This window comes from Bufo bufo, chromosome 5 (genome assembly GCF_905171765.1).
Source record: "Bufo bufo chromosome 5, aBufBuf1.1, whole genome shotgun sequence".
NCBI classification, from domain to species: Eukaryota; Metazoa; Chordata; class Amphibia; order Anura; family Bufonidae; genus Bufo; species Bufo bufo.
Window position 1 is genome coordinate 548,905,233 of NC_053393.1, and position 72,089 is coordinate 548,977,321.

General features: G+C 46.8%; 2 protein-coding genes across 2 annotated transcripts; one reads left to right on the forward strand and one right to left on the reverse strand.

The window, feature by feature from the left end:
* The first annotated feature begins 33,910 nt into the window (after positions 1-33,910).
* LOC121002033 (HEPACAM family member 2-like) lies at positions 33,911-38,694 on the forward strand. Its single transcript, XM_040433332.1, has 4 exons — positions 33,911-33,984; positions 35,424-35,816; positions 37,831-37,958; positions 38,580-38,694. Exons 1-4 carry the CDS (start codon positions 33,933-33,935, stop codon positions 38,607-38,609), a joined length of 603 nt encoding a protein of 200 aa, XP_040289266.1. The 5' UTR covers positions 33,911-33,932; the 3' UTR covers positions 38,610-38,694.
* Positions 38,695-53,940: 15,246 nt separating this feature from the next.
* On the reverse strand, positions 53,941-63,802 carry LOC121000780 (zinc finger protein 14-like). The gene is made up of 3 exons (XM_040431412.1): positions 63,553-63,802; positions 58,986-59,112; positions 53,941-56,313 (listed from the first exon to the last, which is right to left on the reverse strand). Exons 1-3 carry the CDS (start codon positions 63,643-63,645, stop codon positions 54,509-54,511), a joined length of 2,025 nt encoding a protein of 674 aa, XP_040287346.1. The 5' UTR covers positions 63,646-63,802; the 3' UTR covers positions 53,941-54,508.
* Between the last annotated feature and the right edge of the window lie 8,287 nt (positions 63,803-72,089).

Here is a 72,089-nt window from a genome sequence, read left to right on the forward strand (position 1 = left end):
TAACTCCTCTCTGGTTGGTATCTTATCTTGTAATATCCCTGTAATATCTCATTGTCTTGTAAAAGGACGTACACAGATCTCATATGGCCCCATAGCAGAGCTTCAGATGGGCCCTTCCGCCCCCCATATTGAGATTACTTTAAAAAAAAGTCACACGGCATCATCTTGATAAAAGTAGAACTGGTTCTTTACTAATAAAGCATTTGTACTATAATTAATAAATTGTGTGACGTAATATACTATAAAATTGGCTTCCTGCAGCAACCAGAAGAGGGAACTGAGTGCATTTTATTATATATAAATATTATACCGTATGGCATCCCTCACAATACCTCCCCCTTGTGGCGACTGCAAGAAAATGCAGTGGATTTATGTCAGGATTGGAATGAAATGATAATGAAAAGGTGAACTGTCAGAATGTCACTGGCCACAAAAGAGTTAATTTATGGGGAAAAGGCAAGAAGCTTTAGTGTGTGTGTGCTGGACCATGTGGCCAGAGCTGAGGGGATTGTCTTTTAAGATAAGATAATGTTTTAATAGTCCCACGGTAGGGAAATTCACAGGTTTTACAGCAGCACAGAGAGTGCAAAAACTCCAAGATAAAGGCATTACAGGGACAGTAGATTGCAGATAAAAATGTAAAAAGTAAGGGCTATATATATCAGCTTATAGAATTTAGTCTCTGGATGGGATGATATCTCCAGGAACCCGTAGGTGATGAGTGCAGTCTATCTCCGCTTGGGTCGGTGTTGGTTGTACAGCCTAAAAGCACAAGTGACTTCCGATAGCGCTCCTTCTCATACTTGGGGTGAAGAAGTCGGTCACTGATGGTACTGCCCAATGCTATCACCATCTCATGCATGGGATTGGAGATATTCTCCGGCATGAAGATCAGCTTGGATAGTATCCTTCTCTCACCTACCACCTGCACTGGTTTTACGGGGCTCCCTAGAACGGAGCTGGCCCTTCAAATCAATTTGTCAAGTCTCTTCCTCTCCCTGGTTGAGATGCTGCTACACCAGCAGGCCACTCCAAAGAAGATGTCTGATGCCACCACAGAGTTTAAAAAGGCCCTGAGAAGTGCCCTCTGCACTCCAAAAGCGCTCAGCCTCCTAAGCAGGTGAAGCCTGCTGTGGCCCTTTCTGTATAGTGCATCCATGTTATCTGCCCAGTCCAGCTTATTATTGTGGAGTACACCCAGGTACTTATAAGTGTTGACTATCTCAATGCCCATCCATTAGATGTCCACTGGTTTAGGAGGATGTCGGTGCTTGCGGAAGTCCACCGCCATCTTAGTCTTTCTGGCATTGATCCTAAGGTGGTTCTGCTGGCACCAATCCACAAATTCCCAGGGCAATTCTCTGTACTCCATGTCATCCTCGTCTGTGATGAGGCCTACTATTGCCGAGTCTTCAGAGAACTTCTGTAAGTAGCAGCTAGATGAGTTGTACCTGAAGTTTGCAGTGTGAAGAGGAAAAGGAGCAAGAACTGTACCCCGAGGAGCCCCTGTACTAAAGATCACCGTGCCTGACACACAGTTCCAGGCTCTCACATACTGAGGTTGGTTTGTCAGATAGTCTAGGACCCAACTAGAGAGGTGGTGGTCCACTCCCACAAGATCCAGCTAGTATCTTAGTAGCCCTGGCTCTATTGTGTTGAAAGCACTGGAGAAATCGAAGAACGCTTTTCTCACAGTGTTCCCTGGTTTCTCCAGGTGAGAAAGAGCTCAGTGTAGAAGGTGGACGATGGTGTTGTCCACCCCAATGTCAGGCGGATAAGCAAACTGGAGGGGGTCCATGGATGAGTTCACTAGAGAGCGGAGATGTGTGACAACCAACCTCTCCAACACCTTCATCAAGTGGGATGTCACTGGTCTGTAGCTGTTGAGGTCCATCAGATGAGGTGCCTTCGGAACTGATACCACACAAGATGATTTCCACAGTTGTGGTACCTTTCCCAACTTCGGACTCATATTAAACATATAGTTAATAATACCACACAGCTGATCACCGCAGGTCTTAAGTATCCTGGCACTGATGCCATCTGACCCTACGGCCTTCCCTGCTGTGATCCTCCCGAGTTCCCTTCTCATCTGGGCACTTGTAAAGATCAGACTGTAGCCAGATGACTGATTGGGATACTGACTGATCTGGAGGCGAGAGCTAACAGCAGGAGGTGAGGTCACCATTAGTGTGGGAGAGGGGGTAGAATGGCCTGCTGGGGTGGGAGGAGAAGGTGTCTGATCAAACCTATTGAAGAATAGATTGAGCTCATTAACCCACTTTTTATCTCCTTCTACCTGGGAGACAGGCTATTTGTGGCCAGATATTGACCAAGGCTTTTCCAGACCTCACTAATGTTTTTCTGTCCCATTTGCTCCTTCATCTTCCTCTAGTATCTGACTTTCCCCTCCCTGATTTGATGCCTCGGCTCCTTTTGCACATCCCTTAGCTTATCCTTGACCTAAAGACCCTTTTCTTCTCCTAAAGAGTTTTTATATCCAGTTTTTTCATCCAGGGTTTGTTATTAGATGAGCACCTCAGCATTTTTATGGGTACTGTGTTGTCCACACAAAAGTTGATGTAGTCGGTTATGCAGCGTGTAAGACCGTCCATGTCCTCCCCACAGGAATCCTGCAGCTCTTCCCATGCATATGTGTTGAAACTATCCCTCAAAGCCTGGTCACACTATTCAGGCCATACCCTCACTGTGTGGCTGACAGCTGGTTCACCAATGTGTAGTGTGAGATGTGACACCTAGGCCTAGTCATTGCTGGCGGGTGTCTGTTACATGACGGAGGTAATGGTTAATACCGCTCGACCCCCATAGTCATACCCCAACCCCACCTCAATCAATATGCCTCCCTCAACCCTCTTTACCCCAATAAAGACACTGACACTGCTTTTTGGATTCATTTGGCCACAGCAGCCAATTTATCACAAACATACATATAATATTATAACAATAATAACCTCATAAATGCCAACCAAAACACATTAACCTGTATGTCGCTTCTTTTCCGAGGGGGGGGTCCTTGAAGCCCTAAAACCCAAAACAATCGTGCCGAGGTGAGCCGACTTACCCCCAGCCGTTGACCACTAGCTCGGAGGCACCCCTGATGGCTCACCCTGACAGTTCCGCCACATCCGCCCAACAATCCTGGGAGTCCAGCCCCACCTGTAGGGCCCTCCCATCCTCCTTACCCTCGAATCACACTGACTCCAAGGACCTCCCACCGCCACAAATGCACAGGCTTGATCTCCCTCAACCCCTTGCATCCCTCCACACCTGCACCGCAATCTCCATGCCCTCCTGTATTGCCAAGCTCCACATATCTAAACCCAGGGCGTTGAGGTGCACCCCGTCACTACGCCAGAACCCCCCAACACCCCCCTCCAGATCCCGATGCCGCACCGCTAACCCCCCATTCCTCACCATGAACCTCCCAATAGCCCTATTGACTTTCACTCGGGTCTTGTTCAAATTCTCCACCGAACGGGCTCCCTGCCAAACCGTTCTCGGCACGATGTCCGACCATACTGTTATCATCCCCGGATACAATGCCCATAACCGTAACAAATCAAATTTTACGTCTCTCACCAACTCCCTAAAGGGCCTAGCCCCCAAATTATTTCCCCCTACATGTAGAACCAAAACATCAGGGGCCCTGTCCTGCCTAACAAATCTGTTAAACTCCGGAAGAACCCCACTCCACATCACCCTCCGCCTGCCAATCCACCTTACCACCGCCACGAGCCAAACCGAGTTGTAAACCGTCCGGCCTAACCGCAGCCCTGGAAGCTCCCCACCACACATACGAATGACCCAACAGCCAAACCAGCGCTGGGTCCGAACCTGCAACGATAAAGGAAACAAAACAAAACAAAAAGCAACCATTCCACCACTGCTGAACACATTTCCCCAATTCCTCTCACCAAATCACACCCTCTGGCCTTACGTATGACCTAAATCGTATTGATTCCCACCTACCTATCCTTTTTATGACGTCGTCGCCTAACCCCCATCTAGCTGCCTCCATTGCCGCCCCAATTCTAAACGAGTGGCTGGAAAAACCTAACTCCCCCACACCCAACTCGGCCAAACACTGCTTAAAAACTGCCGTAAACTGAAATCGAGAAAGAAAGGAACCATCCTCATGAACAAATAACGGGTTGAACCCGTCTCCCACCCTGTCCCTGATGAAATCCCGCACGCAACGCAGCGGGCACATTAAACAATCCGGGATTTCAAACAAAACAACCCACCGCCCTTTTCCTTCCATGTCAGTCTTAGATTGCCTAATCACGAATTCCACCCTATCAGGCAAAACATCAACGTCATCCCTAAACAACCCCCCTTTTCTATCCACTGTCAGGCTAACCAATTAGCCGAGCCGCAATGCCCCAAAAAACGCCAGTGAAAAAGCCAGTCTAAACAACTTTACTTCCCCAACTGACCTGCACACCTTACCCAACTGCTCCCCCAGCTTAATCAACAATGTAAACGACACAGGCCGGCGGGAGTCCACCCCTGCCTTCTCCCACCGCCAACCCTTCATGGCCCGCACCACCAAAAACGATTTAGTCACGTCCCTTAAATTCCTAAGCCGAAAACAAAAAAACAGCCCTGCCAAGCAACTACTCATCCTAGAAACGGACCAACCCTCATCCCTGCAATGCCCAATAAACAACAACATAGGTATTTCTAAATCCTCATCGCCCACACCCAATCTCCCCTTCCACTGTTCCTAACACTCCCCAGCCCTCGAATACTTTTCCCACGTACCAGGTGCCAAAGATGACCGGATAAGGCCCGCTACTGCTACTCCAGAACGTTCCACAGCGAGGCTGGACATTCTACCCCCAACTCCGCCGCGCCCGGAGCTAGCTGATGAAAACGGTCCCACTGTGAACGAGAGAGAGCATCAGCGATACAGTTGTCAACCCCAGGCACATGCACAGCCACCACCCAGGCATTAAGTACCAGACACTCTAGCACTAACTTCTGCAACAACCGCATCACCAATGGCGATGAGGCCGATAAACCGTTGATCGCCTGAACTACTCCCAAGTTATCACAATGAAAGCGAACCTTCTTGTCCTGGAAAAACTTCCCCCACAACATTATCGTTACACTTTGCCCCAAACTTGCAACCCCCCTCGTTAAAAAGGAAGCACAGCCCCTTTGCGGATGCCACTGCAAATCCGGACTACCCCCCACTACTAGATTCCCCCCGAAAGGACTGCCCTGCCCTAACCGGCGCTGTCACCTTTAACCACAAGGCGATATCCTTGTGATCCCATTTTATCCCAGGACACACTGCCTTCCGCTGCCTGAACTGCTCGTCGTAACGCAGCCACGCAAAACCCCCATACAACCTATACGCCTCCCCTATCGCATCAAGATAACAAAAAAGCGCGGAGCAGCACTCCGGCTCCTTTTCCCCAATGACACTAGCCAAAATCGCGAACGCCTGCAACCAGTTGGCAAACGTCCGCGGAATTAACCGATGTCTCCGCCTCTCTTCCTCCTCCTTCTTGCCCTCATCTCGCTTTGCCCTATCCAAATTAAATTTTTCTAAGGGAAGCAGGGAAAAAATATCCACATACTCCACTTCCCATATTTTCTCCCTTAACTCATGTTTTAAATGGGCGCCCAACGGTCCCTCAAAACAGACGTACACTTCACCTTTAGCCCTGTCATCTAACCTTGCCACCTCTTCCTCCCTAGCCCCTCCCCCCCCGGTTGCGTTTGCACCAATACCGTACTCGCCCACGCCTCCGGAGCCCCCGTCCCCAACCCCGCCCAGGCCCCCAACACCCCACGCCGGTAACGGAGACAGCCCCCTCCTACCCAAGCCCGCAACCAAACCCGCCAAGCCTCCCAACAACTGACCTAAACCCCTATCTAGATCCAACTGGGACCCCCTACCTAGATCTGACTGGGACCCCCCATCCCTGCCCGCTAAATCAACCCCCAACTGCACTACAGAACCCCAAGGTGCCTCACATGGCTGCGTGAGTGCTGTGACCCCACCAGCCGCAGATCCTGAATCCAGACGTCCCGACCTCCTTGGATCCTCTTCAGCCAGATGTTCCCTGACCGAGCTGGAGTCAGGGACGTAGCTCCCAGAGCGCACCCGTCCATCTTCAGAGGAGGCGGAGCCTCCCTCCTCCTCTCTGAATGCTCCCGCCGAGGGCCTGTTGGAGGCGGTCTCCTCCCCCGCAGCAGCCCCGTCCAGTCCTCCATCCTTACTTTGCAGAGGGCCCCCAGCCACCGGTCCATAGGCTGGGGCCGCCGTTCCTGGTCCGGACTCCAAACGCCGGGTCAACCGCCGGGCAGACCTGGCACGGCCTGCGGGTGGGCCCAGCCGACTCCTCGGATTCCTTCCACGACTGGGGGTGCAGGGAGGCACTGAGTCAGCTGTCCCCCCGGCGTGAAGGGTCCCTGGTGGGGCTCCGTTTCCGGCGCTGAGCCCAAGGGGTCGCCATTTCCGGGCTGGGGCACGCCGGCGGCCTGGCCCGCCGCGGCCGGGATGCCACAGGCGGAGGCAGAACTGGAACCTCTGCCTCCCCTCGCAGCAGCTCCTGTACCCGTTCCTGCAGCCACCCTTCTCCCCGCTCTGCTACCGCCCTCCGCAACTCCTGGATGATTGCCTCCATGCCGGTAAGTCAGGACCTGGCGCTTGTCTGCTTGTCTCACAAAATGGCCCCTAACCGGCTGCTGCTCCCCACTTTTAACCCCTCAGACACCCCCACTAAATCAAACCCACCAATCCCTGTTCTGGGGGGGAGGGGGTCTCACTAACCCCCCCTCGCCCATCATGGTCGCCTCCCCTAAAGGCTCCTGCCCCCCAGTCCGGCTCTACTTTACACAGCCGGCACATCCCATGTATGAATCGGGCTCAGCTCATGAGCCTGCTCCGTACACCCCTCATGCAACAGGGATGAGAGTACCAAAGTATAAAACATGTCTTGTACAATATAGCAGGGTTCACTTTTTTGTTTGCTCCATTATTCTCCTTCCCTCAAGTGTTAGGTCCTTTGTTATTTGTATGTAATTCTTTTTGCTTTTTTTAGTAGGTGTTTTGTTGTGTCTCCCTTTTACTGCACTGCACCTGTACTACTTAAAGCTTATAACTCTAATATGTTTAGTTTTTGTATGTGCTAAAGGGATCCATAGCCTCTCAAAGAGTGTTTCAATGCTAGTCTGCTGGGCCCTTAACCCCTTTTTAAGGCGGCCATTAAGGGGCCTCAGTGTCACGAATACAGGGCAGGGGAGGGACACAGAACTAGGCCTAAAGGCTAGGGAGAGGGTAAAGATCACCTCCTAGAAAGCCCCTAAACCTGGCCCTGACTCCTGTCAGTATGTATAGACCCTGAAGGTGGGAAAATACATATGCCGGAACCTAACAAGAGGTGTGGTCATTACCAAACAACAACACTGAGAATCAAGAGACTGTCAGTTAACCTCACGTGCAGTCAGTCTCTCCGATCTTCTAACCTCTGTTACAGAAGGTACCGTGACAGTACCCCCCCCCCCCCTTCTATGGGTGACCGACCTTATGCGGATTAGCCCTGTGAAAGGCTTTGACGAGGCGACTGGCATTAATGTCGGCCGATGGAACCCACATTCTCTCCTCTGAACCGTAACCCTTCCAGTGAACGAGATACTGGAGGGATCTGCGGAGAATTCGGTAGTCCACTATCCACATACACGGAGCTATCCAGTGACCCCACCCCCCTCTTTCAGGAGGAACTTCTGGAGTTGTTAAATGTTGGAGTGAGTGGAGGGTTCATTAATCAGAGACAAGCAGACTATATTTATGTTCCTTTTCCTATCACTCCGATATTTTACTCACTCCTGAAAATACATAAGCCAGTGTTTCCTCCTTTGATGCGACCAATTTTTGCAGGCATAGGCCCATACCCTGACAGAATGTCAGAATGGGTAGACAGTCTGTTACAACCATTAGTGTAAACCTTGCCTGGTTTCTTGCTGGACACTAGGTCAGTGTTACAATCCTTTTACGACTTCAAATGGAACCCGGATTTTGTTTGGGTAACAGCCGATGTCACATCACTCTATACAGTCATCCCGCATGATCAGGCTATTGCCGCAACCAAATGGTTTTTAAATGTGTATTCAGATTATAGCCTGGAATTCATTGCTTATATTTGTGATGTGATTCAGTTCTTGCTCAAACACAATGTGTTTATGTTCGACCAGAAGCTATACAGGGAGTGCAGAATTATTAGGCAAGTTGTATTTTTGAGGATTAATTTTATTATTGAACAACAACCATCTTCTCAATGAACCCAAAAAACTCATTAATATCAAAGCTGAATATTTTTGGAAGTAGTTTTTAGTTTGTTTTTAGTTTTAGCTATTTTAGGGGGATATCTGTGTGTGCAGGTGACTATTACTGTGCATAATTATTAGGCAACTTAACAAAAAACAAATATATACCCATTTCAATTATTTATTTTTACCAGTGAAACCAATATAACATCTCAACATTCACAAATATACATTTCTGACATTCAAAAACAAAACAAAAACAAATCAGTGACCAATATAGCCACCTTTCTTTGCAAGGACACTCAAAAGCCTGCCATCCATGGATTCTGTCAGTGTTTTGATCTGTTCACCATCAACATTGCGTGCAGCAACAACCACAGCCTCCCAGACACTGTTCAGAGAGGTGTACTGTTTTCCCTCCTTGTAAATCTCACATTTGATGATGGACCACAGGTTCTCAATGGGGTTCAGATCAGGTGAACAAGGAGGCCATGTCATTAGATTTTCTTCTTTTATACCCTTTCTTGCCAGCCACGCTGTGGAGTACTTGGACGCGTGTGATGGAGCATTGTCCTGCATGAAAATCATGTTTTTCTTGAAGGATGCAGACTTCTTCCTGTACCACTGCTTGAAGAAGGTGTCTTCCAGAAACTGGCAGTAGGACTGGTAGTTGAGCTTGACTCCATCCTCAACCCGAAAAGGCCCCACAAGCTCATCTTTGATGATAGCAGCCCAAACCAGTACTCCACCTCCACCTTGCTGGCGTCTGAGTCGGACTGGAGCTCTCTGCCCTTTACCAATCCAGCCACGGGCCCATCCATCTGGCCCATCAAGACTCACTCTCATTTCATCAGTCCATAAAACCTTAGAAAAATCAGTCTTGAGATATTTCTTGGCCCAGTCTTGACGTTTCAGCTTGTGTGTCTTGTTCAGTGGTGGTCGTCTTTCAGCCTTTCTTACCTTGGCCATGTCTCTGAGTATTGCACACCTTGTGCTTTGGGGCACTCCAGTGATGTTGCAGCTCTGAAATATGGCCAAACTGGTGGCAAGTGGCATCTTGGCAGCTGCACGCTTGACTTTTCTCAGTTCATGGGCAGTTATTTTGCGCCTTGGTTTTTCCACACGCTTCTTGCGACCCTGTTGACTATTTTGAATGAAACGCTTGATTGTTCGATGATCACGCTTCAGAAGCTTTGCAATTTTAAGAGTGCTGCATCCCTCTGCAAGATATCTCACTATTTTTGACTTTTCTGAGCCTGTCAAGTCCTTCTTTTGACCCATTTTGCCAAAGGAAAGGAAGTTGCCTAATAATTATGCACACCTAATATAGGGTGTTGATGTCATTAGACCACACCCCTTCTCATTACAGAGATGCACATCACCTAATATGCTTAATTGGTAGTAGGCTTTCGAGCCTATACAGCTTGGAGTAAGACAACATGCATAAAGAGGATGATGTGGTCAAAATACTCATTTGCCTAATAATTCTGCATGCAGTGTACTTACAATGCACTGGAGTTTCGATGGGTGCAAAATTTTCGCCCTCACTGGCGAACATATACAGTACAGACCAAAAGTTTGGACACCTTCTCATTCAAAGAGTTTTCTTTATTTTCATGACTATGAAAATTGTAGATTCACACTGAAGGCATCAAAACTATGAATTAACACATGTGGAATTATATACATACCAAACAAGTGTGAAACAACTGAAAATATGTCATATTCTAGGTTCTTCAAAGTAGCCACCTTTTGCTTTGATTACTGCTTTGCACACTCTTGGCATTCTCTTGATGAGCTTCAAGAGGTAGTCTCCTGAAATGGTTTTCACTTCACAGGTGTGCCCTGTCAGGTTTAATAAGTGGGATTTCTTGCCTTATAAATGGGGTTGAGACCATCAGTGGCGTTGAGGAGAAGTCAGGTGGATACACAGCTGATAGTCCTACTGAATAGACTGTTAGAATTTGTATTATGGCAAGAAAAAAGCAGCTAAGTAAAGAAAAACGAGTGGCCATCATTACTTTAAGAAATGAAGGTCAGTCAGTCAGCCGAAAAATTGGGTAAACTTTGAAAGTAAGGGCTATTTGACCAAGAAGAAGAGTGATGGGGTGCTGCGCCAGATGACCTGGCCTCCACAGTCACCGGACCTGAACCCAATCGAGATGGTTTGGGGTGAGCTGGACCGCAGAGATAAAGGCAAAAGGGCCAACAAGTACTAAGCATCTCTGGGAACTCCTTCAAGACTGTTGGAAGACCCTTTCAGGGGACTACCTCTTGAAGCTCATCAAGAGAATGCCAAGAGTGTGCAAAGCAGTAATCAAAGCAAAAGGTGGCTACTTTGAAGAACCTAGAATATGACATATTTTCAGTTGTTTCACACTTGTTTGTTATGTATATATAATTCCACATGTGTTAATTCATAGTTTTGATGCCTTCATAGTCATGAAAATAAAGAAAACTCTTTGAATGAGAAGGTGTGTCCAAACTTTTGGTCTGTACTGTACATGTCTTGGTGGGAGTCTAGTTTTTTGTTTTCCTGTGGTAACCCGTGGTCTTCCTCCCTGCAGTGGTATGGCCGTTACATAGATGACCTGTTGTTCATCTGGTCGTCGGATGTGACGGCCATTGATATCTCAATGATAATCAAATGAATCTGAGCTTTACGGTTGACTTTCATGTGCACACTATTTCATTTTTGGATCTCACTCTCCATGGTGATGTGGAAAAATCTGAGATAACCACTTGAAAAGAGACAGCTGGCAATACCACTTTATTAGCCCTGTCCTGTCATCCGAAACACGTGGTTAAAAACACATCCCTAGAGATGAATTTATCAGACTAACGCCTCCTGCACACGACCGTATTTTCTCACGGTCCGCAATACGGGGTTCCGTTGGTCCGTGATCCGTGACCGTTTTTTCGTCCGTGGGTCTTCCTTGATTTTTGGAGGATCCACGGACATGAAAAAAAAGTCGTTTTGGTGTCCGCCTGGCCGTGTGGAGCCAAACGGATCCGTCCTGAATTACAATGCAAGTCAATGGGGACGGATCCGTTTGACGTTGACACAATATGGTGCAATTTCAAACGGATCCGTCCCCCATTGACTTTCAATGTAAAGTCAGGAGTTAATATACCATCGGATCGGAGTTTTCTCCAATCCGATGGTATATTTTAACTTGAAGCGTCCCCATCACCATGGGAACGCCTCTATGTTAGAATATACCATCGGATTTGAGTTACATCGTAAAACTCAGATCCGTCAGTATATTCTAACACAGAGGCGTTCCCATGGTGATGGGGACGCTTCAAGTTAGAATATACTGAGAACTGTGTACATGACTGCCCCCTGCTGCCTGGCAGCACCCGATCTTTTACAGGGGGCTGTGATCAGCACAATTAACCCTTCAGGTGCCGCACCTGAAGGAGTTAATTGTGCGTATCATAGCCCCCTGTAAGAGATCAGGGGCTGCCAGGCAGCAGGGGGCAGACCCCCCTCCCTCCCCAGTTTGAATATCATTGGTGGCCAGTGTGTGGCCCCCCTCTATTGTAATTTCATTGGTGGCCAGTGTGCGGCCTCCGTCGGCCCCCCTCCCCCCCCTCTATTGTAATTTCATTGGTGGCCAGTGTGCGGCCTCCGTCGGCCCCCCTCCCCCCCTCTATTGTAATTTCATTGGTGGCCAGTGTGTGGCCTCCGTCGGCCCCCCTCCCCCCCCTCTATTGTAATTTCATTGGTGGCCAGTGTGCGGCCTCCCCTCTCCCCCCCCCCCCCGCCCGATGATTGGTGGCAGCGGAGATTCCGATCGGAGTCCCAGTTTAATCGCTCTGGGGCTCCAATCGGTAACCATGGCAACCAGGACGCTACTGCAGGCCTGGTTGCCATGGTTACTTAGCAATATTACAATATTAGAAGCATCATACTTACCTGCTGGCTGCTGCGCTGCCTGTGTCCGGCCAGGAGCTCCTCCTACTGGTAAGTGACAGATCATTAAGCAATGCGCCGCACAGACCTGTCACTTACCAGTAGGAGGAGCTCCTGGCCGGACACAGACAGCGCAGCAGCCAGCAGGTAAGTATGATGCTTCTAATATTGTACAAACTGGATTCCAAAAAAGTTGGGACACTAAACAAATTGTGAATACAAACTGAATGCAATGATGTGGAGATGGCAAATGTCAATATTTTATTTGTAATAGAACGTAGATGACAGATCAAACGTTTAATCCGAGTAAATGTATCATTTTAAAGGAAAAATACATTGATTCAAAATTTCACGGTGTCAACAAATCCCCAAAAAGTTGGGACAAGTAGCAATAAGAGGCTGGAAAAAGTAAATCTGAGCATAACGAAGAGCTGGAAGACCAATTAACACTAATTAGGTCAATTGGCAACATGATTGGGTATAAAAAGAGCTTCTCAGAGTGGCAGTGTCTCTCAGAAGCCAAGATGGGTAGAGGATCACCAATTCCCACAATGTTGCGCAGAAAGATAGTGGAGCAATATCAGAAAGGTGTTACCCAGCGAAAAATTGCAAAGACTTTGCATCTATCATCATCAACTGTGCATAACATCATCCGAAGATTCCGAGAATCTGGAACAATCTCTGTGCGTAAGGGTCAAGGCCGTAAAACCATACTGGATGCCCGTGATCTCCGGGCCCTTAAACGACACTGCACCACAAACAGGAATGCTACTGTAAAGGAAATCACAGAATGGGCTCAGGAATACTTCCAGAAACCATTGTCAGTGAACACAATCCACCGTGCCATCCGCCGTTGCCAGCTGAAACTCTACAGTGCAAAGAAGAAGCCATTTCTAAGCAAGATCCACAAGCTCAGGCATTTTCACTGGGCCAGGGATCATTTAAAACGGAGTGTGGCAAAATGGAAGACTGTTCTGTGGTCAGACGAGTCACGATTCAAAGTTCTTTTTGGAAATCTGGGACGCCATGTCATCCGGACCAAAGAGGACAAGGACAACCCAAGTTGTTATCAACGCTCAGTTCAGAAGCCTGCATCTCTGATGGTATGGGGTTGCATGAGTGCGTGTGGCATGGGCAGCTTGCATGTCTGGAAAGGCACCATCAATGCAGAAAAATATATTCAGGTTCTAGAACAACATATGCTCCCATCCAGACGTCATCTCTTTCAGGGAAGACCCTGCATTTTTCAACAAGATAATGCCAGACCACATTCTGCATCAATCACAACATCATGGCTGCGTAGGAGAAGGATCCGGGTACTGAAATGGCCAGTCTGCAGTCCAGATCTTTCACCTATAGAGAACATTTGGCGCATCATAAAGAGGAAGGTGCAACAAAGAAGGCCCAAGACGATTGAACAGTTAGAGGCCTGTATTAGACAAGAATGGGAGAGCATTCCTATTTCTAAACTTGGGAAACTGGTCTCCTCGGTCCCCAGACGTCTGTTAAGTGTTGGAAGAAGAAGGGGAGATGCCACACAGTGGTGAAAATGGCCTTGTCCCAACTTTTTGGGGATTTGTTGACACCATGAAATTCAACATATTTTCCCCTTAAAATGGTACATTTTCTCAGTTTAAACTTTTGTTCCGTGATTTATGTTCTATTCTGAATAAAATATTAGAAGTTGGCACCTCCACATCATTGCATTCAGTTTTTATTCACGATTTGTATAGTGTCCCAACTTTTTTGGAATCCGGTTTGTAATATTGCTAAGTAACCATGGCAACCAGGCCTGCAGTAGTGTCCTGGTTGCCATGGTTACCGATCGGAGTCCCAGAGCGATTAAACTGGTACTCCGATCGGAATCTCCGCTGCCACCAATGATCGGGGGAGGGGAGGCCGCACACTGGCCACCAATGAAATTACAATAGAGGGGGGGAGGGGGGCCGACGGAGGCCGCACACTGGCCACCAATGAAATTACAATAGAGGGGGGAGGGGGGCCGACGGAGGCCGCACACTGGCCACCAATGAAATTACAACAGAGGGGGGCGGGGCGCACACTGGCCACCAATGATATTCAAACTGGGGAGGGAGGGGGGTCTGCCCCCTGCTGCCTGGTAGCCCCTGATCTCTTATAGGGGGCTATGATATGCACAATTAACCCCTCAGGTGCAGCACCTGAGGGGTTAATTGTGCGGATGACAGCCCCCTGTAAGAGATCGGGGGCTGCCAGGCAGCAGGGGGCATTCATGTACACAGTTCTCAGTATATTCTAACTAGAAGCGTCCCCATCACTATGGGAACGCCTCTGTGTTAGAATATACTGTCGGATATGAGTTTTCACAAAGTGAAAACTTAGCTCTGAAAAAGCTTTCATACAGACGGATCTTCGGATCCGTCTGTATGAAAGTAACCTACGGATCACGGACGCGGATGCCAATCTTGTGTGCATCCGTGTTCTTTCACGGACCCATTGACTTGAATGGGTCTGTGAACCGTTGTCCGTCCAAAAAATAGGACAGGTCCTATTTTTTTGGCGGACAGGAAACACGGATCACGGATGCGGCTGCAAAACGGTGCATTTTCCGATTTTTCCACGGACCCATTGAAAGTCAATGGTTCCGCGAAAAAAAACAGAAAACGGAACAACGGCCACGGATGCACACAACGGTCGTGTGCATGAGGCCTAAGGAGGAACTGCTCAGATGATTCCACCTTCCTTGGAGAGGCAGAAAGGTTGACTGCTCGGCTGCAGATCAGAGGTTACGGCCATTCCCTTACGTCCTAACCAGCAGCACAAGTGGGGTATTTGCCCCTGTGAAGCTGGTCAGGACAGGCGGAATTTTAATGAACAAAAATTTCTGCCTAAGTATCTTAATTAACAATTAGCCAATTAAGCCCCTACCCCATATAACCCGGCCCCAACTGGACGGGGTTGCTTTTTTATTGTCCTGTGGACTCCAGGACAGGCTAGACTCCTTACTGGAGTCTCCCAGTATTGACCATAAAGTTATAAAATGGTTATTATGTTCTTTAATTCTGCCTTTTCTTTTCCTAGGTATCCTGCCTGTCTCCGCCTACCTCGGGTGCCTCCAGTGAATCTCCATCTGCTGGTGATTACTCCTGGATGTCCTGCTGCTGCAGCGATCCGAAGGCTCTGCCTGTTACAGGGGGGAGATGGCGCCGGTTTTGGCTCCCTGCCTCCCTCCACGTGTGCCGCTGAAGCAGTCGCTTCGCTCCGCCGGCATCGCGCGTGTACCGGAAGTGCGTCACACTCGTCACTTCCGGTCCGCGGCTCCGGCTTCAGCGCTGTGTTCAGCGCTTTCAGCTTAAAACAATATGCTTAAAGTTCGTGCCCCGGTTGCTGGGGCACCAATAAGTGATAAGATGGGGAGAATAATGTATAATTATTAAAGACTTATACCTTCTAACCGGGATTCCACCCCCTGGGTGGGGGAGTGACGGTAAGCTCCTCCCCCTTGTGCTATTTAAGGCACCTGTGTGAGGCAGGTCAATGTTGCTCTCAGTTTTCTGAGCTCAACTGACTTCTGCTGTTGATTACTCCTGCGCCAGGAAGTTTTCCTTGAAGTCACCTTGCTTGCTTCTAAGATGGCATCGCCACCTCACGGTAAGGTACTGCTTCCCCTTTTTTGTACCAATTTGGGTCCAAATTCTTATTCTGTGCTCTGTGTCCTAGGCAAAACTACCCAGAAGCAGAAACATCTCGCCTGCTCCACCTGCAGCACCCCATTGCCGGATTCATACGAATTCCATCGATGTCCAGGCTGCCGTCCCAGAGCGGACCCAGAACCAACGATGGTGGATATGTTTTCATGGATGAAACAGTTCATGGATACGTCTATCGCCGAAATTAAGGGAGCAGTCTCCAACAAGAGGCCCAGACAGGCTTCTCCTGGTCCTGTTCCCATGTCTGAAGACATCGTCTCCATTGAGAACAATTCTTCCTCTGAGGAGGAGAGTTCGGCCTTCCTCTTTCCAGCCGAAAAGACTCAGAGACTATTGCGCTCCATCAGGTCGAGGGACCATGATGTTGAGCAAGGGGAAGCTCCACAGTCCACCTCTAGGGGGCCAAGGGCCTTTAAAGTGGACGAGTCTTTAATGAAGTTAATGGCAACCGAGTGGAAACACCCGGAGAAGGGGCCAGTGTTAACAAAAAGATTCAAACTAATGTTCCCTCTACAGGATGCGGACTCCTTAGTTTGGGTTCCACCTCCAAAGGTGGATATGGCCATATCAAAGCTCTCCAAGAGAACCCTAGTGCCTTCAGACGACGGCAGCAACCTAAAGGACCCCTTAGATAGACGAGCAGAGTGCACGCTTAGACGCAACTACTCGGCTGCCTCCGCTTCTGCCTCGGTTGCTATAGCGTGCTCTGAGGTATCGGAGTTCATCCGTGCTCGCACTCTCAGAATCCAATCAGACTTGGATTCTGGGGTTGCCCGGGACGACGTCTTGGACCAATTCAAGACCCTCCTACTGGGGATCGATTTCTTAACAGACTCCTCCCAACAACAGTTAAAATTAGCGGCCAAGTCGATGGCGCTCTCTTCAGCCAGTAGACGCCCACTCTGGTTAAAACCATGGGCGGCGGACAACACGTCCAAATTTAACCTTTGCTCCCTTCCCTACGAACCTGGTAGATTGTTCGGTTCCGAGTTAGATGCTCTCATGGAGAACCTAGCGGACAAGAAGGGTAAATCCCTCCCCCAGCAGTCCTTTCGGGGTCGAGAAAGGGGTAGAGGAGGAGAAAGGTTTCAGGGGGGAGGCAGAACCCAGAGGCGTTCTGAAAATAATAAAAGAGGTAGGGGTCGCGGTCGTGGAAACCGCAAGCCTGATCTATGACTCTCCACAGGCCGTCAACCCCCCTCCCCTCCCCCCTGTTGTCCCCAAGGAAGGAACAGTTTTCAGTCCCCCAGTCGGTGGACGTTTGAGTCTATTCAAAGATTTTTGGGTGCAAAAAATTCCAGACCCTTGGGTGCTACAGGTGATAGCGTCAGGGTACACAATAGATTTTATTTCCCTTCCTCGGGACAAATTCGTCCTAACAAGGACCCTACCACCCGACAAACAGTTAATCCTGGAAGACTCGGTCCTCCAGTATATACAGAAAGGAGCATTAGAGGAGGTTCCTCCTCGCGAACGGCGGCAGGGGGTTTATTCCCCCATCTTTTTGGTGCCAAAACCGTCAGGAGACTGGCGGATGATCATAGATTTACGTTATTTAAATCGCTTCATCAGGAAGAAGCGTTTACGGAAGGAAACCATTCGCTCTGTCTTAAACATCCTGAACCCAGGAGATATGATGGTAACCATAGACCTGAAGGATGCTTACCTTCATGTTCCCATCTGCCCAGCACACAGGAAATATCTCAGAGTTGCTGTGGCCTTGCAAGGGGTAGTGAAGCACTACCAGTTTGCTGTATTGCCCTTCGGCATATCCTCAGCTCCGCACACCTTCACAAAGGTAGTGGCTCCTGTGGTCGCCCATTTAAGGCTCCTTGGGCTAGAAGTCGTACCGTACCTGGACGATTGGCTTTTAAAGGCCGCAAACGCAGACGTCCTGCAGAGTCAGCTTCAACAAGCTCTCCAGATTCTCCAGGGTCTGGGGTGGTTGATAAATTGGGACAAGTCGCACTTAGTCCCGTCAACCACGAGAACGTTCTTGGGCTTTGTGATCAATTCACAACTGATGACCCTATACCTGTCCCCTCAAAGGAGGGACAAAGTAATAAAAGCCGCACAGTCTCTTATACCACCCAGACGAGTCTCCATAAGGGTTCTTATGAGGATGTTAGGCCACATGTCAGCATCTGCAGAGGCAGTTCCGTGGGCCTTATGGCACTTACGCCCTCTTCAGGAGGAGGTCTTAGCAGCTTGGACTCGCAAGCCCAAAGACCTAGACAGGATGCACTCCCTGTCGGTAGAAGTCCGTTCTTCGCTCAAGTGGTGGAAGAACCTAAAGGATGGGAGGTCTCTGATCCAACCTCGTTGGATCACCTTGACCACGGATGCTTCTCTGCTGGGCTGGGGGGCCCATCTGGAGGACTATCCAGTACAGGGTACTTGGAATCCCCAGGAGAAAATCCTCTCATCCAACTGGAGAGAGCTGAGAGCGGTCAAACTAGCCCTCCTTCATTTTGCTCCTCTCATCCGCGGTCAGGCGGTGAGAGTCCGAACAGACAACACTACTGTGGTCGCTTACCTAAACAGACAGGGAGGGACGAAGTCCCTAACCCTCCTGAGGGAGGCGGGTTCTATTCTTTCTTGGGCAGAGATCAATCTATCCCACCTGATGGCAGTCCATATCAGAGGGGATCTCAATGTACTGGCAGATCGCCTGAGTCGGGGTCTACCAGTTCCAGGGGAGTGGTCCCTGAACGAGAACATCTTCTCTATGATTGTCCAGCGGTGGGGCACGCCGGAAATCGACCTGATGGCTACCCGATTGAACGCCAAGGTGAGCAGGTTCTGTTCCCTTTACAGGGAGGACAACCCGGTAGCGATAGACGCTCTGTCCATAACATGGAGGTTCAGGCTGGCATACATCTTCCCTCCAATTTCCATGATACCGAGGGTATTGATGAAGATCAAACAAGACCAGACCTCGGTGGTTGCCATCATGCCATTCTGGCCAAAGAGGTCTTGGTTCACCCAGCTCATGAAGATGAGTCAGGGCAATTATTGGAGACTTCCCCTAATACAGGACCTTGTGTATCAGGACACAGGTCCCTGTCTAGATGATCTGAGGAGACTCAATCTGACGGCCTGGAGATTGACATGTCCCTTCTAGAAGCTAGAGGGTTATCTGTGGAGGTCCTGAGAACAATCTCTCACTCCAGAGCGGAATCTACAAGCAAGAAGTATTCTAGAATCTACAGAATATTCCTGCAATGGTGCAATAACAGAGAGGTAGTTGCCTCAGACCCCCCTCTCTCGAGCTATTCTACAATTCCTACAGGATGGTCTAGACAAGGGTCTAAGCCCATCTACTATCAGAGCTCACGTCTCTGCCTTATCGGCATGCCTTGGCAGACCGATGTCTCAGGACCCCCTAATCAAGAGGTTCCTGAAGGGAGCCGAAAGACTTAAACCCAGAGTCCTGAGACCAATCCCACAGTGGGACTTATCGGTGGTTCTAAAAGGGTTATGTGTCCCCCCTTTTGAGCCTTTGAATGAAGTGGACTTGAGGTTCCTATCCCTAAAGATCACATTCTTACTGGCTATCACATCAGCTAAGAGAGTTGGGGAACTTCAGGCTCTGGGGGCTTCTGAGCCCTATTTAAAAATCCTTCAGGACAAGGTCCTGTTAAGGTTTTTACCAACCTTTTTACCAAAGGTTCCTACCTTTTCTAATATTAATCAGACAATATGTCTGCCCACCTTTTCACCGGCTGCAACTTCTCCCGTGGAGGAAAGGCTCCGTACATTGGACATTTCAAGAGGTCTTAGAATATATTTGGACAGAACAAGCGATTTTAGAAGATCGGAAAACCTCCTTCTGACCTATACAGGGAAAAACAGGGGTCTGAAGGCCTCAAAACCCACGCTGAGTAGGTGGATTAAAGAGGCAATCCGTCTGGCTTTTCTGTCCCAAGATTTGACGCCTCCTTCTTTCGTCTCCGCCCATTCTACCAGGGCTGTATCCACCTCTTATGCGGAGAAGAAACTGATTCCCCTGGATCAGATTTGTGCAGCCGCTTCTTGGAGTTCTCTGAACACCTTCATTTCGCATTACCGTCTAGAGTCTAGACAGACGGAGGGAATGGCCTTTGGACAATCCGTTTTAAGTGCCGCCCTCTCCTGAGAGGGGAGTAGGGAGCCCTCCCAATTTGGGTGAGGTTCTTGCTACTTCCCCACTTGTGCTGCTGGTTAGGACGTAAGGGAAGCGTCAATTTTGACGTAAATTTGTTTTCCCTTAGTCCTAACAGCAGCACACAAATTTCCCTCCCCTTGTATGATTTTTTTGTCATTTACTTGTTATAAAGCAACCCCGTCCAGTTGGGGCCGGGTTATATGGGGTAGGGGCTTAATTGGCTAATTGTTAATTAAGATACTTAGGCAGAAATTTTTGTTCATTAAAATTCCGCCTGTCCTGACCAGCTTCACAGGGGCAAATACCCCACTTGTGCTGCTGTTAGGACTAAGGGAAAACAAATTTACGTCAAAATTGACGCGTCTTTAATAGACACAGCCAAAAAAGCATCTCTTGCATTACCCAGGCGAGACCTGGTTTTTCCTAAATATAAAAAATACAAAGCTTCAAAACAAGGAGGCCAGACTGCAATGCCATTCTTTATAACTAACTATAGTCTTGAATATCTGGATGTCTGCAAGATTGTCAGAAAGAATCTGACAGTTTTGCGCACAGATGCCGCCTGATACATATTACCAAATGATCCACTAACCCAGGAAGTTAATCCAATTGTTTCAATAGCCTACTGACTATAATTCCCGTTTCTGGTCCTATTATTAAAATATAACTTTTATTTGCCTTTTAATAAACTATATTCAATACAGAAAAAACACACACTTTTAAAAGATATATGGAGGGCCTGGACCTGTGGGCTCTGTATCTATGTCCTATAAGAGGATTAGTATAGTTATGTTATCCAGGAGGACTTGCTCTTTCCCACATATATATATCACACACAGGCTACTTGTGTTTAGCCCGTGTAATTACACTTAGGTGTCTATAGGTGTCGCCTCTTATAGGTCTATGACCCGTCACGCCGCAATGTTGCTAGTTGTTTCGTTTCAGGCATAACCTATATGATATGTCCTACACTGTCTATTTGCAGATTACTTGTCCTGCTTGTATTAAACTCTGGCCCTCAGGGGGATACGGCGTCTGCAGATCGCCTTTCCCTATCCATTCTCAGCCCTACCATTTAAGATGCCGCCTGGAAACCGATTGTGGACAAGGGAATAAAATGTGTTGCCCGCAAGGCGCCAACACTTTCTCAAAAACTCAGTCCGAGTTGGTTTTCAGATGGTACGGTATCACAACAATGTTGGCTTAGGTCCAAAGGGATGTTCAAATGCGGGCACCAAATTTGTACGTGTTGCAGTGTCGTACAAGCAGGACGGTTTGTGGCCTCTGTTGCAGCCCAGCAGTCATTTGAGATACAACAATACATCAACTGTAATACCACACACGTGGTGTATTGTGTGTCTTGTTCTACATGTCAATTGCAATATGTGGGATGTACGTCCAATGCCCTCAAAGTTCGGATATGCAGACATATCTCGGATATATCGGATATGCTTTTGTAAAAAATGTGTCAGCAGTCAGCCAGCATTTTGCCTCTTGCCATCAGGGCAATATTGCTGGCATGAAAGTTCAGGGCATTGAATGAGTTAATTTTCCTAAACGGGGCGGAGACCATAGGAAAGCTCTTCTCAATAGAGAAGCTTATTGGATTTTTAGATTTCAGTCCTGTATGCCTTTGGGCCTTAATCAAAGACAAGATTTAATATTGCATTACTAGATGTATCTTCTTCTCTTGTCCTTTAAGGGGTGGTTCTTGCGTGGGAGGAAGAGAGGGGAGAAAATTAAGAGATTATTATTTTTTCTCTCTTGTTCTCATGCAGTTCTGTTCCTGTGTCTCAGTGGTATATGCTGTGGGTGGGGTGAAAGCAGTCTAATTGCCAATTAACAATCCACAGCTGAATCACTGCTTTTACTCTGTATATAAGATTTGTCAGTCTTATTCTCTGTATCATGAGGAAGGATCTGTAATATATGTTCATCCGAAACATGTTGATGAAATGAGCCTGATGTTAAAACTTGGGCCCAACTTCCACGAAGGTACTTTCAACTTAATGTTTCTTGTGGACAGCCACACAGAATCACCCACTCTCAGGCCCGGACTACTCATACGTCTCTTGTCAGCCATTCGTTTATACTTCTTGCCCATCTTTTCAGATTATTTAGAATTTTCTGCCAAATAGATGACAAAGAAGAGGAGAATCTTTCCTCTTCAGGTATACCAGAAGTCTCAGTACCAGAAAATGTGCCAAACTGCGGATGGAACCCATATGCCCCCCAAAACGGCGACTTATCAGTGGAATCCTGCCTACGGTTATTTATGGCGAAATGAGCCAAAGACAAAAAAGAAGACCACTCCTCCTGATTCTCGGAGACAAAACATCTCAGATAAGTCTCCAGATTCTGGTTAGTGCGCTCAGTCTGTCCATTCGAGGGTGAAAGGCCGAAGAGAAGGACAATTGTACCCCCAAGCGAGTGTAAAACACCTTCCAGAATCTGGAAACAAACTAAGTCCCCCTATCAGACACCACATCAGAGGGAATACCATGTATTCCAACATGTTGTCAACAAACACTTGTGCGAGAGTTTTAGCATTAGGTAGCCCTGGTAATGCTATAAAGTGCGACATCTTACTGAAGAGATCAACAACCACCAGAATCACAGTTTTTCCTGAGGAATTCGGCAAATCTGTGATAAAGTCCATGGACAAATGAATCCAAGGTCTAGACGGGATGGACAATGGAAGTAGAGATCCTGAAGGCCGAGTATGTGTCACCTTAGCATGTGCACAAGTACTACAGGCTGACACATAGCCTGTGGCAGGTGCAGCACTATAAAGTGCCTTTTGCGCTGTGGCATTAGAAGAATTTTGGTATCTCTGACTTTTAGTCTAACCAGACTGTCTATTACTCTGTAATTCCTCTAGCGCCGTTCTATGGAAACAGTAGGTTTAAAGAGCACACCAAATGCTTGAAATAACTACTTTATTAACTTAAACTTTTCTTCATATATAACACTGCTGCCTCCGCAGCAGATAGTCCATGTAAATAACACATGTTGAAAAGATATCACAAAATGGCGGTATGCATAAGATGGTGGTTCAACTGTTCAATCTTGTCATTCAACATAAATATCTGTACTCTCACTTTAAGTTATTTAAGCACTTTATGATCTGGTATATCTGAGGTCTAACTAATAGTTCTACTTGCTAAATTTGGTTGCAATTTGCAGTATGCAATCAGCAGTAACTATTTGCAGATTGGTTGAGTATGATCTGGTATGGTTGTATGCAATTTGGATTGCAATATGGAATTTGAATTTGGATTGTGAACTTTGTAGTTTGCAATTGGTTAGAAATTTGGTGGAACTGTAGGTAAACACACATATAACTGGTTCAGTATACAGTTCTAATCACTATATTAACAGTAGGGACATTATATAACTGTTTTAAATACCTATTTTTGGCCTCTCTGCTTTCATAAAACACAGCTCTTAGTGGAGTGAATGTCAGTTTAGCTCTTCTCTCTGGTGAATAATGATTCCAGCAGCTTCTGCTAGGGGAATTTCCCACATAGTCTGTGTGTGAGGCTGACTGTAATTGGTCAAAACTCTTGCTGTGTGTGAGGCTGGCTGTGATTGGTCAGGACTCCTGCCCAGCAACAACAGTTTAAATCTATGCTTTCTGTTGTTTCTGCTGTGTTATTGAGCTTCCCTTACATTATACTGTATAATGAATCTTAAAGGCATATTATCTTTTCTGCTTCTGTGAACACAATATATATAACAGTTATATGACATCCAACCATGAAGTTACTGTAAATAACTCTGCTTTTGTCTTTAACACACAAACATAGGAACTGTATTAAGGTTATTGGCAGGGCTAGCTGTATAAACATATAAGCTATATTAGCAACCTAGGACAGGTCTTAGCTGGCCAGCTACATAGCCCTCCACACATTTACGCAACCCCGGCCACCAGAATCTACGAGAGATCAACAGTGGATCTGCTCCCAGGGTGTCCTGTGAGAACGGTACATTGATGTTCCTCGAACACCTTGTGCCGTAATTCAGAAGGAACAAGCAACTTTCCTGGAGGACAAGAATCCGGTGCATCTCCATGGGCCTACAACACCTCTGCCTCAAGGTCAGGATAAAGAGCGCGGATATTACTACCCCTTCAGCCAAGATAGGACCAGGATCTTCCGAATCACCCCCCCCCCCCAGGAAAGCTACGCGACAAGGCATCCGCCTTGACGTTCTTAATCCCAGGGCGATAGGTGACAATGAAATTAAATCTGGTAAAAAACAACGACCATCTGGCCTGCCTTGGGTTCAGACGTTTAGCCGACTCCAGGTAAGCCAGATGTTTGTGATCGGTAATTACCGTAATGGGATGAACCGCTCCTTCCAACCAATGATGCCATTCCTCAAAAGCCAACTTAATGGCCAGCAATTCTCTATTGCCTACTTCATAATTTCTTTCAGCAGCCAAGAGTTTCTTAGAGAAGAAAGCACATGGGCGCCATTTACTAGGTGAAGGACCCTGCAACAAGACTGCTCCTACCCCTACCTCGGATGCGTCAACCTCCACAATAAATGGCTGTGACACATCCGGCTGCACCAGTATAGGAGCAGAAGCAAAACATTTCTTTACTGCTGAAAAGGCATGTAATGCCTCATCAGACCAAACTGAGAAATCCGCACCTTTCTTAGTCATATCTGTTAATGGTTTAACAACAGTCAAGTAATTCAAGATACATTTATGGTAGTAGTTGGTGAACCCCAAAAATACATGAGCGCTTTCAGATTTTCGGGTTGATCCCAGTCCAACACAGCACAGTTTTTTTCCGGATCCATACGAAAACCCGAAGATGAGAGTAGGTAACCCAGGAATTGCACTTCCGGAACCGCAAATACACACTTCTCCATCTTAGCATATAGTTTATTCTCTCTTAGGATCTGTAACACCTGTCTCACGTGATCCTGATGCTTCTCCATGTCAGGGGAATAAATTAAAATATCATCCAGATACACCACCACAAACCTGCCCACAAGATGATGAAAGAGGTCATTGATGAAATGTTGAAAAACCGCAGGAGCATTGGTCAAGCCAAAACGCATGACCAAATTCTCAAAATGACCTTTAGGGGTATTAAAAGCCATCTTCCATTCGTCCCCCTCCTTGACCCTTACCAGATTATATGCCCCTCTCAAATCCAACTTAGAGAACACCTTGGCACCGACAATCTGATTGAACAAATCTGGGATCAAAGGAAGGGGATAAGGATCACGGACAGTAATGCGATTAAGCTCACGGAAATCCAGACATGGCCTAAGAGTTCCGTCCTTTTTCTTAACAAAGAAAAACCCTGCAGCAACTGGGGATTTGGATGGTCTAATATGTCCCTTAACCAAACTCTCGGTGATATACTCTCGCATGGCTGCTCTTTCGGGTTCAGAAAAATTATACAACCGAGATTTGGGAAATTTAGCTACGGGAATAAGGTTGATAGGGCAATCATACTCTCGATGTGGGGGTAACTCCTGGTCTCCACTTTCAGAGAATACATCAGCAAAATCAGAAATAAAGGAAGGTACAACTTTAGTGGTTACAACAGAAAGCGATGTGCAGAGTTGTCTGCAATAATCACTCCAATCAAGAATCTGTCTCGCTTGCCAATCGATGGTAGGATTATGTTTACTTAACCATGGTAAACCTAGCACCACCAGAGCAGGCAGACCCTCCAGCACAAAACACGAGATGGATTCTTGATGAAAATCAACCACCTGTTCTGCACAATTTGTGATAAACATTTTTGAGTGAGTGGAGCGGAATCAATTGCAAACACCGAAATATATTTGTCTAATGCATTTTCTGCTTAACCCCTGCCCCACTGTCAATAAACACCTCAATTCCCACAGTTTTGGAGTCTAGCGCCACCTCGGCTGACAGGAGAAATCGGGTACTACCAGTAAATGAAAAAAGTAAGCTTTATGGCTCCCCACCCACACCACCAATAGTAAGTTGGGGATTAAACATCTTTTTTGTTTTGTTTTCACCCTGACGCTGAACGTACGGACATATATTCACAGAATGTCCCTTCTTTCCACAACAAAAACAGACTCCCTTCATATCACCAAAGCTCTTGCCAACAGTTCCAGGAGTAGCTCCTCCTAACTGCATAGGCTCGTCACAAGGCGTAACCACAGGTGTCTCCCCACCTTAAGTGTCAAAGGAAGCCGCCACATTATTCGACAGTACGTCCTCAGGGTGAGAAACCCTAGATCTCTCTCTCAGGCATCTATCAAGACGTACAGCAAGGGACATAGCTGCTTCCAATGACTCAGGATTTTTATGAAAGGCCAACGCGTCCTTCAGCCTCTCAGATAGACCCTGACAGAATTGGCTATGGAGAGCAGGATCATTCCACTCCGTATCCGTAGACCATCTCCTAAATTCAGAGCAATAGGTCTCCGTGGAGCGCTCTCCTTGCCGTAAAGCACGTAATTTGGTCTCGGCCTGAAAGATCCAACCCGGGTCATTGTAAATAAGACCCAAGGCTCTAAAAAATTCATCTATCGACTAGAGGGACTGTGATCCGGTCAGCAGAGAAAAAGCCCAAGACTGGGCGTCACCTTTAATCAATGAAATAATCATACCCACACGTTGACTCTCATCCCCAGAAGAGTACGGACGCAGCTTAAAGTACAATTTACACGACTCCCTGAACCAAATGAAATTGTCGCTACCCACGGATAATCTGTCCGGGAGGGCAACCTTTGGTTCAGGGCAGGCCTGGTACCCACCAACGGAACCAGCCGCCTGTGGTCTCTGAATCTGCAAGACGGTCGCACGGAGGTCTGCTACCTCCAAAGACAGACCCTGCAGCTGTCCGACCAGTGCAGACATAGGATCCATAGCTGCACTGATCCGAACAAAATGGCGTTTTTTGGGCGGTTGATAATGTCACGAATACAGGGGAGGGACACAGAACTAGGCCTCAAGGCTAGGGAGAGGGTAAAGATCACCTCCTAGAAAGCCCCTAAACCTGGCCCTGACTCCTGTCAGTATGTATAGACCCTAAAGGTGGGAAAACACATACGCCGGAACCTAGACCCTAGGAGCCCTGAAATGCCCTAGGTAGTGGCAGGAAATGAGACCACTGGTTTATTCCCAGGTGAACAACCAGCGTCTCCCTGAGGCCTAGTAACAACAAGCACAAGGGAACAACCAAATACAAAGAGCAGTACAACTTATCTTATAGAAAATGGATGAGCAGGAACACAGGTAAGGTCCACCCACCAACTCTTACAAATCCAAGCGGAGAATATCAACCGCATGGTGTGAAGTGTGAGACCAAACTAAGTAGGAAATGCAGTAATGACCACGGGCTGCAGCTGACAAGAGGTGTGGTCATTACCAAACCACAACACTGAGAATCAAGAGACTGTCAGTTAACCACGTGCAGTCAGTACCTCCGATCTTCTGACCTCTGTCACAGAAGGTACCGTGACACTTAGGCTGGGCCGCCATTAAAAAAGGAGGTCCGATCTAAGCGGTGCACGGGTCCTCCATGCAGCGGAGAGCTGGGGGCTCGGCTCTAACATGAGAGCCGCGCTCCTGCTGTAACTGCCCGCACTGGCAGGAGTGCCGATCTGGGCTGTTTAACCCCTTAAATGCCACGGGCAATGGCGCCCACCACATGTAAGCGGTGACAGAGGAAGCAGACTCCCTCTGTCTCCCATTGGCACCTTGCAAATGAAATCATGGGACGTCAATTTGCATAAAGGCTGGCTGGGGCCTGGTATAGGCCCCAAGGCGGCCTTCAGTGCTTTCCAGCAGGCTATAGGTATATAAAATATTGCCTGTTATAGTCCCCTTCAAGTGGTAAAAAAGAGTTTAAAAAAAATATTAAAGAAAAAAAATTCCCCCAATTTTTTTTTTTTAAGTTGCAAAAACAAAATTCCCCCCCACCGATCAGCTGTTTGAGCTGCTGCCTTCTCTCTGCTTTTCCTAGGCCGAGTGACGTCATGTTTATGGGTCACATTGTCTTGGTGCAGCTCAGCCTCATAGAAGTGAATGGGGCTGAGCGCCGCACAACCGCTATACAGTGTACGGCACTGTGCTTGGTGAGCTGAGAGAAGGCCGCAGCACTCACAGGAGGACCAGTGCGTTGTCATACAGCTGATCGGCGGGGGTCCCGGGTGTTGGACCTCCACCAATCAGATACTAATGACCTATCCAGAGGATAGAAACAAGCTTTTATATTATCAAACAATACCGCCATACCCTGCTATATTGGGTTCTTTTAGTTTGCGTATGAGGTTCTTGTCCGGGCGAACACCCTGGGAAATGATCCAGTTTGTTACTCCCTAAAACCTGCCCCGAATGCTAAATACTACCGCTCTTAACTGCATGTAACCTGAGGTTTCATGCCAGACTCGAGGTGGACGACGTGCTGCTGCAGGACGCCGCGTGTTTCCTCTCTACTGCCGGTAACACATTATTTCTGCGGACAGCGATGTGTATAGTGACTCACTGCTATATGTTTTTCCGTGGTCGAGAGCACTTGCACACGCTCTCGACCACGACCTACTTTCCACGATCGGCATGGCTCTTATTTTTAGTTCTTATGTAACATAATAAGTAGAAAACCACAGGGCGCTCGTCCTTCCACCTCCTCACCAATCAGTGGGCGCTTATTTTAGGGCATATTGCAGCCGAATCCTCCCCGTAGAGGGAACCGCAACCTGTGTAATACATGTTCTGCTCTGTATTGTCAAGCGATGGACAAGCTGTATACACGGACTTCAGTGGGAATGCTGGGGGCGTTCACTCTACAGCTGGCAGGACTGAATGCAGCTTTGGAGAATAAATAAATGCAGAACTAAGTCAGTCCGTATTTGTCTGTTTTAGAAAAAAAATCCATATTTTTGGATTTTGAGGTAAAGAATGTCATGTCTCAAATTGCACACATACTTTTTCCAGCTCACCTGTCCGGTCTGTATTGCTCCCGACTTCTGAAGCCTTGGGTGAGTCCCAGTTAAGGCAGCGCAGAAGATATGAGGAAAAAACGGCTTCAGATTCAATGAAAGTCCTCTAAAACTTCTCCTTTATTTTGTATAATAAATGGTACAGCAGACACATCCACTTTGCATACAGTGATTGTTAACGCGTTTCAGACATATCGTCCTTAGTCGTAACAAAGTATCACGATGGAGAGCATGAATGTAAATGTGCATTAGTCCCTCCTCTCGAAAACCAAGGGGAGGGAAAAGCCTCCACCATTGGTCACTCCATCATGATTTTCACCTGTTACCTAAACACACATCATCAAATTGTAGATGCTTATCACACCACGCTGAGGTCTTTTCACCAGATTAACCCTTGTTTTATCTAATCATGAGACAACGATTGTCTCCACATTTGGGCTTCAAAACTCTGGTCAGAAAAAAAATAAAAACGCGCTGTGTGAACAACAAACTACCTTATAAAGCATATGGTAACTAACACTTATATGGCCTAAACCCTACACCATAGAAATCCTCTATACAGAGATCCATTTGAGCCGCTTGGGAAAGCATCTATTCACTTACATTTGCCACATATTATTGATAGATATACAGTACAGACCAAAAGTTTGGACACACCTTCTCATTCAAAGAGTTTTCTTTATTTTCATGACTATGAAGGCATCAAAACTATGAATTAACACATGTGGAATTATATACATAACAAACAAGTGTGAAACAACTGAAAATATGTCATATTCTAGGTTCTTCAAAGTAGCCACCTTTTGCTTTGATTACTGCTTTGCACACTCTTGGCATTCTCTTGATGAGCTTCAAGAGGTAGTCCCCTGAAATGGTCTTCCAACAGTCTTGAAGGAGTTCCCAGAGATGCTTAGCACTTGTTGGCCCTTTTGCCTTCACTCTGCGGTCCAGCTCACCCCAAACCATCTCGATTGGGTCCAGGTCCGGTGACTGTGGAGGCCAGGTCATCTGGCGCAGCACCTCATCACTCTCCTTCATGGTCAAATAGCCCTTACTTTCAAAGTTTTCCCAATTTTTCGGCTGACTGACTGACCTTCATTTCTTAAAGTAATGATGGCCACTCGTTTTTCTTTACTTAGCTGCTTTTTTCTTGCCATAATACAAATTCTAACAGTCTATTCAGTAGGACTATCAGCTGTGTATCCACCTGACTTCTCCTCAACGCAACTGATGGTCCCAACCCCATTTATAAGGCAAGAAATCCCACTTATTAAACCTGACAGGGCACACCTGTGAAGTGAAACCATTTCAGGGGACTACCTCTTGAAGCTCATCAAGAGAATGCCAAGAGTGTGCAAAGCAGTAATCAAAGCAAAAGGTGGCTACTTTGAAGAACCTAGAATATTACATATTTTCGGTTCTTTCACACTTTTTTGTTATGTATATAATTCCACATGTGTTAATTCATAGTTTTGATGCCTTCAGTGTGAATCTACAATTTTCAGAGTCATGAAAATAAAGAAAACTCTTTGAATGAGAAGGTGTGTCCAAACTTTTGGTCTGTACTGTACATGACATGAGCTCTTTTTTCAAGTTTAGACCCGCAGGAACTCTGCTGTTGAGCCTGAATATCCAATACGCCTCACGAAGGAGGAGTTTTCTGCGGTGGTCATCACCTCGCAAAGGTGCAAAGACCCTTTCCACTGCAAAGGCACAAAAGCCATTTGTCCTGCGGGCATGGACCTGTATAAAGTGTCTCGCTACATTGGAAATATTTATAGCAGTTGGATATGTAATATAGTTAAGATGTTCCAGTATCCTATTTTTAAATTTACGTATGGTACTTCCTACATGTATAAGATCGCATTCTGTGCAGCGGATAATATATACCACGCCAGTGGTATTACAATTAATATAGCTCTTAATTGAGAAGCTACAAGAGAATGGTCGAAATTCTCAAAGGTTTGTATTGGAGCAACATAGTTACAAGTTTTGCAGGGGCTGCCACCACATTTGGTGAAACCCCTATAACTAAGCCAGTTGTATTTCTTATTGGATGAGAATAATGAGGGTGACAGGGTGCTGGACAACGTTGGGGCCCTCCTTGACACTATTCGACATCCAGATTTTAATGCATTATACAGTATCTCATTGTCATATAGAATTGGCAAACAGCCATTTACTATATTCCGTATTTTACTGAATTGTTTACTGTATGTTAAGGTCAAGGTAGGGACAGAGTCCAGACCCCCGCCACCATGATCATTCCCATCTTTCACCCGGTTTTTACCATTTTTTCGGCCATCTTTGCAACCAAAGAGCATATAAAAAATCAGGTTTTTTGCATTGCTATATTTTTGCCTCTCTGGAGCATCCAGTCTGGATAATTTCTAGCCTTTAATCTTTTGTCTATCATAGTGCATTCTTCTTCAAAAGAGAGAGGAGAGCTGCAGTTCCTTAGGGCCCGGATATATTCACCCACAGGGATCGCTTTAATGACCTGTAGCGGATGATGGCTTCTTGCATTAAGTATGGAATTCCCCGCTATTTCTTTTCTGTAAGTTCGTGTGTGTTCTATCTCACCTGGATAACCAGTAAGTGTCAAATGCAGGAAATTGATACTAGATTTTTTCCACCGTACACGTGAAAGAATGTCATGTCTCCTCCGAAGTATCTGTGATGGCACACCTGCCGCCGGCCAGGGCCTGGCACAAAAGTCCCACAGGAAAGGTAGATTTTCTTACTCTCATCCTTGTTATTTAGGCTCCCTGTTCAGGACTGATGAGCTGTGAAGAGTCGCCATGTTTTCTGCTTCCTTATTTTGGGATTGTCTGGGGTCTGAATTAATTTTAGGACTGGTCTGGGGTTTAATTTTAGGACTGATCATGGGGTCTGAAATCATTTTGGGACTGTCTGGGGTCTGGATTAATTTTAAGGACTGCCCTGGGATCCAACTAATTTTAGGACTGGTCCGGGGTCTAAATACATTTTAAGACTCATCCTGGGTTTAATTCTAGAAGTGGTCTGGTCTAGAAGAGTCTGCACTTATTTTAGGACTGATCTTGGGTCTGAAATACTTTTTGGACAGGTCTGGGGTATCGGTTATTTTACAAATCGTCTGGGGTCTGAATTAATTGTTGGACTGGTCTGGGGTCGGATTAATTTTAGGATTAGTCTGGGTTCTGAATTAGAAATTACAAATGAATGTACAGCCAAAACCAACATATTCTTCTAGGATAGAACATTACTGTATTTTTTACTTTATAAGATACAGCCCAGGTTTTAGAGGAAAAAAGTAAGAAAAATATATTTTTCATTAAACCTCACGTCAGACCCCTATCAGACCTCCATATCAGACCCCCATCAGACCTCCATATCAGACCCCCATCAGACCTCCATATCAGACCTCCATATCAGACCCCCATCAGACCTCCATATCAGACCCCCATCAGACCTCCATATCAGACCCCCATCAGACCTCCATATCAGACCCCTATCAGACCTCCATATCAGACCCCCATCAGACCTCCATATCAGACCCCCATCAGACCTCCATATCAGACCCTATGAGACCTCAGATCAGACTTCCGTGCCAGACCCCTATCAGACCTCCAGATCCCCATCAAACCTCCATGTCGGACCCTCCATTAGACTTCACATCAGACTTCCATGTGAGACCCCCATCAGACTTCCATGTCAGACCCCAATCAGACCTCTCTCTCTCCAGGTCCGGTGGTTTCTGCAGAAGTCACGCTCCCTTGTCTTCCTTGGTCCGCGCTGCGCTGTCATGTGACTGCATGCAGCGCTGGGTCACGGTTCGCGGACTACATCCTGACGCTGTACGCGGCCAGGACCTGCAGTGCAGAGCAGCCCCAGGGAAGAACACCGGGGGGGGGGGGGGGGGTATGGGAAGTGCTCACAGCGCCTCACTCCCCCGCTCCCAGTGCATACTGGTGAGCGCTTCTTTCATGGAAGCGCTCAATAGTGTTCACTTTATAAGACGCAAGGCCATCCCCCCCCCCCCCCCCCCCCACACACACACACAAACACACTTTTGGGGGGGGGAAAGTGCATCTTATAATGGAAAAATACGGTATATAAAATGACGCCATCTTTTACACTTGCCACCACCTTCATGCAACTTGATTAGAGTAGAGATTATCAACAAATATTACAGGAAATTTCGACTTGCCCATTAGTCCAAAATATAGTGTTAAAAAATCGGCGATACATATAACCCGACATGAAAAATGCGCAAAGCTGCGCCGATCCGCTTTTTAAATGATCAGGGACTCCAGCTAAAGGTCCCTGTACACGGGACGATATTACAGCAGATTGTCGGGAGAGAAGCGTTCCTTCCCGACAATCTGCTGATCGCTGGTGGAGGAGGCACATTTACATGTAGTGTGATCTCCTCCACAGTATGGGGAGCAGTGATCGCTAGTGTCATTGCTCTTCCCCATAAGGACTCCTTGTTCGCAGGCAGGAGATCGTGTTTACATGGCACCATCTGCTGCCGGTAAATGATCATTTTTGAGTGCGCACAAGCGATCAGATTTGCTGATTCATCCGGTAATCGGCAGTACATTTACACCGCCCGATCATTGCTAACGAGCGTTAATCAGGACCAGGCAGTGTAAACATCATCACACCTGGACCTGTCAAAGCGCAGAGGGCGCGGCGGTTGCGGAGAGATCAGAGCCTCTAGGTGTAATGGCGACGCCCCCGTTGCTCCTAGAGGCTCATTTGCAAAACACCATTTTTCTCAGCAATGCGGACACATATGAACATGGGACCAACACAGACGCCTTCAGCTGCCGAGCGCACATGTAACTGACTACGTATTGTCTACATAAAGTCTGAGCGATGTCTGCAGAAAATGAAAGCACAATCCATTTCCTGACCCTGCAGTCGGTGAGCCTCAGAGATGAAGCCTGCTCCGCTGCCAGCGCCTCTGCCTCTCTGTGCCCTTCTGATCAGTAAGTGACCCTGTGCCACCGCACTGCCGGGATCCAGAGACCTGGGTCTGGGGTCTGTATTTAGGAGGATTTCTTCTAAGGGGGGGGGGGGGGGGGGTCCGATTTCTTTAATAAGTGAGTCCGGTGTCTGTATTAAGGGGCATCCGAACTCTGTAATGTTCTAGAGGTCTCTAAAAGTGTACGGCCTCCCGGGGTCTACATTCATACAGTCTGAGAGTCTCTCTGTTTAGGGGGTCTTGGGTCTATATTTCAGAGGTCTGAGGTTGTTTAGTCTGGGGTCTGTATTTTCCTACAGGGGTCTCTATAAGTGTATGGTCTCTGGGGGTCTATTTACATGCTCTGTATTTGTGCGGTCTGAGGGACTCTTTATTTTGAGGGTCTATCTTTCAGAGGTCTGGGGTCTGTATTTCTAGTGTTTTGGTCTAGGGTCTCTATTAGTGTATGGGCTCTGGGGGCCCTTCAGAGGGTCTTTTTCATGCAGTCTGAGGGATTCTTTGTTTAGAAGGTCTGGTGTCTATATTTCAGGGTTCTGGGGTCTGATTTAAGCTAGGTCTACATGACGACATTTGTCGTGCAACATTTTTTATAATGGCAGTATAATGCGACATGCTGCGACTGCGACTGAATTTTCTGCGACTGTTGCGTTGCAGTCGCAGCATGTTGCAGTGCAACACCATAGACTGCCATTATAAAAATTGTCGCGTGACATTAGTGCAACAAAATGTCGCGCGACAAATGTCGCCGTGTAGACTTAGCCTGAAGGTCTGAAGTCTGTATTCTTCTAGGGCTCTGGTTTGGGGACTCTATACATCGATGGTCTATGGGGGTCTATATATTTAGGGGATCTGAAGGACTGTTTATGGTGTCTGGGTCTATATTTCTGAGGTTTGTGGTCTGCGTTTTTTAGGGTGTTCTGGGGTCTGTATTCATTTTGGGGTGTGATGAAGGGTCATATGTACTACAATAGATTGGGGGCATGTCCTATATAAATGGGTGGGAATCAGGGCACATATTCTGCAGGGGGCGAGCTTCTCAGAAGTCGTCTCTTTCTGACCATTGGAACTTGAGCTGCTGAGGTTTTCCAGCCCAGACTGTGATAAAGTAAGTGCCCCCTACACGGAACTACTGGTTGCTTGACCTTCAGCAGCAGGAATGGCGATTGTTAGGAGCAAAGGCCATATCAGCATTGGGAAAAGTATCTGCCCCCTAGAGCCCCAGCGATCAGTCACTGAGCGGGAATCTGGCAGCAGGCGCTCACTTTCTCTGCAGCGCCACCACAGGTGAAATGATGCATTACGCCATACACATGTGAATGGACTTCTTGGGTCCTCCAGAGCGAGAGACACTCTTGGCAGCCACTCTGGCTATTAGATAAGGTCCTAAACAGGGACCTCGGTTCCCCCTTTAAGGACTTGCTAATTCCTGTCATCTTATTACAGGTTTCTCCGGAGCCCTAAATATCACGGTCCCCTCAGAGCCGGTGCAGGGGTCCGTTGGTGACTCTGTCCTTCTGCCGGTCACGTACAGCCTCGCTCAGCCTCCGACCACTCTGCAGGTCATCTGGAACCATGACAATTCTATCGTCCTGTTTTCAGAGATGACAATGTGCGGCACCGAGACACCTCAGGCCCTGAGGATTTGCGACGAGTATCACATTTCGGTGGGAAGGTATCGGCACAGGGTGGTCTTCTACCCAGAAAATGCCTCCCTCCTGCTGAGGGGCGTCCAGCGGAATGACTCGGGGCGATACACGGTGACCTTTCAGGAGCTGAACCAAAGCAGATCCATGATGCTGGTCGTGCACGACCCTGAGGCGACATCCAGCGACCCGGGTATGAAGCCCTGAAAACCAACCATTCTGACTCATGTAACAATGTTTCAAAATGTTCATCCTCACAGCTGGGTGTTTGTTACCATGCACCAGCGTAAGCCATCCTCTGGGTGCAAAGCACAAAAGCCGCAGGGACCTCCTTATTTTCAGGGACTCTGTCAGGATCTTACTGTCAGAGAGTGAATAGCCATCATGACCTAGTGCCGCTCACACAGCTGGGTGTTTGTTACAATGTGTTCATGCATGCAGACCTCCTTCACCACACATCTGTTTCCAGCCCTGGACTCTTGCGCGGTTGCGATGCGGCACTAAGACTGTGCTGTTTAGGCTACTTTCACAGTTTTTCCGGTACAGAGTTCCGTCCTAGGGGCTCAATACCGGAAAAAAACGCATCAGTTTTATCCCCATGCATTCTGAATGGAGAGCGATCCGTTCAGTATGCATCAGGATGTCCTCCGTTCCGTCCCTTTTACGGTATTTTCTCCGGCCAAAATTCCGGAACACTTGCCTTATCCGGCATTAATTTCCAATGAAATGTATTAATGCCGGATCCGGTACCAAGTGTTCATGAAATTGCCGCATTGACGGATCCAGTTTTCCAGTCTGCGCATGCGCAGACCTTTAAGAATATGGAAAAATAAATACCGGATCCGTTTTTGCAGATGACACTGGAGAGACGGATCCGATATTTCAATGCATTTCTCAGATGGATCCGGATCCAGATGATATCCGTTTGCATACGGATTTCCGGATCCGGCAAGCAGTACTTCTAACGCTAGTGTGAAAGTACCCTGAGTCGGTCTGCTACTATCACACCTGCGTTGTTGTTTTCCGGTATTGAGATTCGGCAGAGTATCTCAATACTGGAATTAACAACGCAAGTGTGAAAGTTGCCTAAACAGTGCGGTCTCATTAATTTAACGACAGCCAGCTGCCGCCCAGACAGCCGCGAGGTGCTTGACTGCAACGCAGTCGTGTTGCAACTGTTGCTAGTTGTTACCTAAATCGATACATTGTAACGAGCCCTTCAGCTGTGAGAGCTCACATTTTACCGATTTGCCCCTCCTCTAATTTGCCCCTCTATATTTTACAGATTTGCCCCTCCTTTAATTGAAATTCCAGGAATAACATGGGCTCGGGTCTGGGACAGGAGAGAGACACGTGCTGCCCATGTGATTAGCTGATAATTGTCTGCATTGTAACAAACCCTCAGCTATGAGACATATTGGGCCAGGACAGGTTTCCAGCCTTTAAACACAAATGTTTCCATTCCCTGACAGCAAACAGAGATGTTGAAAGGCTATGGACACCTTTGGGGCTATTTTTTTAATGATCGCATTTTACTCATTTTGGGCAAAAAAAAAATAATGTTTTTTTCCATTTGGTCGTTATTAAAAATATTCAGCCATTTGTGAGTTTCAAGGGTCTGTTTGCAGAGTATCACTTCTCTGTCATCTTATTGAAGCCTTATCTCTGATCTCCTGACCCCATAAACATTCATTATAGCTAAAGTGTTAATGAGATCAGGAGATCAGAGATGAGGGTTCGCATGAGCCGTCAGCTGACGGGACAGAGAAGTGATACTCTGCAAACATTTTTACCCAAAAGGCTGAATATTTTTTTAATAAAGACCAGATGAATAACAAAAGTTTTTTAGCCTAAAATGAATAAGATGCAATCATTAAAAAAGGTGCCCATAGCCTTTAAACATCTCTGCGTGCTGTCAGGGAATGGAAACATTTGTGTTTAAAGGCTGGAAACCTGTCCTGGCCCAATAAGTCTCATAGCTGAGGGTTTGTTACAATGTAGACAATTATAAATTAAACACTTGGGCCAGACCCGAGCCCATGTTATTCCTGGAATTTTAATTAAATGAAAATATGATTTTTAGCCCAAAATGAGTAAAATGCTGTCATAAAAAAAACCATACCCTGAAGTTCTCCATATCCTCGGAATGCCCTGTGGGTGAGCGGATACATATATCACCAGTTTCTCCTATGTTCTGTTTTTTTTAGACTTGATATATTCCCATAATGAAGAGGACGATGGACGGCGCGTTATCCGATCCCTGGCCGTACGAGGAATGTGTGCGGCCATTTTCATTCTGCTTATGATTGGTCTGCACTGTACGTGGTGGAGACAGGTGGGTGTCCTCTCCTCACCATCCACGTCAGTGTCCACACATACACCACACACATTACATTTAGGCCTCTTGCACACGAACGTTTCTGCATCCGTTCCGTGCATTGGGGACCGCTGTACGGGCAACGTCCGTGATCCGTCCGGGACGGATCGAGACCCATTCAACTTGAACAAGTTCTATTTTTTTTGGGGTGCAGAGGCATGGACAGAAACATCACGGAAGCACTCTGATCCGTGCTTCTGTGTGGTTCCGATCCGTGCTTCCGTTCCGCATCTCTGTGATTGCGGACCCATTCAAGTGATACGGTCACGGGCACACAACGTTCGTGTGCAAGAGGCCTTAGCTTGTAAATAGCATTGGGCATCGATTTCCTGCTGTTACTGTAAAGAATCCCTATATTGCCCTCTCCCATCCAAGAGTCTCTCTCTGTATCTCGCTATTCACACACTAAAACCCGATTGACCTTTGGGAGCAGCTTGCCATTGGGGCGCCGCTCATCAGTTTACAGCTGACTGGGATCTACAGACACTTCTCCAGTTTACAGCAGCATTTACAGTTTTTGGTATTTGTCCTTCTGTGGAATATTATACAATTTTTGGAATTTTTCTGTCTCTTTTACAGGTCAGAAAATATCAGACGGAAATTATTTGAAGATAAAAATGGGAAAAAAAGAAAATTATTTTATTTTTATTTTTAAAAGTGTAGCAAAATAATTGCAGAAATAAACTTTTCTTATAATGGTTGGGAACTTGGGAATTCTATCTTCTAACATCATACCGCACTGTGCACCAAAAACAGCAATGTCCGCTCCAAACCCTGAGAAAGACTATCTGCTTGACTGCTGATTACTGGGTGACCTAAAAGTTATGAGGCCTATAGAAAAAGGAAGCCCCACACTGACTTGCATCTAATGCCTGCAGTGACGCTCTCATTACATCAGCCTGTAACCAACACTAGAGGGAGCTCACTACATACAGATTATACAGCCACCACTAGAGGGAGCTCACTACATACAGATTATACAGCCACCACTAGAGGGAGCTCACTACATACAGATTATACAGCTACCACTAGGGGGAGATAACTACATAGAAATTATACAGCCACCACTAGAGGGAGCTCACTACATACAGATTATACAGCCACCACTAGAGGGAGCTCACTACATACAGATTATACAGCCACCACTAGAGGGAGCTCACTACATACAGATTATACAGCCACCACTAGAGGGAGCTCACTACATACAGATTATACAGTCACCACTAGAGGGAGCTCACTACATAGAAATTATACAGCCACCACTAGAGGGAGCTCACTACATACAGATTATACAGCCACCACTAGAGGGAGCTCACTACATACATATTATACAGCCACCACTAGAGGGAGCTAACTACATACAGATTATACAGCCACCACTAGAGGGAGATCACTACATACAGATTATACAGCCACCACTAGATGGAGCTCACTACATACAGATTATACAGCCACCACTAGAGGGAGCTCACTACATACAGATTATACAGCCACCACTAGAAGGAGCTCACTACATACAGATTATACAGCCACCACTAGAGGGAGCTCACTACATACAGAGTATACAGCCACTACTAGAGGGAGCTCACTACATACAGAGTATACAGCCACTACTAGAGGGAGCTCACTACATACAGAGTATACAGCCACCACTAGAGGGAGCTCACTACATACAGAGTATATAGCCACCACTAGAGGGAGCTCACTACATACAGATCAGACAGCCACCACTAGAGGGAGTTCACTACATACAGATTATATAGCCACCACTAGAGGGAGCTCACTACATACAGAGTATATAGCCCCCACTAGAGGGAGCTCACTACATACAGATTATAAAGCCACCCAGGGGCGTAGCTATAGGCTCATGGGCCCTGGTGCAAGAGTTCAGTTTGGGCCCCCCCTACCCTCAATACCGTTTCATAACACCACCAGACCCATGTACGCCTAATGGCAGAACTAAAATCTCACAGAGAAAATACATTTCGATCCAATAAATGCATAATAATAAGGATGCCATAAGTAGTAAATTCTTATTTTTTATTGAAAATGCCACGGGCTACCTGAGCATTGTTTCTGACCATGTCCATCCCTTCATGACCACCATGTACCCATCCTCTGATGGCTACTTCCAGCAGGATAATGCACCATGTCACAAAGCTCCAATCATTTCACATTGGTTTCTTGAACATGACAATGAGTTCACTGGACTAAAATGGCCCCACAGTCACCAGATCTCAACCCAATAGAGCATCTTTGGGATGTGGTGGAACGGGAGCTTCGTGCCCTGGATGTGCATCCCTCAAATCTCCATCAACTGCAAGATGCTATCCTATCAATATGGGCCAACATTTCTAAAGAATGCTATCAGCACCTTGTGGAATCAATGCCACGTAGAATTAAGGCAGTTCTGAAGGCAAAAGGGGGTCCAACACCGTATTAGTATGGGGGCACTAATAATTCTTTAGGTGTGTGTATATCTCCATCACCGGGTGTGGAGCACATTCCTGTTAGTTTAGCTTTATGACAGTGAAATATGATAGGACTGTGTACACACTGCTATCAGCACAGGTGCCGGTCACACAGAATACCTAGTGGCTGGGAGCAGACGGGTCAGACAGATAGGACAGCATTCTTTTGTGTGACCGGCACCGGTGCTGATAGCAGTCCTATCATATCTCACTGTCATAAAGCTAAACTAACAGGAATGTGCTCCACACCCGGTGAAATGTACCACAATGTGGTGTCTGAAGAATTTTTTCACTGCACATTTATCAAATTTATTTTGCCCTGATTTTAATTGCTAATATATTTACAAATTAAATTCAGGGCGAAATTTGATAGATGTGCAGTGAATTTTTTTTTCAGACAGCACATGGTGTGCTGGACTGACCCATCAACCGGCTATATACGGACGGACTGGTAATATCGTATATAGCCGATGTATGGGTCAGTCCAGCATTATTGCACACAAGGCTCACAGACACTGCCTACCCCAGGGCCAGTGCCCGTGCCTGGCGCACACACTGCTTGCCTGTGGCCTGCCCCCTGGCACACACACACTGTCATTAATTTAAGTGCCCAGCGCCAGTCAGCAACAGACAGTCACAGTGGGCATCACGTTGGGGGCCTGGGCCGCTGCCTGCAGCCTGCCCCTGGCAGGCTGGCACAGTGGCATGCACCCACACTTGCTTGCAGTGCACTGCCCCTGCCTGGTGCAGGCCCACACACTGCCTGCCTGCGGCCTGAGTCTGACCCTTGGGCCTGGCACACACTCCACACACACAGTAAGTAGTGTGCCCACTGCCCAGTAACCACTTCAGCCACAGAATTCAGAGTCCCAGTCCCACCACTCACTCCATGATCCCAACTTCCCAAGACCGTCCCAATCCCATTCCATTGCCAATCAATCCCATTCCCCATCATCAAGCTGGCCTGGGCCCTGCGCTGCCGCCGCCTGCCATGCTGCTTCAGTCAGAGACAGACAGTAGAGAGTGAGTGACACTGACACTGTAGTCAGTACTAGAGACTGCGCTGCCGCCGCCTGCCATGCTGCTTCAGTCAGAGACAGACAGTAGAGAGTGAGTGACACTGACACTGTAGTCAGTACTAGAGACTGCGCTGCCGCCGCCTGCCATGCTGCTTCAGTCAGAGACAGACAGTAGAGAGTGAGTGACACTGACACTGTAGTCAGTACTAGAGACTGCGCTGCCGCCGCCTGCCATGCTGCCACTCAGTCAGAGAGTGACACTGTACAGTTACAGTACTAGAGAGTGAGACACTGACAGTCTCAAAACTCACCTCGCCGCCAGCCACCGCACGTCCGCACTGCCACTGCCGCCTGCTTCTGAGTGTGACTTGTCTGACTGGGAGCCGGAGATGCGCGGTAACCACGCCTCCGTCCGGCTCCTCCTCACTTAGTCAGACCCGACATAGACAGACAGCGCTGCGCCGTGTGCACTGCCCCCAGGGCGGGCCCTTAGCCGGGATTTTGAATAGGTGGCGGTGGGGGGGCCGTGGGCCCCCCTGGCTCAGGGGCCCGGTCGCAATTGCGACCGCTGCGACCCCTGTAGCTACGCCACTGAAGCCACCACTAGAGAGAGCTTACTACATACTGATTATACAGCCACCACTAGGGGGATCTCACTACATACACAGTATACAGCCACCACTAGAGGGAGCTCACTACATACAGATGATATGGTGGCTGTATAACCTGTATGTATTCAGCTCCCTCTAGTGGTGACTATATAGTCTATATGTAGTGATCTCCGCCTAGTGGTAGTTGTATGATCTGTATGTAATGAGCTCCCTCTAGTTGTGGCTGTATAATCTGTATGTAGTGACCTCCCCCTAGTGGTGGCTGTATAATCTGTATGTAGTGAGCTCCCTCTAGTGGTGGCTGTATAATCTGTATGTAGTGAGCTCCCTCTAGTGGTGGCTGTATAATCTGTATGTAGTGAGCACCCTCTAGTGGTGGCTGTATAATCTGTATATAGTGAGCTCCATCTAGTGGTGGCTGTATAATCTGTATGTAGTGATCTCCCTCTAGTGGTGGCTGTATAATCTGTATGTAGTTAGCTCCCTCTAGTGGTGGCTGTATAATATGTATGTAGTGAGCTCCCTCTAGTGGTGGCTGTATAATCTGTATGTAGTGAGCTCCCTCTAGTGGTGACTGTATAATCTGTATGTAGAGAGTTTACTCTAGTGGTGGCTGTATAATATGTATGTAGTGAGCTCCCTCTAGTGGTGGCTGTATAATCTGTATGTAGTGAGCTCCCTCTAGTGGTGGCTGTATAATCTGTATGCAGTGAGCTCCCTCTAGTGGTGGCTGTATAATCTGTATGTAGTGAGCTCTCCCTAGTGGTGGCTGTATAATCTGTATGTAGTGAGCTCCTTCTAGTGGTGGCTGTATAATCTGTATGTAGTGACCTCCCCCTAGTGGTGGCTGTATAATCTGTATGTAGTGAGCTCTTTCTAGTGGTGGCTGTATAATCTGTATGTAGTGAGCTCCCTCTAGTGGTGGCTGTATAATCTGTATGTAGTGAGCTCCCTCTAGTGGTGGCTGTATAATCTGTATGTAGTGAGCTCTCCCTAGTGGTGGCTGTATAATCTGTATGTAGTGAGCTCCTTCTAGTGGTGGCTGTATAATCTGTATGTAGTGACCTCCCCCTAGTGGTGGCTGTATAATCTGTATGTAGTGAGCTCTTTCTAGTGGTGGCTGTATAATCTGTATGTAGTGAGCTCCCTCTAGTGGTGGCTGTATAATCTGTATGTAGTGAGCTCCCTCTAGTGGTGGCTGTATAATCTGTATGTAGTGAGCTCCCTCTAGTGGTGGCTGTATAATCTGTATGTAGTGACCTTCCTCTAGTGGTGGCTGTATAATCCCTATGTAGAGAGTTCACTCTAGTGGTGGCTGTATAATATGTATGTAGTGAGCTCCCTCTAGTGGTGGCTGTATAATCCCTATGTAGAGAGTTCACTCTAGTGGTGGCTGTATAATATGTATGTAGTGAGCTCCCTCTAGTTGTGGCTGTATAATCTGTATGTAGTGAGCTCCCTCTAGTGGTGGCTGTATAATCTGTATGCAGTGAGCTCCCTCTAGTGGAGGCTGTATAATCTCTATGTAGTGAGCTCCCTCTAGTGGTGGCTGTATAATCTGTATGTAGTGAGCTCCCTCTAGTGGTGGCTGTATAATCTGTATGTAGTGAGCTCCCTCTAGTGGTGGCTGTATAATCCTGTATGTAGTGAGCTCTCTCTAGCGGTGGCTGTATAATCTGTATGTCGTGAGCTCCCTCTAGAAGTGGCTGTATAATCTGTATGTCGTGAGCTCCCTCTAGAAGTGGCTGTATACTCTGTATGTAGTGAGCTCCCTCTAGTGATGGCTGTATAATCTGTATGTAGTGAGCTCCCTCTAGTGGTGGCTGTATAATCTGTATGTAGTGAGCTCCCTCTAGTGGTGGCTGTATAATCTGTATGTAGTGAGCTCCTTCTAGTAGTGGCTGTTTAATCTGTTGTCACGGTGAGTTGTGGGGGAAAACTCCACTCCAAACACCGATAGGAAATGGGAACAGAAACTAGGCCTGGACACACAGGTAAGGGAGCTGGTGGCCATAACTCACCCTGTAGAACCCTGGAAATAGTGTCAGGACTAGAGACGACCGGTTCCTCCACTAGAAGGATGAACCAGAATCTCCCTCAGGCCTTTAAACAAAGGAAAGAGGAAGACAAAACTTACTGTCATGTTCTAGCGCGGGTCCACCTGACCCCTAGAACATCTACCAAAAGGTTTTCAGTGATGTTCGAGTAGGAGTCCACCTGACCCCTAGAACATCCTATAACAAAAGTATAACACAAATACACACACACGCAGATGACAGTGAGTAGCAAACTGGAACGGCAGGTAAGAAACCAGTGGCAAGAACTACCATTGGACCAAGAGCACTGATAGACTGGGCTACTTATCTGTCGAGGCTGATGGCAGAGACACCAGCAGTCCACAAAACGACTGGAACCCATGCATTCGAACTGTAACCCAAATACCATACAGGACACAGTGCAAACAACAAATACAGAACCCAACACACCAGTAACTGCCTGGAAACCCATGCGGAGAGGATGCATGGCGGCCTCAGCTGCACACTGACTCGTTCCCAAGAGCCCTCTCACCGAAGGCACTGACAGGGGAAATATCTAGCATCCATGCAGGACTATACACACCAGAAACAGACCAGACATGGGACAACAACTAGACATACAACACCAGGGAGGGCTGGCAGCCTTAGTCCTGGGGGGCAAATCCAGTCAAGTGGCCCATTTTAGCCCCGCCCATTATCGAAATCCCCTCCTACATATAATAGGCCGCTCCCAACAAACACTGTACAGATGACATTCTATAGTTGAGACTGAGGCCTGTTTACACATCATACGGAGGAGGCCTGTCCCGGGGCTGCACTGCCGGGACAATAGACAGCCGGCTACAGCCAGGAAGCTCCTCCGCTCTCCTCCCTCCCCAGATCCTGCTCAAGGCCTGTGGTTCCCCCCACCATCTGCCACCCGCCCGTGGCCTGCTGCCCCCTTTGGCCGTCCTCACCCAGCTCTGAATCCTCCTTCTGCAAATGGCAGGGGGAGGAGCCGGAGCATCTCCTCTCCTACATAGCGCCCCATACCGCTTACATCCAGTGATGTCACCTTTGTTGTAGACGTTCTCTTTCCTCATCTTCTCCATTCAGACCAGACCGCCATGATGATTCTTCAGCCATCTCCCGTCTCTGCAGAGATTGAGAAACAGACATTAGTTTCCCACATTTCCATCATCTTTACATCTTCTGAACACCCTTTCCTACCACCCCCAATACTGTGCCCGCTGTGCCCCCAATACTATACTGCAGAAACAGTCCCCCTGGAAATACTACTACCACACAGATTGTGCCCCCTTCAACAATGATTGGCACACAGTGCTCTAAAAAATAACTGCGCCCAGACACTAATAGTATAAAGATAATGTCCCCCAAAAATGATTGTGCTAAGCTGATACTGTGGCAGGGTGCCCCCAAAGAAACAGTGCTCCCCAAAATCCCACCAATAGAAATAATTCTCTGCCAGAGCACAATTAGTAGTAATAATGCCCCTATAGTGCCAATACTAGTAATCATGTTCCTCATAGCCCCCAGTAGTAGTAAAGCTCCACATAATACCCCCTAGTAGTAATAATTCTCCCTATAATATGACAGTACATGAAATACAATATCACAGAAATATCGTGGCAAATATGGAGGAGCTGCTCAAACCCCAAACACTGTAGCGTGTTTTTCATTGGGGGAGCAGTCCCACCGCATGTGGACCGCAGCAAACGACTATCCCCAGCAAAAAATGCATACAATGGAGGATGTCGGCGCGGTCCACAAGCGGTGGGACTGCTCCCCCAATGAAAAACACGCTACAGTGTTTGGGGTTTGAGCAGCTCCTCCATATTTGCCACGATATTTCTGTGATTTTGTTTTGTTTTATATGTAGTGTATGTGCCTTTACCTGGCATTAAACATTCCTTTGCACCTGGAAACCTCCATCACATGGTCTGATATGGGTGTGGCTTACAGTCTGGCTTTGTTCACATTGCACTAGTTGTCCTGCTGGGCGGTTGTGTGGAAGCCTGGCTGTGAGCTGGATTACATCACCTTCAGACCATGTTCACACCATAGTTAGCGTAGTGGTAGGACCCCTTGCCATGCTGAGTGACCATGACGTGGTGCATCCACTGCCCATACCCCTGAAGACGCCAAGGATTTGGCGAAACAAGTCGGGGGGCAGCAAGCGATATTAGTGTTTTAGCCAGTATATGTCGGACCTGTAATTGGGTCAGGTAGATGTATGAGGAATAGGAGTTAGTCCATCAAGGCAATTGCGGCTAGCGCACTGTGAAAATAACAGTGTAAGCTATCTTAGTATAGACGATGCCATAATAAAGCAAGCAAAGAGACAATAGCTACCAGTGTATAGCGCCCTCTAATGGACGGACCTAATAATCAGACCCAATGTCATTATCATACATGGTAGGCAGACATGACTGATAATTTTAATCTTTAGAGTTCTAGATATATTTTATTTTTAAAGACAAGAAATAAATGTTACATTTTACAATTAATAATACGTGTCAGCCCAGGGACATTAATGGTTATAGTGGCCAATTGTAAATAAAATGATATATAGTCCCAACACGTGTTAGGGAGATACAGTGGGGGAAATAATTATTTGACCCCTCACTGATTTTGTAAGTTTGTCCAATGACAAAGAAATGAAAAGTCTCAGAACAGTATCATTTCAATGGTAGGTTTATTGTAACAGTGGCAGATAGCACATCAAAAGGAAAATCGAAAAAATAACTTTAAATAAAAGATAGCAACTGATTTGCATTTCATTGAGTGAAATAAGTATTTGAACCCTCTAACAAAAAAAGACTTAATACTTGGTGGAAAAACCCTTGTTTGCAAGCACAGAGGTCAAACGTTTCTTGTAATTGATGACTAAGTTTGCGCACATTTTAGGAGGAATGTTGGTCCACTCCTCTTTGCAGATCTTCTCTAAATCCCTAAGGTTTCGAGGCTGTCTCTGTGCAACTCTGAGCTTGAGCTCCCTCCATAGGTTTTCGATTGGATTAAGGTCCGGAGACTGACTAGGCCACTCCATGACCTTAATGTGCTTCTTCTTGAGCCACTCCTTTGTTGCCTTTGCTGTATGTTTTGGGTCATTGTCGTGCTGGAACACCCATCCACGACCCATTTTCAGTTTCCTGGCAGAGGGAAGGAGGTTGTCGCTCAGGATTTCACGATACATGGCTCTGTCCATTTTCCCGTTTATGCGAATAAGTTGTCCTGTGCCCTTAGCAGAAAAACACCCCCAAAGCAAAATGTTTCCACCCCCATGCTTGACGGTGGGGACGGTGTTTTCGGGGTCATAGGCAGCATTTTTCTTCCTCCAAACACAGCGAGTTGAGTTAATGCCAAAGAGCTCTATTTTGGTCTCATCAGACCACAGCACCTTCTCCCAGTCACTCTCTGAATCATTCAGGTGTTCATTGGCAAACTTCAGACGGGCCTGCACATGTGCCTTCCTGAGCAGGGGGACCTTGCGAGCCCTGCAGGATTTTAATCCATTGCGGTGTAATGTGTTTCCAATGGTTTTCTTGGTGACTGTGGTCCCTGCTAATTTGAGGTCATTAACTAACTCCTCCCGTGTAGTTCTAGGATGCTTTTTCACCTTTCTCAGAACCATTGACACCCCACGAGGTGAGATCTTGCGTGGAGCCCCAGAGCGAGGTCGATTGATGGTCATTTTGTGCTCCTTCCATTTTCGAACAATCGCACCAACAGTTGTCACCTTCTCTCCCAGCTTCTTGCTAATGGTTTTGTAGCCCATTCCAGCCTTGTGCAGGTCTACAATTTTGTCTCTGACATCCTTGGACAGCTCTTTGGTCTTTCCCATGTTGGAGAGTTTGGAGTCTGCTTGATTGATTGATTCTGTGGACAGGTGTCTTTTATACAGGTGACTAGTTAAGACAGGTGTCCTTAATGAGGGTGACTAATTGAGTAGAAGTGTCTAACCACTCTGTTGGAGCCAGAACTCTTAATGGTTGGTAGGGGTTCAAATACTTATTTCACTCAATGAAATGCAAATCAGTTGCTATCTTTTATTTAAAGTTATTTTTTCGATTTTCCTTTTGATGTGCTATCTGCCACTGTTACAATAAACCTACCATTGAAATGATACTGTTCTGAGACTTTTCATTTCTTTGTCATTGGACAAACTTACAAAATCAGTGAGGGGTCAAATAATTATTTCCGCCACTGTATATGTAATCAATTCGTGGTGCATGAAGGGCTCCGATATTTTCCTGACAGGAATACATTGGCAAAAGTCTCAGCTTTTAATATCTGCATTTATGACTAGCTAGTATAGTCAGTGGCATATCCGTTTGGTGCATTTTTTTCTGTGAAGTACATGAAATACCCCCGCTTAGTGCCCGCAGTTGAGCTAATGTCCCCATAATGTATGCCAGTATAAAATACCCCTATATAGTGCCCCAGTAAATGCCCTCATAGTGCTCCTCTCCCCCTTCCCCATAGCGTCCCCCATAATATGCCAGTAAAAAAATGCCCCTTCTTAGTGCCACCAGATGCCCCAATAGTGCTCCACTTCCCCATAGTGTCCCCAAATAATGCCCCATAGTGCCACTCTCCCCTATAATGCCTCCCATAATGTGCCCCCTTAGTGCCACCAGATGCCATAGTGCCCCCCATAATGTGCCAATAAAAAAGGCCACTTTTAGAGCCCCCATTTCCCCATAGTGCCCCCAAATAATGCCCCTATAGTGCCAACAGATGCCCCATAGTGCCGCTCTCCCCTATAGTGCCCCCCATAATGTGCCAATAAAAAAAAAAGCCCCTTTAGAGCCCCCAGATGCCCCATAGTGCGTCTCTCCCCCATGGTGCCCCCCATAATGTGCCAGTAAGAAATGCTCCCAAAGTGCCCCCCCAAAATGGGTAAAAAATAAATGCCCCCAGAATGCCACCACCCAAAAAATGGGGTTGTAAGAAATGCCAGCTCCCCCCACCCCCCCATAGTGCCAGCTCCCCCTACAGAGAAAAACAAACAAAAAAACCCCACTAATACTAACCTCCATTAGCAGCGATGCGATGCAATCCTCTTCCGGCCTGTGTCCGCCGCTGTGTGCTGCCCGGCTCAGGCAGCACGATGATAATGACGTCATCGCGCTGCCTGAGCCGGCCTCTGATAGGCTGCAGGCATTAGTGCCTGCGGCCTATCAGAAGAACAGGGGAGGGAGGACGGGAGGACGGCGATACAGATGAATATGCAGATGAGCGCTTATACCCTCCTGCTCGCCGCCGTAATTACATCCAGGGCCGCGCCGCCTGTGGTAATCGGCGATGTGGCCCTGAGGAATAAAAAAAATATATATATAAATTATTTGTTAAAGACGGCCCAGCGGCCGTTTTTTAACATGCTTTAGGGCGACCTGGAGGGCAATTGCCTCCCTGCCCCCCGTCCCAGCCCGCCCCTGTACAACACCAACCCATAACATAAACCATACCACACATAGAAACAGAGTAGGAAGGGAAGGTGACAACGATGTCTCACTAGGTGGCCATCAAGAACTGGGCAGATGGAACATCCAGGACAGGAGCACAGCTCCAGCACAAAACCAAGGCTGGAGGACCATAAACACTCCTGGCCCTCAGCAACCGGATAAATAGCACCTAGTGACCACACCCAGCCCAGGAACTTAAAGGGGTTCTGCACTTTCATTTACCTGATGATCTATCCTCTGGAGAGATCATCAGCTTCTGATCGGCGGGGGTCTGGCGCCCGGGACCCCCGCCGATCAGCTGTTTGAGAAGGCAGCGGCACTCCAGCAGCGCCGCGGCCTTCTCACTGTTTACCGCCGGCCCACTGATGTCACGATTAGTATCAACTAGCCTGGGTGGGGCTAAACTCCATTCAAGTGAACAGACCAGACAGGGAAGGAACTAGGATACAGGGAGCAGAGCACACACATGCTGCATAAACTACACGGCATACACGGCAAATGTGTCACAGCGAACCGAGACCGTGACATCTGTATGTAGTGAGCTTCCTCTAGTGGTGGCTGTATAATCTGTATGCAGTGAGCTCCCTCTAGTGGTAACTGTTTAATCTGTATGTAGTGAGCTCCCCATCGTGGTGGCTGTATAATCTGTATGTAGTGAGCTCCCTCTAGTGGTGGCTGTATAATCTGTATGCAGTGAGCTCCCTCTAGTGGTGGCTGTATAATCTGTATGTAGTGAGCTCCCTCTAGTGGTGGCTGTATAATCTGTATGTAGTGAGCTCCCTCTAGTGGTGGCTGTATAATCTGTATGTACTGAGCTCCCTGTAGTGGTGGCTGTATAATCTGTATGTAGTGAACTCCCTCTAGTGGTGGCTGTATAATCTGTATGTAGTGAACTCCCTCTAGTGGTGGCTGTATAATCTGTATGTAGTGAACTCCCTCTAGTGGTGGCTGTATAATCTGTATGTAGTGAGCTCCCTCTAGTGGTGACTGTATAATCTGTATGTACTGAGCTCCCTGTAGTGGTGGCTGTATAATCTGTATGTAGTGAGCTCCCTCTAGTGGTGGCTGTATAATCTGTATGTAGTGAGCTCCCTCTAGTGGTGGCTGTATAATCTGTATGTAGTGAGCTCCCTCTAGTGGTGGCTGTATAATCTGTATGTAGTGAGCTCCTCTAGTGGTGACTGTATAATCTGTATGTAGTGAGCTCCCTCTAGTGGTGGCTGTATAATCTGTATGTAGTCAGCTCCCTCTAGTGGTGGCTGTATAATCTGTATGTAGTGAGCTCCCTCTAGTGGTGGCTGTATAATCTGTATGTAGTGAACTCCCTCTAGTGGTGGCTGTATAATCTGTATGTAGTGAGCTCCCTCTACTGGTGGTTGTTGGCTGGCAGAGGTTTATTATTTGCTGTGTTATAGACAGCAGAGGATTTGGAGCGGTGTGGGGCATATTATCAGTGTATTTAGCACCAGGATTAGCCGCAGGAGGTGCTCCATGGAGATTATTCTGTATTCTACATAGGATGAAGATGATAATTTAATGTATGTTCCTTATTTCTGATCCCGGCCTGTTCTTACAGCTTAACAGCTGTCACATTGTATCAGTGTAGGCGATGCACGGGGAGCTACCATGTTCTCTGTTTCTCCACCCCCTGAGCTCAATCCTAGGCTGATAGCTCTTCCCTACACTGATACATTGGAACAAGCCCATCAGCTGTGTGAGGAGTAGGGCTTTATGGCTTTGTATACAGTGAGGTTGACATTGGAGGTGCAGGGTGACCGTCCAATATTCTTTGATTGGATATTTAACGCATCCAGTATTTGGTAGAATCTGCCATGCCTCCCTGGCACCAGCCCCGCAGGTTGATGGGATTGCACCGCCGTATCCTCCTTCCGGCTGTTTGTAGATTTCAGGCTGTTTTGTTAGAGCAAAGACTCTGTGATTGTACAATGTGAGCAAATGAATAAATTATCATCTGTGTAGGAACACGATGAGAAAACACCGCAACAGTGTGCAAAATCTGCCGCCCATAATGCCATTTTGTGAGGATCCAACTAACAGGCTCGCTGTGTGACTGCCTGGGAGCATGGTGTGCCTGGCAGTGTTTGGATGACACTGCTTTAGGAGTACTATGTGTCTGACACTTATGGGGAGCACTGTGCGACTGGCCTCACTATGGGGAGCACTGCGCGCCTCACTATGGGGAGCACTGCGCGCCTCACTATGGGGAGCACTGCGCGACTGGCACTGCTGTGGGGAGCCCTGCGCGTCTGGCACTGCTGTGGGGAGCCCTGCGCGTCTGGCACTGTCGTGGGGAGCCCTGCGCGTCTGGCACTGTCGTGGGGAGCCCTGCGCGTCTGGCACTGTCGTGGGGAGCCCTGCGCGTCTGGCACTGTCGTGGGAGCCCTGCGCGTCTGGCACTGTCGTGGGGAGCCCTGCGCGTCTGGCACTGTCGTGGGGAGCCCTGCGCGTCTGGCACTGTCGTGGGGAGCCCTGCGCGTCTGGCACTGTCGTGGGGAGCCCTGCGCGTCTGGCACTGTCGTGGGGAGCCCTGCGCGTCTGGCACTGTCGTGGGGAGCCCTGCGCGTCTGGCACTGTCGTGGGGAGCCCTGCGCGTCTGGCACTGTTGTGGGGAGCCCTGCGCGTCTGGCACTGTCGTGGGGAGCCCTGCGCGTCTGACTATGGGGAGCCCTGCGCGTCTGACTATGGGGAGCCCTGCGCGTCTGACTATGGGGAGCCCTGCGCGTCTGACTATGGGGAGCACTGCGCGTCTGACTATGGGGAGCCCTGCGCGTCTGACTATGGGGAGCCCTGCGCGTCTGTCTATGGGGAGCCCTGCGCGTCTGACTATGAGGAGCCCTGCGTGTCTGACTATGGGGAGCCCTGCGCGTCTGACTATGGGGAGCCCTGCGCGTCTGACTATGGGGAGCCCTGCGCGTCTGGCACTGTTGTGGGGAGCACTGCGCGTCTGGCACTGTTGTGGGGAGCACAAGGCGGAGAGGAGGTGCTCATGTAGTGTATGAGATCTGTGGATTCTCCTGCTGTTTTCTTTACTCCTATGGAAAGAGCCATACACAAGCAAGCGCCCTGGGGGGCCACACAGGACCCCCATTCTCACAATAAATAGGAGTCCCAGAAGAATAACCCCCACCGATCAGACGTACATTACATACTGATGTCTCTGCTGGGAATACCCCTTTAAAGGCTGTGTTACTATGTTACACCTTTGGGCCAATTTTTTATTATTCCATTGTACTTCTTTTGAGCTAAAAATAATTTTTCCAGTTGGTCTTTATTAACAATATTTCTGTACAGGGCTGAGATCCACTAGTAGCTGCCTGGGGATTTTTTGTCTTTTCCGTCAACTGGGGAGCTGAAGGACTCCTTATCTCTGCTCTCTGACATTATAAACACTTATTATAGGTCAGCTCTTATCTTACTGATAAGAATGTGGCTTCAATAAGTGTTTCTGACCTCTCAGTAGTTTAGAGATAAGGGTTATTAGATGACCGGTGTTCTGCCAGATTTCGATACCTTGCAAAAACACTATACCGGAAGTGACGCGGCCGCACAGGAATCAGCTGGAGGAGGGTGTGTGCGGCGCTGCGCAAGCGCACATCCACTGGATTAGCAAAAAATCATTGCAGCGTCGCGGGAGAAGGACTTCATGCGCATGCGCAAAACCGTACACCGTGCGTGCGGCGGCGCTGCAATGATTTTTTGATAATCCGGTGGATGTGCGCTTGCGCAGCGCCGCACACACCCTCCTCCTGTCACTTCCGGTATAGCGTTTTCGCAAGATATAGAAATCTGGCAGATCAACGGCACAAAGCGAAAGTGAAAGTACCAGTGAGCTCGAGAAACAGTTAACCCTTTGTGACTGAACAGCTCAATATTTTTTATAAAGGCCAATTGAAAATATTATGTTTAGCAAAATGCAATCATAAATGCAATGCAAGTTAAATGCAATCATAAAAAATTTACTCCAAAGTTATAGATAGCCTTTAAGTATTGTGGCCCTTAGGAGTGTTCAATCTGAAAATGTGGCTCTTGGGTCAGAAAGTTTTGTGTCCCTGTCGGTCCAGATCAGCCGAGTCTTACAGTCACCAATCTCATGCAACTGAAATGTTCCAATCCTGCAGCACTTTGAAGATCTCTACTTGCTTCCAGAGTGTGAAAACCCAGTCTAGATCATATTCCTTTCAGGTTGTTACAAGAGAGAACTCCACCTGATACACTGTAACAAACCCCACTTGATGGAGGTTCCCATTCACAGAAAGCAGAGATTTTAAAAAGTGGATTTTGCCCCATTCAAGAGAAGATTCAACCGGAGACCAGAAATCATACACAGACCTAAAGTAAATACTGCCTTTTATATTATAAAAATAATGGTACGGTCTGGGGCTGCGCACGCGGGCAATGTAACATGTCATATGGCAGGTGGCACAAGGTCGGCCATTACCCTCCCCAAGGCTCCTGACGTCCTGCGATCGGGATCCGGGTGGGGGATGGAGTCTGGCGCCTGCGCTCATAAGTCTCATAATACCGGGTGGGCAAACACCAGAAGTGCATATCTTGGGTATGTTGGCACGTGCCATGTCCACAATACTCCATGAAGTCAGCAGGTTTAAGGGCCCTTTAAGAAGATCTGACAACCAGGGAGGGATCGGCAGAGTATTGTGAGAACTCAAAGTCTGGTGGAAGAAGCTTAAGTTCGACTTCACCCTTGGCACATCATCTTGTCAACCAAAAGAAAACCAACAAAAGAACCATGGACCTGACTTGTGGAAGTGGGGCATCTGCGTCAGGGTGGTCATCAGCGTTACCTGGTATGGTCATGGTCATAAAGACTGGATAATATGGAGAGAAGAGCAGAAGACATAGACCTCCAGGTCCTCAAGACACCCTACAGACCAATGCCATGGGTCTTCTGATGCGTGGTGAGATTCTGCTTGTGCCTGAAGGTCTTGCCGCAGTCATTGCACTGGTAGGGCCGTTCCCCGGTGTGTGTCCGTAGGTGGGCGATGAGATGGTGCTTCTGGATGAAGCTCTTCCCGCACTCGGAGCAGGTGAAGGGCCTTTCTCCTGTGTGGGTCTGCTGGTGGCATTTGAGGTATTCTCTCTTGCGGAAGCTTTGCCCACAGTCGTTGCACTTGTAGGGTTTCTCGCCTGTGTGGGTCCGACCATGGATTTTAAGGTGCTCACAGGTGCTGAAAGTCTTGCCACATTCGCTGCAAATATAAGGACGTTCCCCGGTGTGTGTCCGCTGGTGCCTCACCAAATGCTGCTTCTGGATGAAGCCCTTGCCGCAGTCGGCACAGGTGAAGGGTCTCTCTCCAGTGTGGATCTGCTGATGTCTCTTCAGACAATCCCGTTTGCGGAAGGTCTTCTGGCATGACTCGCACTTGAAGGGTCTCTCACCAGTGTGAGTGTGCAGGTGGAACTTCAGGTGCTTCATGAATCGGAACGTTTTGCCACACTCGCCGCATTCGAAGGGTTTTTCACCGGGTCCTACCCTCTGGCTCTCGCTGTTCTCGTTGACTTCGTCTCGGCAGAGCCCCGTCTCTTCGTCCCGTGCTTTTTTGTGTGCCTTCAATTGCTTCTGAGACTTGAAGGTCCTGCTGCAGTCCTCGCACTTGTTGGGCCGCAATCCGGTGTGTATTCGGTTGTGCCTCTTCAGATGCTCGTAGGTGGTGAAACTCTTGCCACACTCGCTGCAGATATGTGGGCTCCCGCGACACGCGCCGGTGGAGGAGTTTTTATAGGGGAACTCCTCCACTATTACCACAGTGAATGGTCTCTCGCCTGTGTGAGTTCTCTGGTGTCTCACAAGGTGATGTTTTTGGATGAAACCCTTGCCGCATTCTTCACAAGAGAAGGGACGTTCACCAGTATGAATCTGCTGGTGGCGTCTCAGATGTTCACGTTTCCTGAAGCCCTTCCCACAGTCCTTACACTCGTGCGGTTTTTCGCCCCGGTGCTGTTTCTGGTGGAATCTAAGGTGCTTGAAGGTGCGGAAGCTCTCGCCACACTCACTGCAGTTATAGGAGGTCTCACCCGAGTGACTCCTCTGGTGAGCCAAAAGAGTCTGTTTATGTCTAAACCTCTTCCCGCAGTCCTCGCACTTGTGGATCCTTTCCCCACTGTGCGTCTGCTGATGGACCTTGAGGACCCTGTGGGCTCTGAAGCTCTTCCCACAATCCCCACACTTGTACGGTCTCTCCCCGGTGTGGATCCGCTGGTGGATCTTCAGACGCTCGTTGGTGCTCAAGCTTTTGCCGCACTCCTCGCACTTGTAGGGCCTCTCCCCCGTGTGCGTCCTCAGGTGAGTCACCAGGTGCTGCTTCTGGATGAAGCTCTTCCCGCACTCGATGCAGTTGTAGGGGCGCTCTCCCGTGTGCGTCTGCTGGTGCCGCTTCAGGCTGTCCCGCTTTCTAAAGGTCTTGCCGCACTCCGAGCACCGGTACTGCTTCTCCCCCTCGTCTTTTGTAGGGTCGGCCTGCGCGGCTCCAGTGCTAAAGCTCTCCGCGTAAGGGGAACCATTCTCAGGTTGGTTTCCGGCTTGCTGGGATCTGGTGGGGGTTGGTTGACATCCGAGGTCGTCCTCCATCTCCGGACATGATGAAGACTGATCCAGAACCGGAAGAGAAGATGGGTCGACATTCTCCAGCTTGTCACTGTACTTCATCTTGTCACCAACCGGAGCATCTTCTGCAAAGAAAAATGTACTTAATGTGAAAAGAAGTGGTGTAATAGTCTGCAGATATCTAGAGAGGTCAGTGGTGTAATAATCTGCAGGATATATCACTATGTATCTGTCAGGAGGTAGAGAGGACAGAGCGATGTTCTGCAGATCTCTACAGGACAGTGGTGTAATAATCTGCAGCAGGGGCGTTGCTAGGGTCTCAAAAGATCCGGGGCCCAAGCACCAATGCATATGGCCCAATTCTCTAAGTTGAACAACCGCATCCCAGCAGGTACCTCTCACATCCAGGGCCTCCAGGTGACGTCTCCTCTGATGTAGATCTTCTCCATTCGGTCCGGAGACTTCTCTCAGCCGCCTCGTCTCTGCAGAGTGTGACGCACAAACATCTTAGCTTCCTTACATTTCTGTACCCCCAAATACTATCCTGAAGAAACATGAGAGCCCCCCCATAGTAACAGTACTCCTCATAGTTCCACCAATAGTAATTCCCTTCTAGAATACCCTCATTAGTAATACTGCCCCTTACAGTGCCTCCATTAGTAGAAGAGCCCTCCAGTATTAATAATACCCTCACAGAGCCCCCAGTAGAAATAAGGCCCCCTATTGTTCCCCCAGTGGTAATAAAGCTCTCTACAGGCCCCTCAGTAGTAATAAGGCCCCCCATAGTGCTCTTAGTAGAAATAATGTGGATCCCTCCTATAGAGCCCCCAGTAGTAATAAGAACGCCTAATGTTCCCTGCATTTAAAATGCCCCCACAGTGCCCCCAGTATTTATGATGCCGCCTGCAGTGCCCCCTGTAGTTATATCGCCCCCTACTGTTACAATGCTCGCCCTGAAGCGCCCCCAGTATTTATAATGCCGCCTGCAGTGCCCCTTGTAGTTATATTCCTCCGTTTAGTGTCCTCAGAAATTATAATTCCTCAGCACCTCCGCCATACAGTCCCATGTAAATAACACTATTTCCCTCCCTTCGCCATAGAGTCCCATATAAATACCATTACACCATCTCTCCAGCCCCCTCCAATATACAGTCCCATGTAAATAACATCATACCATCTCTCCTGCCCCTTCCAACATACAGTCCCATGAAAATAACATCACCCCTTTCCAGCCGCCTTCAACATACAGTCCCATGTAAATAACATCACCTCCTTAATATTCAGTCCCATATAAATAACATCACTCCCACCCCCAGACACCTTCACCATACAGTCCCATGTAAATAAAATCACCCCCTCCCCAGCCACCTCCAACATACAGTCCCATGTAAATAACATCACCTCCTTAATATTCAGTCCCATATAAATAACATCACTCCCACCCCCAGACACCTTCACCATACAGTCCCATGTAAATAAAATCACCCCCTCCCCAGCCACCTCCAACATACAGTCCCATGTAAATAACATTACCCCTTAACATTCAATCCCATGTAAAAAATATCAGTGCCTCCCACAGCTGCCTTCAACATACAGTCCCATATAAATAACATTACCCCTCAATATACAGTCCTATGTAGATAACATCACCCTAACCCAACCACTTCCAAATTTCAGTCCCATGTAATTAACATCACTCCATCTCACTGTCCCATGTAAATAACTTACCTCCCTTCAGCCCTAACATACAGTCCCAGTTAAATAACTACAACTCCCAGCATTGCTCTGCCTCTCCCTTCACTTACCTCTCCTCATGTAGCTGACCTCACCCTCTTCCCAGGACTTCTCTTCACTGCTGAGCCGTCCTCTCCTGCACTGGTCACATGATGGTGACATCATCCCAGGTCCTTTTCCGCTACTGCATTTAGAACTGATTACATGACCTGTGAGGTCATCACAGGTCCTTCAGCTACTGCATTTAGAACTGATCACATGACCTGTGAGGTCATCACAGGTCCTTCAGCTCTTGCAGTGCATTGGATTCAATTGTATTGCTGTCCTGAGGATGGCAATACAGTTATATCTAACAGGCAGGCAGGACATTGGGGGCCTGGGACAAAACATCAGCGGCCCAGGCCCCGAACGTTTTGACCTAGCAACGCCCATGATCTGCAGCATACTATGTATCTGTCAGGAGGACAAAGCAATGTTCTGCAGATCTCTACAGGACAGTGGTGTAATAATCTGCAGAATATATCATTTTGTATCTGTCAGGATATAGAGGGGACAGAACAATGTTCTGCAGATCTCTAGAGAGGTCAGTGGTGTAATAATCTGCAGTATATATCACTATGTATCTGTCAGGGGGTAGAGAGGACAGAGCGATGTTCTGCAGATCTCTAGAGAGGTCAGTGGTGTAATAATCTGTAGGATATATCACTATGTATCTATCAGGGGGTAGAGAGGACAGAGCGATGTTCTGCATATCTCTACAGGACAGTGGTGTAATAATCTGCAGGATACTATGTATCTGCCAGGAGGTAGAGAGGACAGAGCGATGTTCTGCAGATTTCTAGAGCAGGATATATCATTAGGTATCTGTCAGGAGGTAGAGAGGACAGAGCGATGTTCTGCAGATCTCTAAAGAGGTCAGGGGTGTAATAATCTGCAGGATATATCACTATAGATCTGTAAGGAGGTAGAGAGGATAGAGCGATGTTCTGCAGATCTCTAGAGAGGTCAGAGGTGTTATAATCTGCAGGATTTCTGGATTCTCAGGAGGGAGCGGTAGAATTACCCAGGGAGATGAGGGCCTCATAGTTCTCCTTCATCATGTCCTTGTACAGCTCCTTCTGACATTCCTCCAGGTCCTTCCATTCATCTTCTGAGAAATATGCAGCCACATCATCGAAGGAAACCGGGACCTGGGAGGAGAAGAGGAGCCGTCAGCAGAACATGGACATCCTGCTTCTACATCCATTCTACAAAGAATCAAAGGCAATACCTGCAGCTGCCACAAGGAGGAGATCACAGCATAGACATTTATACAGCTCTTTTTGAGTTCAATACTGACAGTATAAAAATTTATGCAGTCAGCTACCCCTAATGGTGACTGTATAATCTGTATGTAGTGAGCTCCCTCTGGTGATGGCTGTATAATCTGTATGTAGTGAGCTCCCTCTAGTGGTGGCTGTATAATCTGTATGTAGTGAGCTCCCTCTAGTGGTGGCTGTATAATCTGTATGTAGTGAGCTCCCTCTAGTGGTGGCTGTATAATCTGTATGTAGTGAGCTCCCTCTAGTGGGGAATATATATTCTGTATGTATTAAACTCCCTCTAGTGGTGGTTGTATAATCTGTATGTAGTGAGCTCCCCCTAGTGGTGGCTGTATAATCTGTATGTAGTGAGCTCCCTCTGGTGATGGCTGTATAATCTGTATGTAGTGAGCTCCCTCTGGTGATGGCTGTATAATCTGTATGTAGTGAGCTCCCTCTAGTGGTGGCTGTATAATCTGTATGTAGTGATCTCCCTCTAGTGGTGGCTGTATAATCTGTATGTAGTGAGCTCCCTCTGGTGATGGCTGTATAATCTGTATGTAGTGAGCTCCCTCTGGTGATGGCTGTATAATCTGTATGTAGTGAGCTCCCTCTAGTGGTGGCTGTATAATCTGTATGTAGTGAGCTCCCTCTGGTGATGGCTGTATAATCTGTATGTACTGAGCTCCCTCTGGTGATGGCTGTATAATCTGTATGTAGTGAGCTCCCTCTGGTGATGGCTGTATAATCTGTATGTAGTGAGCTCCCCCTAATGGTGACTGTATAATCTGTATGTAGGGAGCTCCCTCTGGTGATGGCTGTATAATCTGTATGTAGTGAGCTCCCTCTGGTGATGGCTGTATAATCTGTATGTAGTGAGCTCCCTCTGGTGATGGCTGTATAATCTGTATGTAGTGAGCTCCCCCTAATGGTGACTGTATAATCTGTATGTAGTGAGCTCCCTCTAGTGGTGATTTGTATAATCTGTAGGTAGTGAGCTCCCTCTAGTGGTGGCTGTATAATCTGTATGAAGTGATCTCCCCCTAATGGTGACTGTATAATCTGTATGTAGGGAGCTCCCCCTAGTGGTGACTGTATAATCTGTATGTAGGGAGCTCCCCCTAGTGGTGACTGTATAATCTGTATGTAGGGAGCTCCCCCTAGTGGTGACTGTATAATCTGTATGTAGTGAGCTCCCTCTGGTGATGGCTGTATAATCTGTATGTAGCGAGCTCCCCCTAGTGGTGACTGTATAATCTGGATTTAGTGAGCTCCTTGTAGCGGTTGCTATATAATCTGTATGTAGTGAGCTCCCCCTAGTGTTGACTGTATAATCTGTATGTAGTGAGCTCCCCCTAGTGGTGGCTGTATAATCTGTATATAGTGAGCTCCCACTAGTGGTGGCCGTATAATCTGTATGTAGCGAGCTCCCTCTAGTGGTAGCTGTATAATCTGTATGTAGTGAGCTCCCTCTAGTGGTGGCTGTATAATCTGTATGTATTGAGCTCCTTCTAGTGGTGGCTGTATAATCTGTATGTAGTGAGCTCTCTCTAGTGGTGACTGAATAATCTGTATGTAGTGAACTCCCCCTAGTGGTGGCTGTATAATGTGTATGTAGTGAGCTCCCTCTAGTGGTGATTTGTATAATCTGTATGTAGTGAGCTCCCTCTAGCTGTTGCTGTATAATCTGTGTGTAGTGAGCTCCCTCTAGTGGTGATTTGTATAATCTGTGTGTAGTGAGCTCCCCTAGTGGTGGCTGTATAATCTGTAGGTAGTGAGCTCCTTTTAGTGGTAGCTGTATAATCTGTATGTAGTGAGCTCCCCCTAGTGGTGGCTGTATAATCTGTATGTAGTGAGCTCCCCCTAGTGGTGGCTGTATAATCTGTATGTAGTGAGCTCCTCCTAGTGGTGGTTGTATAATCTGTATGTAGTGAGCTCCCTCTAGTGGTGGCTGCATAATCTGCATGTAGTGAGCTCCCTCTAGTGGTGGCTGTATAATCTGTATGTAGTGAGCTCCCTCTAGTGGTGGCTGTATAATCTGTATGTAGTGAGCTCCCTCTAGTGGTGGCTGTATAATCTGTATGTAGTGAGCTCCCCCTAGTGGTAATTGTATGATCTGTATGTAGTGAGCTCCCTCTAGTGGTGGTTGTATAATCTGTATGTAGTGAGCTCCCCCTAGTGTTGACTGTATAATCTGTATGTAGTGAGCTCCCCCTAGTGGTGGCTGTATAATCTGTATATAGTGAGCTCCCACTAGTGGTGGCCGTATAATCTGTATGTAGCGAGCTCCCTCTAGTGGTAGCTGTATAATCTGTATGTAGTGAGCTCCCTCTAGTGGTGGCTGTATAATCTGTATGTATTGAGCTCCTTCTAGTGGTGGCTGTATAATCTGTATGTAGTGAGCTCTCTCTAGTGGTGACTGAATAATCTGTATGTAGTGAACTCCCCCTAGTGGTGGCTGTATAATGTGTATGTAGTGAGCTCCCTCTAGTGGTGATTTGTATAATCTGTATGTAGTGAGCTCCCTCTAGCTGTTGCTGTATAATCTGTGTGTAGTGAGCTCCCTCTAGTGGTGATTTGTATAATCTGTGTGTAGTGAGCTCCCCTAGTGGTGGCTGTATAATCTGTAGGTAGTGAGCTCCTTTTAGTGGTAGCTGTATAATCTGTATGTAGTGAGCTCCCCCTAGTGGTGGCTGTATAATCTGTATGTAGTGAGCTCCCCCTAGTGGTGGCTGTATAATCTGTATGTAGTGAGCTCCTCCTAGTGGTGGTTGTATAATCTGTATGTAGTGAGCTCCCTCTAGTGGTGGCTGCATAATCTGTATGTAGTGAGCTCCCTCTAGTGGTGGCTGTATAATCTGTATGTAGTGAGCTCCCTCTAGTGGTGGCTGTATAATCTGTATGTAGTGAGCTCCCTCTAGTGGTGGCTGCCAATTTCCTAAAAAATAAAACGTAATCTCTATATTTTATGCAGGAAAACTAAGCAACCATCAGCAGGAAGTAGAAATTGACTGGTGGCTGCTCACTAACTAGTTAAAACCGTTATATCTGGTGCGAGCTGGTGAACACCGGAAGAACTGCATTGCTCAGCACACCAGATGCCAACCCCAGAGCGGACCCCTATATACTGTATATATCACCACCACATATGTTAGACACTCACAGTAAGGCTACTTTCACACTAGCGGCACGGACCTCCGGCAGGCTGTTCCGTCGCTAGTGACCGCGTGCGAGAGGATTCCGGAATAAATGTCGGACATGTTGTAGTTTTATTCCGGTAGCCTCTCGCCTTGCGCTGCCGTTCCTCCGCCCCCGCCCCCATTATAGTCAACGGGGACGGAGCGGCAGTCCGGAGGTACACGGTCACTAGCGGCAGGACGGATCCGACAGGCTGTTCACCCGACGGAACAGCCTGCCGGAGGTCCGTGCCGCTAGTGTGCATGCAGCCTACGACGTCATATAGCGCTGCATGCACATCGCTCTGCGTAGGCGCTGTGTACCTGACTCCGTTTGCCATATATAAATGAATAATAATTAAGATTAGAGATGAGCGAATTTCCGCTTATGAAATTCGTTCACGCTTCGTTTGGTGGTAAAAGCTGAATTGCGTTATGGATTCCGTTACCACGGACCATAGCGCAATTCTATGACGGAATGCGTAACGGAATGCCTTTAGAGGCAGAAGAGGACTTAGAAGTCTATGGGCTGCAAAACGGATCCGTCCTGTTTGCGTTATGCAGGGGAGTCCTCTCCGGACTCTAAAGATATTCCGTCATAGAATTGCGCTATGGTCCGTGGTAACGGAATCCATAACGCAATTCACCTTTTACCACCAAACGAAGTGTCAGCGAATTTCATAAGCGGAAATTCGCTCATCTCTAATCAAGATCATAGATAATTAACGGTACGATATCTGGTCCCAGCGCCCTGCGGTGATCTGCGTCCTGCCCGTTAGACCCTCAGTAGGGGGGGGGGGTAACATATGGATGAAAACGCGCCAGTCTTCGACCGTCAGCTCCGATCATACTGTAAGCTGTGCTGTACCCGATGCCTGTGATACAGTCTCTCTATAGTCCCTTACGCGACGGCCGGTTCCGCTCGTTACTTCGGCGCCTGGCAGGACACGTGGGAATTCGGCCCAGAACGCGTCAGTTTCGTCAGTCCGCTCGGATATTATACGTATGTTCTTGGCGGTAATATGTGTATACCGTTCTGGCATTATGTATATGTGCGGATCTCGAGTGACGGCTCACGTGTTCTGCAGAATATGTTGGCGCTATATAACGACAGATCATGCCACCGCCTGCGGACCTCACCCCCCTCTCGTACCTGCGCAGCGTCTCCCTCCGGTAGGGGCTTCTCTAGCTCTCTCCGGGTGGACGAGAGGCTCAGCCTGTCTCCAGCTGTTACCGAGCAGATCATGTGGGAGCCAAGCCGGGGGCTGACGCCTGCCTAACGCAACCTGACCGCAACCGGGGGCGTCTCCCCCAGTGCCATGAAGCGGGGCTGCACCCCCAGAACCCTCCGCAGCAGAGGCCAGGCCTGAGAAAATCCTCTACGATCTGTAAAGGAAGCAGGAAGTTCCTCCCTCAGCCTGAGATCAAGAGACTCTCCCCCCCCCCCATCACACTGCCGGCAGCGCTCCACCCCCGACACTGCATCACACACATGCAACCTCCCACTACAGGCGCAGCAGAGCTGAGGGTGTCATATGGCACAGCACAAATAGTGCTGGTTATCACTGTGTTATCTGTGGTGTTACATGGGACTGCAGGCTACATCTACTACATTATCTGTACTCAGAGAGTTATCACTGTGTTATCTGTGGTGTTACATAGGACTGCAGGTGACATCTACTACATTATCTGTACTCAGAGAATTATCACAGTGTTATCTGTGGTGTTACATGGGACTGCAGGTGGCATCTACTACATTATCTGTACTCAGAGTTATCACTGTGTTATCTGTGGTGTTACATAGGACTGCAGGTGACATCTACTACATTATCTGTACTCAGAGAGTTATCACTGTGTTATCTGTGGTGTTACATGGGACTGCAGGTGGCATCTACTACATTATCTGTACTCAGAGAGTTATCACTGTGTTATCTGTGGTGTTACATAGGACTGCAGATGACATCTACATTATCTGTACTCAGAGTTATCACTGTGTTATCTGTGGTGTTACATGGGACTGCAGGCTACATCTACTACATTATCTGTACTCAGAGGGTTATCACTGTGTTATCTGTGGTATTACATAGGACTGCAGGTGACATCTACTACATTATCTGTACTCAGAGGGTTATCACTGTGTTATCTGTGGTGTTACATAGGACTGCAGGTGACATCTACTACATTATCTGTACACAGAGAATTATCACTGTGTTATCTGTGGTGTTACATAGGACTGCAGGCTATATCTACTACATTATCTGTACACAGAGAGTTATCACTGTGTTATCTGTGGTGTTACATAGGACTGCAAGTAACATCGACTACATTATCTACACTCAGATAGTTATCTGTGGTGTTACATAGGACTGCAGGTGACATCTACTACATTATCTGTACTCAGAGAGTTATCACTGTGTTATCTGTGGTGTTACATAGGACTGCAGGTGGCATCTACTACATTATCTGTACTCAGAGAGATATCACTGTGTTATCTGTGGTGTTACATGGGACTGCAGGTGACATCTACTACATTATCTGTACTCAGAGTTATCACTGTGTTATCTGTGGTGTTACATAGGACTGCAGGTGACATCTACTACATTATTTGTATTCAGAGAGTTATCATTGTGTTATCTGTGGTGTTACATAGGACTGCAGGCTACATCTACTACATTATCTGTACACAGAGAGTTATCACTGTGTTATCTGTGGTGTTACATAGGACTGCAGGTGACATCTACTACATTATCTGTACACAGAGAGTTATCACTGTGTTATCTGTGGTGTTACATAGGACTGCAGGTGACATCTACTACATTATCTGTACACAGAGAGTTATCACTGTGTTATCTGTGGTGTTACATGGGACTGCAGGTGGCATCTACAACATTATTTGTATTCAGAGAGTTATCATTGTGTTATCTGTGGTGTTACATGGGACTGCAGGGAATATCTACTACATTATCTGTACTCAGAGAGTTATCACTGTGTTATCTGTGGTGTTACATAGGACTGCAGGTGACATCTACTACATTATCTGTACTCAGAGAGTTATCACTGTGTTATCTGTGGTGTTACATAGGACTGCAGGTGGCATCTACTACATTATCTGTACTCAGAGAGATATCACTGTGTTATCTGTGGTGTTACATGGGACTGCAGGTGACATCTACTACATTATCTGTACTCAGAGAGTTATCACTGTGTTATCTGTGGTGTTACATAGGACTGCAGGTGACATCTACTACATTATCTGTACACAGAGAGTTATCACTGTGTTATCTGTGGTGTTACATAGGACTGCAGATGACATCTACTACATTATCTGTACACAGAGAGTTATCACTGTGTTATCTGTGGTGTTACATAGGACTGCAGATGACATCTGCTACATTATCTGTATTCAGAGAGTTATCACTGTGTTATCTGTGGTGTTACATGGGACTGCAGGTGACCTCTACTACATTATCTGTACTCAGAGTTATCACTGTGTTATCTGTGGTGTTACATGGGACTGCAGGTGGCATCTACTACATTATCTGTACACAGAGAGTTATCACTATGTTATCTGTGGTGTTACATAGGACTGCAGGTGACATCTACTACATTATCTGTACTCAGAGAGTTATCACTGTGTAATCTGTGGTGTTACATAGGACTGCAGGTGACATCTACTACATTATCTGTACTCAGAGTTATCACTGTGTTATCTGTGGTGTTACATAGGACTGCAGGTGACATCTACTACATTATCTGTACTCAGAGAGTTATCACTGTGTTATCTGTGATGTTACATGGGACTGCAGGTGACATCTACTACATTATCTGTACTCAGAGAGTTATCACTGTGTTATCTGTGGTGTTACATAGGACTGCAGGTGACATCTACTACATTATCTGTACTCAGAGAGTTATAACTGTGTTATCTGTGGTGTTACATAGGACTGCAGGTGACATCTACTACATTATCTGTACTCAGAGTTATCACTGTGTTATCTGTGGTGTTACATAGGACTGCAGGTGACATCTACTACATTATCTGTACTCAGAGAGTTATCACTGTGTTATCTGTGGTGTTACATAGGACTGCAGATGACATCTACTACATTATCTGTACTCAGATAATTATCACTGTGTTATCTGTGGTGTTACATAGGACTGCAGGTGACATCTACTACATTATCTGTACTCAGAGGGTTATCACTGTGTTATCTGTGGTGTTACATAGGACTGCAGGTGACATCTACTACATTATCTGTACTCAGAGAGATATCACTGTGTTATCTGTGGTCTTACATAGGACTGCAGGAGACATCTACTACATTATCTGTACTCAGAGAGTTATCACTGTGTTATCTGTGGTGTTACATAGGACTGCAGGAGACATCTACTACATTATCTGTACTCAGAGAGTTATCACTGTGTTATCTGTGGTGTTACATAGGACTGCAGGTGACATCTACTACATTATCTGTACTCAGAGGGTTATCACTGTGTTATCTGTGGTGTTACATAGGACTGCAGGTGACATCTACTACATTATCTGTACACAGAGAATTATCACAGTGTTATCTGTGGTGTTACATGGGACTGCAGGTGGCATCTACTACATTATCTGTACTCAGAGTTATCACTGTGTTATCTGTGGTGTTACATAGGACTGCAGGTGACATCTACTACATTATCTGTACTCAGAGAGTTATCACTGTGTTATCTGTGGTGTTACATGGGACTGCAGGTGGCATCTACTACATTATCTGTACTCAGAGAGTTATCACTGTGTTATCTGTGGTGTTACATAGGACTGCAGATGACATCTACATTATCTGTACTCAGAGTTATCACTGTGTTATCTGTGGTGTTACATGGGACTGCAGGCTACATCTACTACATTATCTGTACTCAGAGGGTTATCACTGTGTTATCTGTGGTATTACATAGGACTGCAGGTGACATCTACTACATTATCTGTACTCAGAGGGTTATCACTGTGTTATCTGTGGTGTTACATAGGACTGCAGGTGACATCTACTACATTATCTGTACACAGAGAATTATCACTGTGTTATCTGTGGTGTTACATAGGACTGCAGGCTATATCTACTACATTATCTGTACACAGAGAGTTATCACTGTGTTATCTGTGGTGTTACATAGGACTGCAAGTAACATCGACTACATTATCTACACTCAGATAGTTATCTGTGGTGTTACATAGGACTGCAGGTGACATCTACTACATTATCTGTACTCAGAGAGTTATCACTGTGTTATCTGTGGTGTTACATAGGACTGCAGGTGGCATCTACTACATTATCTGTACTCAGAGAGATATCACTGTGTTATCTGTGGTGTTACATGGGACTGCAGGTGACATCTACTACATTATCTGTACTCAGAGTTATCACTGTGTTATCTGTGGTGTTACATAGGACTGCAGGTGACATCTACTACATTATTTGTATTCAGAGAGTTATCATTGTGTTATCTGTGGTGTTACATAGGACTGCAGGCTACATCTACTACATTATCTGTACACAGAGAGTTATCACTGTGTTATCTGTGGTGTTACGTAGGACTGCAGGTGACATCTACTACATTATCTGTACACAGAGAGTTATCACTGTGTTATCTGTGGTGTTACATAGGACTGCAGGTGACATCTACTACATTATCTGTACACAGAGAGTTATCACTGTGTTATCTGTGGTGTTACATGGGACTGCAGGTGGCATCTACAACATTATTTGTATTCAGAGAGTTATCATTGTGTTATCTGTGGTGTTACATGGGACTGCAGGGAATATCTACTACATTATCTGTACTCAGAGAGTTATCACTGTGTTATCTGTGGTGTTACATAGGACTGCAGGTGACATCTACTACATTATCTGTACTCAGAGAGTTATCACTGTGTTATCTGTGGTGTTACATAGGACTGCAGGTGGCATCTACTACATTATCTGTACTCAGAGAGATATCACTGTGTTATCTGTGGTGTTACATGGGACTGCAGGTGACATCTACTACATTATCTGTACTCAGAGAGTTATCACTGTGTTATCTGTGGTGTTACATAGGACTGCAGGTGACATCTACTACATTATCTGTACACAGAGAGTTATCACTGTGTTATCTGTGGTGTTACATAGGACTGCAGATGACATCTACTACATTATCTGTACACAGAGAGTTATCACTGTGTTATCTGTGGTGTTACATAGGACTGCAGATGACATCTGCTACATTATCTGTATTCAGAGAGTTATCACTGTGTTATCTGTGGTGTTACATGGGACTGCAGGTGACCTCTACTACATTATCTGTACTCAGAGTTATCACTGTGTTATCTGTGGTGTTACATGGGACTGCAGGTGGCATCTACTACATTATCTGTACTCAGAGAGATATCACTGTGTAATCTGTGGTGTTACATAGGACTGCAGGTGACATCTACTACATTATCTGTACTCAGAGTTATCACTGTGTTATCTGTGGTGTTACATAGGACTGCAGGTGACATCTACTACATTATCTGTACTCAGAGAGTTATCACTGTGTTATCTGTGATGTTACATGGGACTGCAGGTGACATCTACTACATTATCTGTACTCAGAGAGTTATCACTGTGTTATCTGTGGTGTTACATAGGACTGCAGGTGACATCTACTACATTATCTGTACTCAGAGAGTTATAACTGTGTTATCTGTGGTGTTACATAGGACTGCAGGTGACATCTACTACATTATCTGTACTCAGAGTTATCACTGTGTTATCTGTGGTGTTACATAGGACTGCAGGTGACATCTACTACATTATCTGTACTCAGAGAGTTATCACTGTGTTATCTGTGGTGTTACATAGGACTGCAGATGACATCTACTACATTATCTGTACTCAGATAATTATCACTGTGTTATCTGTGGTGTTACATAGGACTGCAGGTGACATCTACTACATTATCTGTACTCAGAGGGTTATCACTGTGTTATCTGTGGTGTTACATAGGACTGCAGGTGACATCTACTACATTATCTGTACTCAGAGAGATATCACTGTGTTATCTGTGGTCTTACATAGGACTGCAGGAGACATCTACTACATTATCTGTACTCAGAGAGTTATCACTGTGTTATCTGTGGTGTTACATAGGACTGCAGGAGACATCTACTACATTATCTGTACTCAGAGAGTTATCACTGTGTTATCTGTGGTGTTACATAGGACTGCAGGTGACATCTACTACATTATCTGTACTCAGAGGGTTATCACTGTGTTATCTGTGGTGTTACATAGGACTGCAGGTGACATCTACTACATTATCTGTACACAGAGAATTATCACAGTGTTATCTGTGGTGTTACATGGGACTGCAGGTGGCATCTACTACATTATCTGTACTCAGAGTTATCACTGTGTTATCTGTGGTGTTACATAGGACTGCAGGTGACATCTACTACATTATCTGTACTCAGAGAGTTATCACTGTGTTATCTGTGGTGTTACATGGGACTGCAGGTGGCATCTACTACATTATCTGTACTCAGAGAGTTATCACTGTGTTATCTGTGGTGTTACATAGGACTGCAGATGACATCTACATTATCTGTACTCAGAGTTATCACTGTGTTATCTGTGGTGTTACATGGGACTGCAGGCTACATCTACTACATTATCTGTACTCAGAGGGTTATCACTGTGTTATCTGTGGTATTACATAGGAATGCAGGTGACATCTACTACATTATCTGTACTCAGAGGGTTATCACTGTGTTATCTGTGGTGTTACATAGGACTGCAGGTGACATCTACTACATTATCTGTACACAGAGAATTATCACTGTGTTATCTGTGGTGTTACATAGGACTGCAGGCTATATCTACTACATTATCTGTACACAGAGAGTTATCACTGTGTTATCTGTGGTGTTACATAGGACTGCAAGTAACATCGACTACATTATCTACACTCAGATAGTTATCTGTGGTGTTACATAGGACTGCAGGTGACATCTACTACATTATCTGTACTCAGAGAGTTATCACTGTGTTATCTGTGGTGTTACATAGGACTGCAGGTGGCATCTACTACATTATCTGTACTCAGAGAGATATCACTGTGTTATCTGTGGTGTTACATGGGACTGCAGGTGACATCTACTACATTATCTGTACTCAGAGAGTTATCACTGTGTTATCTGTGGTGTTACATAGGACTGCAGATGACATCTACTACATTATCTGTACTCAGATAATTATCACTGTGTTATCTGTGGTGTTACATAGGACTGCAGGTGACATCTACTACATTATCTGTACTCAGAGGGTTATCACTGTGTTATCTGTGGTGTTACATAGGACTGCAGGTGACATCTACTACATTATCTGTACTCAGAGAGATATCACTGTGTTATCTGTGGTCTTACATAGGACTGCAGGAGACATCTACTACATTATCTGTACTCAGAGAGTTATCACTGTGTTATCTGTGGTGTTACATAGGACTGCAGGAGACATCTACTACATTATCTGTACTCAGAGAGTTATCACTGTGTTATCTGTGGTGTTACATAGGACTGCAGGTGACATCTACTACATTATCTGTACTCAGAGGGTTATCACTGTGTTATCTGTGGTGTTACATAGGACTGCAGGTGACATCTACTACATTATCTGTACACAGAGAATTATCACAGTGTTATCTGTGGTGTTACATGGGACTGCAGGTGGCATCTACTACATTATCTGTACTCAGAGTTATCACTGTGTTATCTGTGGTGTTACATAGGACTGCAGGTGACATCTACTACATTATCTGTACTCAGAGAGTAATCACTGTGTTATCTGTGGTGTTACATGGGACTGCAGGTGGCATCTACTACATTATCTGTACTCAGAGAGTTATCACTGTGTTATCTGTGGTGTTACATAGGACTGCAGATGACATCTACATTATCTGTACTCAGAGTTATCACTGTGTTATCTGTGGTGTTACATGGGACTGCAGGCTACATCTACTACATTATCTGTACTCAGAGGGTTATCACTGTGTTATCTGTGGTATTACATAGGACTGCAGGTGACATCTACTACATTATCTGTACTCAGAGGGTTATCACTGTGTTATCTGTGGTGTTACATAGGACTGCAGGTGACATCTACTACATTATCTGTACACAGAGAATTATCACTGTGTTATCTGTGGTGTTACATAGGACTGCAGGCTATATCTACTACATTATCTGTACACAGAGAGTTATCACTGTGTTATCTGTGGTGTTACATAGGACTGCAAGTAACATCGACTACATTATCTACACTCAGATAGTTATCTGTGGTGTTACATAGGACTGCAGGTGACATCTACTACATTATCTGTACTCAGAGAGTTATCACTGTGTTATCTGTGGTGTTACATAGGACTGCAGGTGGCATCTACTACATTATCTGTACTCAGAGAGATATCACTGTGTTATCTGTGGTGTTACATGGGACTGCAGGTGACATCTACTACATTATCTGTACTCAGAGTTATCACTGTGTTATCTGTGGTGTTACATAGGACTGCAGGTGACATCTACTACATTATTTGTATTCAGAGAGTTATCATTGTGTTATCTGTGGTGTTACATAGGACTGCAGGCTACATCTACTACATTATCTGTACACAGAGAGTTATCACTGTGTT

Excerpts from the sequence above, each read along its gene's own strand:
- LOC121002033 (XM_040433332.1), top strand. The coding sequence starts at position 33,933 with ATGAAGCCTGCTCCGCTGCCAGCGCCTCTGCCTCTCTGTGCCCTTCTG. Across the intron at positions 35,817-37,830 it reads GGCGACATCCAGCGACCCGG|ACTTGATATATTCCCATAAT; the intron begins GTATGAAGCCCT and ends TGTTTTTTTTAG. Across the intron at positions 37,959-38,579 it reads ACTGTACGTGGTGGAGACAG|GTCAGAAAATATCAGACGGA; the intron begins GTGGGTGTCCTC and ends TCTCTTTTACAG.
- LOC121000780 (XM_040431412.1), bottom strand. The coding sequence starts at position 63,645 with ATGATCTGCTCGGTAACAGCTGGAGACAGGCTGAGCCTCTCGTCCACC. Across the intron at positions 59,113-63,552 it reads CGGAGGGAGACGCTGCGCAG|GTCCCGGTTTCCTTCGATGA; the intron begins GTACGAGAGGGG and ends TTCTCCTCCCAG. Across the intron at positions 56,314-58,985 it reads TGAGGCCCTCATCTCCCTGG|AAGATGCTCCGGTTGGTGAC; the intron begins GTAATTCTACCG and ends TTTTCTTTGCAG.